The following is a 70290-nucleotide window of genomic DNA, read 5'->3' on the forward strand; positions in this document are numbered from 1 at the left end:
GATGTACGTTGCTTCAGATACTAGCAGCGTTTGGAATGGCCAAGAGCGGACTTTTTGGGAGCGACGACCCCAACAGTTTGGAAGATATATTGAGAAAAGTTTTTACCACCGGTGTATCCATGCAAGAACTGCTTCTTTCTAGAGTCTTGAAGGAAAAATGCGGAGTTTTCATTGTTCTTGATGATGTTGAAAAATTATCACAAATTGAGGCCTTACTTGGAAAGCAGCATTCATTTGGTGGTGGAAATCAGGTCATTGTTGTTGAATATTGGGCCTTTGCGTTTGATAAGCCCAGTAGCCCAAAATTAGTTGCGTGTTTAATGACCCATGTGAAAGCCCACAATTGGGGCATGTGATTAGCTTTGTGCTTTGTATAAAGAGGAAATTAATCACTGTATTTCCTTATCTATTTGTTTCTTTGGTGTGAGTGTTATTGGGTGTAGGGTTTTGGATTGTGAGATTGCCAAACACTTTGTAAACGCTCCCCATTTCCATTTGGTTGATAGTGGATTATTGGTGAGCTGCTACAGTACTGAAGACATACTTCAGTTACACTGACTGTTGAGGAACCTTGTTAAATCTTGATGTCTTTTCAATTTTATTCTTGCATTTTATTTGGTGTATTTCCTACGAGTTAGCTTGAGTTGGTTTCCAATTGGTTTGGTCTATTCTTGCACAACATTTATAATAACTAGAGATATGCAATTACTAAGTGGAGTTGATGTTGTAATCTATATATAAAGCCAATGGAAAAGGTGAATAGTGTTTCTGGTGTCACCAAGCTTCAACAAAAATATTTAGACAAAAATGCCCCCAAGCCAAAAAAACTTCAAAGGCATCTCAAAATAATCCATCAAATAAGGTAGGGGTATTTTCGTCATTTTAACAGTGTTTTTTTAATAATTAATTTTTTGGTACATTTTTTTTTAATTAGTGCCTCACAATAGGATAGCAACAATGTGATTCAATTTCTTTATTTTTAAACACGTTCAAAACATCTTAAGAGGAGTGTAATGCCAGTTATAAAAAAAAGGTCTTTCACACGCGGATAATAATGTGATTAATTAAGTTGTCAAATGATTGTTTTTTTTTTTTAACAAACGATATTGTCTATACTGAGAGGGAAAAGGTAAGCGTAGCCTCATAATGGGCAAGCAATATTTCACTTTGATTTGTAGTTTGCAATTGATGGCGGTTTTCATCCTATATTGGCGAGACATTAACTCAATGCCGATTTATACTTTGTGCGGGTTGCTTGATAAAAGGCAAAATAGTTGTAGACTCACATGCTTTGTTGGAGTTGGAAACATCTTCCTATAGAAACGTTTTTTATTCCAACTCCAACAAAGCATAAGAGTCTTCGATTTATACTTTGTGCGGGTTGCTTAATCGTTTAATGCTTTTGCCTGATTAGAGGAATGTAGGAAGGGTTTTGATTCCGAGATTAAAAGGTACCTACTTTTGTTCAAACGGGACTAATGGTATTGCCCATTTCACATTTCACATGATTTTCATCCCTCCCGTACTCCAACCACTTCACATTACTCACCCTCCATCATCCTCTTCCTCTCCATGTCCTCTCCCTCAACCTCACCGCCGTTCCCTGCCACGACTCAAGCTTCCTGGTAGTTGCTGATTTGGCAGCTGCATTTTCGCTTCATTCATGAATTGAGTGGTAGACATGGTCAACTGAGCAAGAGCGTCTTCCAAATTCACTTTCTTCTCTTGAGCCATAAAACCTAGGGGAGACTTTTCCACATTCTGAATATTGTTTCATGACAAATTGAGGTGCCTCCTCCTCCCTGATTATAAGTGTTAGAGTATGGATCATTAACGGAACGTGTTACATATATAAGCATTCACCATGTTTGCTTGTTCTTGCACCAACTCTGGAAAATGGAGTCCTCAAGGATAAGAGATGGTGGGCTGACCGGGGAACTGCACATATGGAGCATATCTCTTGTGTTGCCACTGTTAGAATCTAGAGAGAGAAAAGATTGTAGAGAGAGTAAAATATAATTGTGATTTCATTTCTTGCTGAATAAGATTACATTGTTGGTATATATACAAACCATATAAAGCCTTGTACATAACACCTCATCTATCTAATAGAAAGGACAGTTCTCCTAAATATCCAAAACAGATAAAACAAATATAACATCTCTAAGTTTTATCAGTTACAATATTATCTCTAATATGCCCCCTCAAACTGAACTGAGGTAGATGAAGTGATAGTTCATCTCGGAGAAATAGAAATCTGGCCTTAGGCAAGGATTTGGTGCAGATATCAGCAAGTTGGTCATGTGAACAAACAAATTGAACTGATATAGCATTAGACATCACTTTTTCCCTAATATAGTGATAATCGATTTCCACATGTTTAGTCCTTGCATGAAAGATGGGATTTTTGGCTAAAGAGATAGCAAAAATATTGTCACATTATAGTGTAGGAGGACAGGGAAGAACCAAGCCAACATCAACCAATAATTTGCATATCCATGTGATTTCTGCAGTTGTATTTGCAAGGGATCTGTACTCAGCCTCAGTGGAAGAGCGTGCCACTATAGGTTGTTTCTTGGCGCTCCAACTGATAAGGGAATCTCCCAGAAAAACACAAAACCCACCAGTGGATCGTCTATCCAAATGGCAACCTGCCCAATCAGCATCTGAAAAAACATTGAGGCTAAGGGGCTTGGAACACTTGGGAAACCAGAGACCAAGATCAATGGTGCCTTTGAGATACCTAAGTATTCGCTTGACTGCTTGGAGATGTGATTCTCTAGGTTGCTGCATGAATTGACATACCAAATTGACTGCAAAAGATAAGTCAGGTCTGGACCAGGTTAAATATTGCAGTCCACCCACCAAGGATCTATACTCTGCAGGATTAGACAACAGTGGAGAAGTATGATCCAGGGAGGAAGTACTTAGAGGAGTAACACATGGTTTAGCACCATCCATATGTGCTCTCTTAAGTAAATCCAATATATACTTGGGCTGAGAGATAAAGATGTCAGATGAGGACCTTTTTACTTCAATGCCAAGGAAAAAATGTAGTGGACCCAAGTCTTTAATGGGAAAGAGAGCACTGAGCTGAGAGATTGTATCCTGGCAAGCTTGGGTATCCTGGCAAGCTTGGGAATTGGGACCAGTGACAAGGATGTCATCCACATAGACCAAGATGAATACAAGATCAGGAGTCTGTTTAACAAACAGAGAATGATCATTTTGAGATCCCAAAAAACCAAGAGAGGATAAAGCTGTGTGCAATTTTTCATACCAGGCGCGAGGAGCCTGTTTGAGACCATACAGAGATTTGTGCAATTTTCACACATGATTAGCTTGTAAAGAATCATCAAATCCTGGAGGTTGAATCATAAACACTAACTCAGAAAGATTGCCATGGAGAAAAGCATTACTCACATCAAGTTGATTGAGAAACCAGTTAAACTTGGATGCTAAGGTAAGAAGCAATCGAATTGTAACCGGTTTGGCTACAGGACTGAATGTTTCTGTATAGTTGAGGCCTTGTTGCTGATGGAATCCCTTTGCAACTAAACGAGCTTTGAACCGGTCTATAGATACATCAGGTTTCCTTTTGATTCTGAAAACCCATTTGCAGCCTACCAAGTTCTGAGAAGGGTGAGAATGAACTAGAGACCAAGTGCCAGTATTAAGAAGGGCATTAAATTCCTCCTGCATGGCTTGTCTCCATTGTGGGCATTTGAAGGCTTGAAGATAGGTAGAAGGGATAAAGTCTTGAGTGAGATGAGGAGGGATTGAATGTTTAGTGGTTGTATAAGCTTTAGGCTTGGAAATGCCAGATTTGGATCTGGTTTGCATAGGGTGTGCATTAGTTGCAGAAAGAGGTTGAGGAAGTGGGGGTGGGAGTAGTGGATTTGGTGGTAAAGTGGGGGATGAGGAAATAAATGTGGAAGCAAGAATAGGGTGGGATATAGATGGAGATGGGGCGGATGAATTTGGTGAAGAACTTCGAGAGGTAAAGGTGAGGGTTGATGGGATTGAGGTACTGAATAAAGGTGAGGGTACTGTGGCAGTAGGACTTGGAGATGTGGATATGTGGTGAAATGGAAAGACATGTTCATGGAAAATAACATGGCGAGAAATATACATCTTCTTAGTAGCAATATCCAAACACTTGTAGCCTTTATGGTGGAGGCTATAACCCAGAAAGACACAGGATTGACTCTTTGGAGCAAGCTTAGAATTATTGTATAGCTTTAACCAAGGAAAACATTGACAGCCAAAAATCCGAATAGTAGAGTAATCTGGACATCGATGAAAAAGAGATTCCCAAGGTGAGCATTTGAGTGCAGTAGGCATTATGTTGATCAAGTAGATGGCAGTAGAGAAAGCTTCAACCCAGTAGATATGTGGAACTTTAGAAGCGGTAAGAAAAGTTCTTGCAGTTTCTACAAGATGTCTGTGCTTCCTCTCAGCACAGCCATTTTGTTCTGGAGTGTGAAGGCAACTGAGTTGATGAGATATGCCATGGTCTCTTAGAAAAGTAGAGAACTGAGTATTGATAATTCGCCACCAGAGTCGGACCTTAAAGTAACAATCTTGGTAGACAAAAGATTTTCAATCATAGACTTGAACTGAGTAAAGATGGCAAATGCTTCAGATTTGTATTTAAGAGGAAATAACCAAGAGTACTTGGTAAAGTCATCAACAAAGATGATGTAATATCGAAAACCATGTACAGAGAGAGTTGGTGAGGGCCCTCATACATCAGTATGTACTATTTCCAGAGGTTTTCGTGTATTACAAGAAATAGTATGAAAAGAAAGTTTGGAACACTTTCCCAAGGCACAACTTGAACACAGTGACTTGCTTATTCTATCAGAAATGGAAATACAAGACTTGGAAACAATTTGATTCATTATTTTGAAAGTAGGATGTCCTAGACGCTGATGCCATACATCTTGAGAAGCTTAGATGTCGTTGCAAAAGCATGAGGATGACCAGCAAATGGAGAAGAAGCATGAAAGGGATAAAATCCATCTTTCACAGGGCCTTTAAAAAACGTCTTCTCCGTAGAAATATCCTTCACAGTAAAGTGAAAATGATATAGATGAATAGAACACGAATTATCAAGAATGAATTTATTTGCAGAAAGCAAATCTTGTTTGAGTGCAGGCACATGTAAAACATTATAGGGATCAAAATTATGTGAAGAAGTAGATATAGTTGAAGAGCTAGAGTGGATAATAGGTAAACCTTTTCCATCACCGATGTATACTTGTTCAGGACCATTGTAGGACTCAGGATTCTGCAGATTAGCATATGAGTTGGTCATGTGCGAGCTCGCACCAGAATCAAGAAGCCAAGTGGGAGCAGTGGAGGATGTACTTGCACATAATGCCATCTGAGATTTTGTGCCATAGTTGGTATTCATTCGATGAGGACAGTCTACAGCTTCATGATCAAACTGCTTGCAAATTTGACAAGAGATTCTTTTGCCATAATTGGTGAAATGAGATCTTGAACCACGATTATACCGTTGATTATTCTGACGAGTGAAGTTATTCCTCGGATTGTTATTCCGGTAGGTGGAAAAGTTCATATCCATACCCCGAGTTTGGGAATTTCTAGAGTGAGAGAAATTTCGATCCATGCCACGGCCTTGATGAAAATTGGTGAAATGTTGAGCAACATACGCTTGAGAAAATGGCGGATCATGTGGTGTAGGAAGAAGGCCAGGGGATGCATTGAAAGCTTGGATAGAAGCTGACGAGATTTTCTTGCGGCTGTTGAGTTGAAGTTCCTTACTAAGAAGAAGTCCATGTAATTCATCAATCGTGGTGGATCCAAGACGAAATTGGATAGCATCAATGAATGAATCGTAGTCAGGAGGTATTCCATGAAGCGTTACAGATATCAATTCAGAATCCTCAACTGGAGCATCGGCGCTGGCAAGAGCATCAGCGATTTCTTCAATTTGCTGAAGATAAACAGCAGCTGTAGAATCCCCTTTTGTGATAGTACGAAGACGAGATCGAAGTTCATGGATGTGAGATTGCGAAGCCGACGCAAGCCGTGATTCAAGTTTAGACCACAATTCCCGAGAAGATGAAACACAAACTGTGTAAGGAATCAGAGAATCAGAGAGAGTAGAGTTGATCCAGATCAAGATATTCTGATCATTTTCGTACCAGGTTACGAACTTAGGATTCACCGTAGATGTGCGATTTCCAGTCGAATCGCCAAGAAATTTGGGCGGAGCAACCATCGAGCCACCAACAATGCCAGTGAGATTGTACCGGCGAAAAATTGGAGCGAAGAGAGCACTCCAGGTAAGATAATTCGTGGTGGTGAGCTTGATGGGAACCAAAGATCCAATATTTTGAATCGTGATTGAAGAAATCAGTGATTGAGAAGGGTTAGGGAACTGATTTGTGACCGGAGAGGGATGAATTTCAGAGTCAGAGGCAGAGGAATTAGTTGCCATGGGTGAAATCTAGGGTTTGAGAGAGGAAAAAGACGAAGAACTGTTCGTCGGTGCAGAAGCGGTGAAGAGCAAAGAGGATCGGAGAGGAGAAAGTCTTTAGACAAATGTGAGTGATACCATGTTAGAATCTAGAGAGAGAAAAGATTGTAGAGAGAGAGTAAAATATAATTGTGATTTCATTTCTTGCTGAATAAGATTACATTGTTGGTATATATACAAACCATATAAAGCCTTATACATGACACCTCATCTATCTAACAGAAAGGACAGTTCTCCTAAATATCCAAAACAGATAAAACAAATATAACATCTCTAAGTTTTATCAGTTACAATATTATCTCTAATAGCCATTCTCCCATTCAAGACTAACAATGCATCCAACTTGCTTGTAATAGCGCCAATCTGCGCCTTTGAAGCAAAAGCATTGGAATTACCAAGTTTAAATAATCCGCCATTAATCTTCAAGAAATAGTGGGAAAAAAAAGAGTGAACCCACCAAACTCTTTTTTATTTTTATTTTTATTTTTTGTCAAAAAATGGATTTTAAGGGCCTAACTTAAAAAAAACCATTAACCTTTGGCTAATACGAATCTTCTTAAGGGCCTAACTTTCTGACCCACTAATTATATTTACCTCCATACTATTATTAAGAGAACCCTCTTTGTCAACTTCTTGCCCTATTTTTTCTTATTTTACCCTCACTTTTGATACACAATACTTACATAATGAGGGCAAAATAGTAATTTTGTATCTTTTGAGAAAATGACAATCATATCCCTATTTTTCCTATTTTACACTCATTTTTTATACACAATATTTATATAAGGCGGACAAAACAGTGATTATGTAATATTAAGATAAAATATGCACTTATTAAGAGAAATTGTCCCACCATTATATTTTCATACTCTTTTTAAAATTTTAAAAACTAATCACACTCCTTAATAAATAAAACTATAAATAAAATGAAATTGTTCACACACACAGTGTGTATGCTCATCGGCTAGTATTTACCAAAGGAGAATGCAGCCAAAGCCCATCATCCAACAATACGAATTTCCTTTTCCTTTTCTTTTTCTTTTTTACCAATTTATCCTCCTATGAAATTATAAACAAAATAAAACCAGCAGGCAATAAAATTCCCTTGTACTGCCGAATTTAGAAAAAAAAAATTCGACCCCGATATGCTTCCTTGAAATTCCTAAGAATTGTATTAGAACACCACTTAATAGTTAGTACAATGATATAATAGATCGTGGTCTCAAGTTCGAAACTTGCAAATGGCTTAATGATTTATTGAAGATCTTGAATAACTGTTTCTCAAATCACTTTTATTTATTGTGTGGTTGTTGCCATGCTACCACTCATATGCTTCCACATTTCAACTTAAAATAATGCATTATTGATAGTTAAATAGTAATTGTTGTAATCTATTGGATAATATTTGTCCTTTCGTGTTCGTTTCTTTCCCCTTTTCCTCTCCCTCTTTCACTGCACCTTTCCGGCCGGTGGTATGTCATTTTCAAGTTCATATTATAAATTTTTGTATTTGTGGACTGAAGGAGCTTCATTGACTTGGGTTTTCAACATCATCCCTTCACTACCACTGCCATTTTTCTATACATATATCTTTATATATAAAGCCAGGATGCCTTTTTGGGTCACCGGCTTCATAAAAAAGTTTAGGACAAAAATGGCCCACAAAAAAAAAGTTCAAAAACAATTCAAAATAATGGACCAAATATTGCAGGGGTAGTTTCATCATATATACAGTGTGTTTTAGTAATTAATTCTTTTTGTATGGTGTTTTTTTAAATTTTTATTTTTAAATTAGTATTTCACAATAGGCTAACAATAATGTGATTCAATCAGTTGTTTATTAAATATTATTTTCTCTATTTTTAAACACGTTCAAAATATCTTAAGAGGCATGTAGTGCCGATTATAAAAAAAGGTCTTTCGTATAAGCATAATAATACATTTAAAACGTGTAAGTCACACGTAGTACGTCGTGATTCAAAAAATGCCTTCTGCACATGCTCACCGGTTATAAAAAAAAAAAGATCTTTCGCATGCACATAATAATACATTTAAAACGTGTAAGTTGCGTGTAGCATGCCGTAATTCAAAAAATGCCTTCTGCACTCGCGTGAGTGCATGCATGAAGGCTATTCTTCTCTAAACACAACCACCGCCATTATTTTATTTTTGGTGCGTGTTTATATCGAATCTGAATCCTCTTTGTGAGGATCCCAGGGATTCGTGAATTGTGTTCGTTCATTGTACATCGTGCAGTCAGAAATCATTTTAAAATTTTTATTTAAAATTAAATACAAACAGTACCTGACGAAAATTGATCACACAATATACGATGAACGGACACGATTCATGGATCTCTGGGATCCTCACACAGAGGATCCGGATGTTGTTGGGTTTATATCATATTGTATCATAAACAAATGTTTTGATGCACGCTAACACATGACTTCAGTACATGGACCCAAATTTTATTTATTTATTATTTTTTATCCTTCCATCTAATTGATATTTGACGGAAAATTTAATTTTTGGATTAAATTTGCTAATAGTCTTCATCACAAGAGATAATTTGAATTCTATTTCTTTTACTATGAGAGCTATTTTCGAATACCATATTACCAGGAAATCATTAATCCGATTTGATCTTTATAAAATACAACTCATTAGCCTCCCCTGCTTCTTGCTGCGATGTTCTAGTTTAGTTCCAACCTTAGAACACTAGCGAACAAATACATGTAGTGGAAACGTAGATTATGCAAGTTCAAATCTAGTCAATATTTTTTTATTTCACAAGCTATTTGTGAAGTTATAGTAGTTTTGTAGCTAAAATCATATACATCAAAGATTTCATAGTAGTACCGTTACTACCGCACATCAAATTAGAAGCCAAACAAATATTAATCTCGTGTTTTCCACCGACGATGCTATTGGATATGGTACATACGTGAGATACACTTAACCGGAAATATTTATGTTCATCCTAACTCACTCTTCATGTAAATAGGGAGATCGGGATATATTTGCAGTTTACAAAGAAGTTGTTGGGTAGGCAAGTGTAGATTCAACATAGTACTTTGACCCATTCTTCGCATTTTCATAGGTCAAAACCAAAGTACGCAAATTTCTTTTACATTGAAATTTCTTGAAAGAAGATGTGAAAATACATAAATAAAATTTTGTTTTTGGCGTGAATTGATTCAATATGTGTTTTATTATTGCTTTTGAATAAACAAATTTTCAATTTAAAGCAATGCACTTGATATTCCAGAGGCTTAGATGATATTATATAGTTATTTGGATTTACTATGATAGGATATGATAATATTAAAAATTAGGCATAAGAAATGTATTTGAAAAAGGCATCGAAATTATCAAGCGAAACAGAGAGAATTATGGTCGAATAGTGAATGCTCGTGGGCTTTCCAAATAATGGAGCCTAAAAATGGTCAATAAAATTCTCTTGTACCATCGAATTAAAAAAAAATATCCATCTCCATATGCCTTTTTGAAATTTATAAGACTTATGTTAGAGCACCGCTTAATAGTTAATACAAGATCTAATAGATCGTGGTCTTAAGTTTGGATTTTGTAAATGACTAAATCATTTACCACTGATCTTGAATAATTGTTTTTAATTATCCTTTCACATTTGGATTTTTTTCTCTAACCACTTTTGTTTTTTTGTTTTTTTTTCCAAAAGTAGGGTAGTTGGAGGTGAACCATGGTTATCTAGCCATTCTGAGCCTAGATGAGACTAGTTGAGAATTGCATCCTACCCGTGACTACGATCAAGCAAATTCACAACTTACAAAGTATTGTCATGCTACTTCTCAAATGCTTCCACATTTCAACCTAAAATAATGCATTATTGATAGTTGAATAGTTGTAATCACTTCCAAAAAGTCATTGTTATAATCTATTGCATAGTCTTTATCCTTTCATGTTTGTTGCCATGCTACTTCTCATATGCTTCCACATTTCAACCTAAAATAATGCATTATTGATAGTTGAACAGTCATTGTTATAATCTATTGGATAATCTTTGTCATTTGTGTTCGTTTCTTTCCTCTTTTCCTCTCTTTCACTGCACCTTCTTGGCCAGTGGTATGTCGTTTCTCAAGTCCATATCCAATATTATTATATTATCAACTTTTGTTTTTGTGAACTGAAGGAGCTTGACTTGAGATTAGGTATTTTAGTATCATCCGTTCGGCAACACAACCACTGCCATTTTTTAATACATATACCATCTCTATACACACTTTTTTTTTATAATAAGTGTATCTTGTATTGAAGTCACCATTTACAGTGGGGATAACGATGTCATAGACAAGAATCACTAGGGCTTGAGTTGACTAAAACAGTGCCAAAGTTAGGAATTGTCTGGGAAATGGCGAAATTTAAAAGGGTAAAAAGTTTCAAGAAAATGTAGACAACAAAATCCTTTAGATAGTAGAGAATATTAATGTCATTCATAATTTATAAATACAAACAAGTTACAATTGTTGCCGGCGAGATTTTATGCCATGAAAACGTTGTATAATAAGTTCATTAACAATAAAAGCAAAAACATCACTCTCAATGTAACCTAGCCATGACTTGATCATTGAGCTCCCATTTTGTTATGCAATGATTTTTTGACAATATTCATATCAGAAAATGTTTTTTAACCGAAACGGTTGCAACTGATAACCCAAAAGTCAATGTTAAGATGTACAGGGTGAGAAGCCCTATTGTTGTGTGTGGCTACCACCACTGTAAATCCTTCACTGTATTTATTTATTTATTTATTTTTGGCGTGAAGTAATTTCTATGTTTGTTTTTATTAATGCTTTGGAATAAACACATTTTCTGTAATAGTTAGCCTCCTCTGCTTGTTGGTGCGATGTTCAAATCCAGTTTCAACCTTAGAAGACGAGCGAAACAATGATAAGTAGTGGAAACGTAGATTATACAAGTTCAAAACTAGTCAATATTAACCACGAGCTGGTGATTCAGTGGTAAATGACGGATTACGAGGCTTCCTTAAAATTAAAAACTGGAGGTTTTAGGTTCGAAATCCACTGCTGGTGTGGAAGCTAGACTTGTGATTAGGGGATGCTGAAATGTCTTTGTGAGTCTTCCACAGTATTATGTGAATCAATCAAGCCGTCCTATACCAAATTTTCTTTCGTGTAAAAATTATAATGCAAAATTTGGAATTATGTTTGTTAGAACAAATTAGTTGTTTTATTAGGACGACAACAACAACATCCCAAGCCTTATCTCACTTAGTTGTCTGATCCTATTAAGGGCTGGTTTGGTATTGCTGTGCTTTGAAAAAAAACTGCTGTGAGAATAAGCGGCTGTGAAATAAAGCCAGTAGAGTGTTTGGTAAACTTTTTTGTGAAAGTGTTTTTGGAAAAAAAAGCAGGATGATAGTGTGTCTTTTCATTAAAGGAGCACTATAGCTCCGTGTGCTTTGAAAAAACTGGTTTTTTTCAAAGCAGCAAATAGCAGCTTCAGCTTTTCCTTTGATTTTCAGCTTATTCTCACAGCAGCTTCCAAAATAAGCCATTTTTTTTCAGTTTACCAAACACAAAAATGACCCTCAACTTTTTTTCACAGTGGCTTTTTTTAAAATCACCTCAATCCCAAACGGGGCCTAAAACATTTAAGCTTGTGGAATCTCTTTGAAATGTTTTAAGAGCCTTGGGAAATATTTAAGAGTTTATCTTTAATATGAAAAAGCTTCCATGATGTTCCCCCCAATCAAGGAAGAAAATATCGGTAATATCGGAAATATCGGTAGTCCGAAAACACGGAAATATCGATGGAAATATCGGTAAAATATCGATATCGATAAAAATTACATGGAAACCACGGAAATTGTAAGAAAAACTTGGAAATTTTTAATGAAACTTTGTAGGATGTTTATTTAGTCAATTATCTATTAGTTTATCATAAAAAATTGGAAGGAAATGCATTGCATGATGGATTTAACTTATTTAAGTTGATTATATAGCGAGCTGGCAAACATTGTGAGTGTAGAAAATATGTAGTAATTAATGAAAGAAGTTTAAACACACCATAATCATTTATATATAATTAATTAGTACAATATTTGGAGGTTTTATTTAGGATATTAAAAAAAAAAAGGGAAGTGAATAAAATGATGAAGAATAATGTGCCGAATTTGACACTTTAAATTTCTTACACATAAGAATAAGACTAAACTTTAATTTGGATGCCGATTATGTTTTTTCAAGTTTATATAAAGTAAAAGAATTGAATTTTGGAAACCAGGAGTGTGTCAATTGAATTTTGGCCGGCGTGCAAGGTATCAATCTCTTCGTCTCGTCGAGTAGTACAACTTTCCTTTTTGTTTCACTCAATTTCGTTGAGTATTGAAAAAGTTATACTCATTTGAATCTTACCCAGTTTCCGGCGACCTCAGTGGCTTTCGAGGCAATTTCCGGCCAAACGACAATGATTCAGACGTCGTGTAAGGTACCATTCTCTTCGTCTCTTCGAGGGCTACAAATTTCCTTTTCGTTTCACTCAATTTCGTTGCGTATTGAAAAAGTTATACTCATTTGAATCTTACCCAATTTCCGGCGACCTCAGTGGCTTTCGAGGTAATTTCCGGCCAAACCACGGCGAGTTGGCCGGCGTGCAAGGTATCAATCTCTTCGTCTCGTCGAGTAGTACAACTTTTCTTTTTGTTTCACTCAATTTCGTTGAGTATTAAAAAAGTTATACTCATTTGAATCTTACCCAGTTTCCGGCGATCTCAGTGACTTTCGAGGCATTTTCCGGCCAAACCACGACGATTCAGACGTCGTGTGAGGTACCATTCTCTTCGTCTCTTCGAGGACTGCAACTTTCGTTTTTGTCTTGCTTGATTTCGTTGAGTTTTGACAAAGTTATGGCCGTTTAAAGTGGGTGTAAATTTTCGGCCGAAATTCTGATTTTCTTCCTTGAGTGACTGAGTCCCACATCGCCCAGCGAGGGCAGTGAGCAAGCCAAAATTGCCTATAAAAGGAACATTCACCTCCTCAGAAAGCTTGACTTCATGTCTTGGTTGGCCCTTTGGGCTTTGATCAAATGTAGTATGTTGAGATTTCTCGACATATTAAGTATTTTTGAATATTTTATTACGATATTTTTGATAATTTTAAAAATATCGCGATATTATCGATAATATTGTGATATTTTGATGAAAATTATTTGGATACTTAAAAAAATATCGGATCTTAAAAAAAATGATAATATCGACGATAGATCTTAAAAAAAACGATAATATCGATGAAATATCGTCGATATTATCGATTTTTTATTCCTTGCCCCCAATTCATCGAAAAGATAAAAGCTTTTATGATTATAAAGTTCCCTGTTTAATTGTTCCAAACAATGGATTGATGATCATCTCGAAATTTTTCAATGTGAATGTTTACTATATAAATTTGTGACGACGGTTACTTGGTAAATACTTTGTTCTCTTGCTCAAGTGAACCATTCATTAACTCTTGGGTTCCAGAAAGGGAATTGTATTTATATAAAGACCCTTGGCAGTCCCTATCACAAAAAAAAATTAGTATTGTGGTGATCATATTTTAGAGGTTTTGTTCATGGACAAGGATTGTTTGCCGTTCCATTTATGATGCCCTCCCGTGTCATTCTGTTTGTGTGGTCACGGTTAAGCCTCGTCAACATTTTATATTACTATTTATTTTTGTCTTATTCTCATTATAAAAAAATAATATAAAATGTTGACGTAGCTTAACCGTGACCATACAAAACAGGAGGACAAACATTTGTTCATTGATGCTTCCTCGAAAAAGATGATAGTGACCTCCAATGTTATCTTACTGAAAGCTCCATTATATGATCTGTGATACCGTTGGATTTGTCTAGTTGATACTTACTGTTAGATTACTCGGTATGTCATTTGTAGTGATTCATCTTTGTTTTTCCACCCTTTCATGTTTCACCCGTAAAGTAGTAGTAGAAGTAGTCTTTGAGAATGTTGTAAAATAGTTGGATAGGTTGAGTGTTTCTGGACTAACAGAATAGTAATCAATTAGCTTTGGACTAATTCTTTGGATTAAAGCCTGGATGTGTAGTTTTGCTTTGCTTTTTATATTTTATTTTAATCGCCCTCTTGCCGCCCATGTTCCCATGCATTTTCTTGGGGCAAAACCAAAGTATACAGATTCCTTTCACACTGAAGTTTCCTATGTCCATTCCTGGAAGACGTGTAAACGAGTGATCTAATTTGTATTGATTCCGTGGAAATTTTCAGGTCGACGGGCCGAGACCCACTCTAACAACACTGATACTGTTCCCACTTAACCATCTGCACAATCCTCAGGTGTGGGGTTTTATCACAAAAAATAGTTAGAGAGGGATATTTCTATTTAAAGCATTCTATTCTTCTCCCTCTGTCCGATGTGGGACTGAGGGTTCCAACAGATTCATTGACTTGGTATCTATAAGACCATTTTCTGGTGATTCAATTTTGTAGATCAATTAAGTATTTCTGTTCTTACATTGCTCTTAGTCTTTAGCTGCTCAATCATCGCTGACCAGTTGCGATCGTTTAATGGCTGCTTCTTCTTATTCTGACATTCGTTGGAAATACGATGTGTTCATCAATTTCAGAGGGGAAGACACTTACGACAGCTTCATCAGCCATCTCTACGGAGCCCTGCTGCAGAAACAGATCAACACCTTCATTGATGCTGAAGAGCTCAGAAAAGGCGACCGCCTTCCCGAGCTCCTGACAGCGATTCAAGAGTCAAGGCTTTCGCTTGTAGTTTTCTCTCGAAACTATGCTCTTTCCACTTGCTGCTTGAAAGAACTCGTGGAAATCTTGGAATGCAGCTATACTAAGAACCAGATTGTGGTCCCCGTTTTCTACCAAGTTGATCCGGCTACCGTTCGTAAACTGAAGAACAGTTTCGCGGAAGCTTTTGCTCAGCACGATCTCGATTGTAACGTTGAAATGGAGAAGGTTCAGAGCTGGAGATCCGCTCTTACAACAGCCACCAATATTTCCGGCTGGGATGAGCGAAACTATAAGTAAATTCTAATTTGTTTAGTTTCCTATTAATTTTTGAGATTTTTGTAATGTTTAGGCATAAATTTTTTGTTTTAAATTTATGCAAAACGGTTGTAAAAATTCATTAGATCTCCATATGCAAGATCTATTGTTGCTTTTTGAGACTATTATATATCGTGAAAGAAAAAAATGGAAAACCTATGTAAAATCTACTTTCAATGAAACTAAAAATTAAAAACTAAAGGCCAAAATTTGAAAACTAAAAATTTAGATTAAAAACAAAATAGTTATCAAAACGACCCAATAATTATTATTTGGTGTTGTTATTATATTGTTTTTAATTTTGACAGGGATGATGCAGAGCTTATTGAGGAAATTGTGGAAGATGTTTTTACGAAATTGAAGCAATTCTCATCAACATCAAGCAAATACGACGTGTTCATCAGTTTCAGAGGGGAAGACACTCGCAGGGGCTTCGTCAGCCATCTTTACAAAGCTCTGTGTCAGAAATCAATCAACACCTACATTGATGCCAAAGAGCTTAGAAGAGGCGACCCCCTTACCAAGCTCCTGATAGCGGCTCGAGAGTCAAAGATTTCGCTTCTAATTTTATCTGAAAACTATGCTTCTTCCACTTGGAGCTTGAAAGAACTCGTGGAAATCTGGAAATCCAAGTATACCAAGAACCAGATTGTGCTCCCCATTTTCTACCAAGTTGAACCATCTGATGTTGGTGGACTCGAGACAAGTTTTGCGGAAGCTTTTGCTCAGCACGATCTCGATTCTAACGCCGAAGTGGAAGTGGTTCGGAGATGGAGACTGGCTCTTAGAACGACCCCCCATTTAGGCGGCTGGGTTTCGGGAGACTTTAGGTAAATTCTAAACTGTTTTAATTTCCTATTATTTTTTGAGATTTTTTTAAAGACCATTAGATTCCTATATTGCAAGATCTAATTGTTGATTTTTAGAACTGTATTATACCATGAAAGAAAAATTGAATAACTTGTTTGATAACTATTCTGAGTGAAACTAAAACTTGAAAACCCAAAATGTTTAAACTCAAAATCTAGATTTAAAAAAAAAAATATTAAAACGAGATAATTACCAAAACAACCCATTAATTATTATTCGATGTTGTTATTATATTGGTTTTTAAACTTGACAGGAATGATGCAAAGCTTATTGAGAAAATTGTGGAAGATGTTTCTGGGAAATTGATCCACATCTCACCAATGCGATCAATACATACAGGCTTGGTTGAAATGGATTCTCATGTGCATGAAATGCTATATTTATTAAATCCTGATGGAGTTAAAACGAATGATATTCGCGTTGTTGGAATATGGGGTATGGGTGGTATAGGCAAAACAGCCATTGCTAGAGCTGTTTATGATGAAATCGCTTGTCGATTTGACACTTGTTGCTTTCTTGGAAACGTCAAGGAGGGTTTCATGAAGCATGGCGAACTACATATGCAGAAAAAACTTCTATCAGGTATCTCAGGCAAGAAGGTGGGGACTTCCGACATATTGAATAAAGGTTTCCACGAGATGTTAAAAAGGCTTTGTCAGATGAAAAAAGTTCTTGTTGTTGTTGATGATGTGGACCAATTAGCTCAAATTGAAGCCTTACTCGAAAAGCAACGTTTTTTGGGTGGTGGAAGTAGAATCATTATAACAACTAGAAATGTGCAATTACTACGTGTAGCTGATGTGGTGTATAGGCCCAAGGTTTTAAGTGATTATGAAGCTCTGGAACTCTTTGGGGTGTACGCCTTCGGAACAAACCAACCCAATATAGAATATGATCATCTTTCGAGGTGTTTCATACAATATGCTCACGGTTTGCCATTAGCACTCAAAGTCTTGGGAGCTTATCTTCGTCAGAGAACTATAGACGAGTGGAAAAGTGTGTTACACAAATTAACAGTAATCCCGCTAAGGGAAATTCATGATGTGCTTAAAACAAGCTTCGATGAACTAGATTACATAGAGAAGGAGATCTTTCTAGATATTGCATGTTTCTTCAAAGGGATGGATAAAGACTATGCTACCGCAATTTTGGACGGTTGTGGTTTCTATCCTCATATGGGAATAAGAGTTCTAATCGATCGAGCTCTCATAACTGTCTCACAGTTGGGGAACCTGGAGATGCCTGATTTACTAGTGGAAATGGGTCGAGAAATAGTCCGACAAGAATCTATCAGAGAACCTGGAAGACGAAGTAGGTTGTGGAATTATAAAGATGTTCATCATGTGCTAACTCAAAATACGGTAAGAAATCTTTTTCTTATGCAATGTTTAGTAGAAAGCTTCAACTTTTGACCAAAATGTATTTCTTAGGCCGGTTTGATAACCATTTTTGTTTCCACTTCTTTATTTTTAGTTATACTTTTTTTTAATAATTGAAAATTGAAAAATTACCGAACAAGTTATGTGTTTTCAGTTTTTAGGTTTCTAAAAAAAAAAAATCAAAACAAAAAGTTGAAAAATGAAACAAAATAATTATCAAAAGACTCCTTAAGAACACATGCATTAACTTCATAATCTAAACTATGATTCTCTGTTTTTTCTTCACTTTGATTTGCACAGGCTACAGAAGCAGTTGAAAGCATAATCCTGGATTTGTCGAACTCAGATAATGTATGCTTAAATGCTGAAGCTTTTGCTAATATGACTCGACTAAGACTTCTCAAGATCGGTCATAATCATTTCGGCGAACAACACCTGATTGGGCACTTAAAGTTTCTTTTTCGTGAGTTAAGGTGTCTCTCCTGGCATGGATTTCCTCTTGAGTCTTTGCCATCCAACTGTCAATTCAAAAATCTTGTTGACATTGACATGCGATATAGTCTCATTGAACGACTTTGGGAAGGAATCAAGGTATGTACAATCATCATTTACATGTATATGTTTCTTTTAAATTTTTGGGTTTTGAGATGTCTTATTAAGTAATGCATGTTTTCTTGAATGTTTTAACAGAAGCTGGAAAAGTTGAAGTTCATCGATTTAAGTTATTGTCTATACCTTAAGGAAACCCCTGATTTCACAGAGATGCCCAATCTTGAGAAGCTAATTCTTCTAGGTTGTAGAAGTTTAGTTGAGGTTCACTCATCTTTTTCGACTCTTACAAACCTTGTGTTATTGAATCTGAGCGGGTGCGAAAAAATTAAGATTCTAGCTGGCAGCATATGTATGCCATCTCTCAAAACCCTTGATCTTTCTGGCTGCTCGAGTCTTGAGATGTTTCCAGATACTCTAGAAGTTATGGAGGAACTATCGGAGCTTAATTTATCGGGGTCAAAAATTAAAAACCTACCCTTGCCAATTAAAAATCTACATGGGCTTCGTATTTTGGGCCTAGATGATTAAGGAGTCTTCCAAACAGCATTTGTCAACTTAAATCCCCGATTTATCTTTCTCTTTCTGGTTGTACAAACTTTGAGGTGATTCTAAGCATTGTAGAATTCAGAAGGTGTGTAGAGCTCCGGCTTGGGAGTTTACACCACCTCCTTACCTGTTGCTCGTGGGTTTTTTCCCACTGGTTTCTTTCGTTGGCTGTGTGCAATTTGTAATTGGGTTTCTTTTCTTATAATTATGTTGTGTTGGTATGAACTTACCTTTTTCTCAAAAAAAAAAAAGCATTGTAGAAAATATGGAAGGATTAAGAGAGCTTTACTTGGATTGAAAATCTATCAAAGAGCTTTCCCTCTCGATTTAACGGCTTCAAGGGCTTGTTATTAAGAGGTGTTGTCAAGTGAGGATTTGAGAGGATTTTAATAGACTTATCTAAGATTTCATAAGATTATGTAGAATTCTTTAAAATCCATATAGATTTTAGAATATTTGGGAAGATTCAGGGTAAGGCTAGCCGACATTCACCTCTCTCAGAGCCTGCGTAAAGCGGGAGCCTTATGCACTGGGTACGACCTTTTTTTGGGAAGATTCATATACTATTGATTTTGATAGATTTTGCAGCGCTGAATCTTGACCATCAAATAAATCAAATTGTGATAAATGTACATTGATCATAAACTGATCAAATGAAACTGCATTTGGTTCATCCTTTGGAGCTTCATCCCTTGGAGCCGAAAAAAAAATCAACATTATCACATAAACCCAACTCCTTAATGATCCTCAGCTGCATGCCTTTCCAGTTTCCAGTCCTGCTTCCTCCCCACTTTAATCTTATCCCTTTCCAATCCCTGCTAATCTCTCTCTTCTGACTCTCTCTTTCACTCCTCTTCCTTCACAACCCAATTCCCAATTCTCCACACATGAACCCATGTCGTAGAAGGGTGATTAGAAAATACTTCGAAAAAGCTCAAAAGGGTAAGTGGAAAAAGGGAGAAAGAACAAGAATTGATCGGTGCGTGAAAAAAAAAAAAAAAACTAAATATGTGACTAATTGGGACCCAACGACTCTACTACATATGAGAAATGATGCAACCCAACATCATTTTTATCCATAAATGATGCGACCCTGCAATGAAAATTGAAGAAAAAAAAGAGGTCTTGGATTTTGATCAAAGTTGGACCTTTCTACTAGTGACTAGTGAGTACTACAAAAGAAAGGAGAGGTCTCACTGTATTATGAGTTAACACATGACATGACGAACATTTTCATTGTTTCACAACCTACTGCGCCTCCCCGATTCTTTGGTAGATTCTTGGCGGACGATTTCACAACCCATTTCCTCTAGTAAATCTTGCATCTCCAGTATACCGTCAGATGAGATAGCTACAAGAGCTCTACCAACTAGAACGTCTAATCCAGTATGGGGATGGAAGCCACAACCCTCCATAATCCTTGTTGCGTAGTCTTTTTTCATTTGTTTAAAGAAACAAGCGATATCTAGAAATATTTCCTTCTGCAAACCATCTAGTCCATCAAAGCTTGTTCTAAGAACTTTCTGAATTCCCTTATGCGGGTTTCTCTTGATTTTCTTTAACTCATCTTTCCACACAAGTACACTTTTGTTATCGAGAAAAGCTCCCAAGACTTTTAGTGCTAAAGGCAGACCTTGAGCATACTTTATGAAATGGCTTGACAGATCATTGTATTCTCCCATGGGTTGTTTTGTACTGAAAGCATACTGCTTAAAAAGTTCAAGAGCCTGATCATCTTTTAACAACTCGGGCTCATATATCTCATCAACTCTACTTGGTGATTGTTTATCTCTGGTTGTAATAATGATTCGACTTCTGCCACCAAATGACAGTTTCTTTCCAATTAAGGCTTCAATTTGGGCTGAATTGTCGACATTATCAAGAACAAGTAAAAGTTTTTTCTTACCTAACCTTTCCGACATCACCTGGAAACCATAACTCAAAATGTCCGAACTCCCAACCTTCTTGTTTGTGATACTAGATAGAAGTTCTGCCTGCATATTTACTGGTGCTTCACTTGCATCAACCGCTGGGAAACGTCCCTTGACATTTTCAAGAAAGCAACTACCATCAAATTGATGTTTGATTTTGTCATAAACAGCTCTAGCAATGGTGGTTTTGCCTATACCACCCATACCCCATATTCCGACAAGGCGAACACCATCCACCTGAGGACATAACAGCAAATCCATTTTCTGTAAGTGGGGATCCATTCCAACCAAGCCATTCTTTTCACTTGATGATCTGTTGATCAATTTCTTGAATATACCTTGTACAATGTCCTCAATAAGCTTGGCATCATCCCTATGAAATTTTAAAAGGAGTATAAAAAAGGAGTTAGAGTAAGCCATAATTTCGTACTATTGCTAGTAAGATATGTATTGACAGTTTGACATACTGAACTAAAACTTAATTTAGTTCTTTAAGTCCAGCTAGAATTTACTTTAACCTGCATATAAAGTCTCCATTTTCTGCATATTTGTCAATTTTTATGTTTGTGACTATCTTGTTAATCAGTTTGCTCTTAACTTTTCATAGATGACAAAGATCTAGGCGGGTTACATGTTGTACTAGCATCATAGATATGTATCAACAATAATTTTTCGCTAAACTAAAAGCCTAAAACTAATTAATTAGATTATAAAGAAGTGAGAGTACTAAAACTAGTTACTTGTAATCTCGTGAGTCCCAGCCAGATAAATTGGCTGCTCTAGTTAGAGCGGATTTCCAGCTCCGCAGCTCTTCCATGCCGGTGTTAGAATCCTGTTCCTGTTTAGAAAAACTTTCTGCAAAACTTTCCTGGAGTTTACGAACATGAGTTGGACTAACTTGGTAAAAAAATGGGCACCACAATCTGCTCCTGTGTATCCATGCATTCCAGGATTTGGACAAGTTCTTTCATGCACCATGTGGAAGAAGCGTAGTTTTGAATAAAAACCACAATCGAAAGCCTTGAGCCATTAATAGCTGACAGTAGCTGTGAAAGGTCGTTGCCTTTTCTAAGCTTTTTGGCGTCAATGAAGGTTTTGATTGAGTTCTGAACCAGAGCTTTGTATAGATGGCTGACAAATATCTTGCGAGTGTCCTCGCCTCTAAAATTAAGGAAGACATCATATATCCAATGGCGGGCGGGGCCAGATGAAGAAGAAGAAGGATAAGCCATTAGCAAGCTCAAGATTGATTGCAGCTGGTGAAAGATGATCGGCTAGCCTACTAGTTGCAAAGCAAAGCACAAGTTTGATTCATGTTTCATGTTTCATCCTTGGAAACATCGTGAGCATCTGTCTGTTTTTGGCTCTTTCTCTGTTTTTTCCCCTTTGCTTTGGGGTTTATGAACTACAATAAACGCACACGCACACGCGCACGCACATATATAAAGTATAGAATCTAAGATGAAATGCCTACAATATCCAAATACTAAGAAAACTTCAAAAGTTGGAGACATTTTTTGGGACAAATTACTTACATGTTTTGTTGTGATTTTTGCTCTTTGCATGTTTCCTCTTTGTACACCGTTGATACTGATGCTAATAGGTTAGCCCCGGAACTCAGCCATATCGCCCAAATTTCTGCAACATCGCTGTTTTGGGCAGGTACCGTTGGTCCTTGATTGTTGTCTTGATGTATACCAGTTCTGTCTACGTCAAGGTATCTCAAATACAGCAAGTCCTTGGCAACGTAGGAAGTTTTGAGCACCCGCAGAGAGTGTGCCACTGAAGGGTTGCCAAATTGCAGGTAGTGTCTGGAAGATTGACAAGTCTTTTGTAGTTGTTGAAATCTAAACCGAGCCGTTCGGTTGAAACCGGAAGCTCTCCAGTAGATGTTCTACCCAAATAAACCCCTATTCCATATTTTCCACAATGTTTGGAAACACCTTTACCTTTTTACTACCAGAAAGTGTAATAACTCTAAGGGACTTGAGTTGACAAATGCTGCTAGTAAGGCTTTCAACTGCGTGCAAAACTATATTGTCAAAGTAACATGCCCCGTAAGATTATAAACAGACGAGGGCAATAGGGGCGCCCAAAGGAACTTAAAATTCAAGATGGCGGCTTAAACAAATTGGGTTTCTAAAGATCCTTTTTGGGTGTCAATAAAACACTCATAAGAGTGAAATAAGTTGATAGTTTGTAATGGGGACTCAGCCAAAGCGTGTCAATTCACTTGTTTGGATATATACATGTCTCTGTGATAATGAGTCCGAGTCTAGTCCAAGAAGAACCCATGAGCATTAGGCAGTCCGCGCCGTTCATCGGCATTTGAGGAAAACAATTGCACAAGAGAAACTAGCATAGCCGAAGGTTCCCAAACTTGTAACCCTAAATTTAAATGGATTTCTAATTTTCTGAATAACCTAATAAACCTTGCAACGCACGTCAGAATTATGTAAGAGTCCTTTGAGAAACGATTATTACTGTAAATGAATGGGGTGGACCGTGGAGTGGTTGGAAACTTGGAGGACCTTTCCTTTGTATAAAACTTGTTTACTTTTGGGGTGGGGTGAGACTTTGGGCAATATATATTAATGCAATTGTAATCTGCTCAACGTACGTAAGTCAATTATACAAGCAAAGCTGATGTGACATTAATAAACTTAAAACGAGCCGCGCCAGTGTATTAATTCGTCACAAGGATTATCGTAAGATTGATTTTTCTAGTGTAAATTGAAGTATGGTATATATCGAGATTTTTAGCTGTTAGATAAGTATATATTAAATTAAATTTTTTATGGCAGATGAGAAGATCAAATTTAGGCTAGCAATGAAGGAATTATTTAGTATAGTCGAAAATATTCTATACTTCAAAATTAACAATCATTAGATTTTTTTGTCAAAATTATAAAAACAAAAAGTTAACGATTGAAAACATACTCAAAAGTATCATAAAATTTTCGAGCAAAAACTCTTAACATGATATTGATTCTTTTCACGTGAGATTATCTCATAAATAGTTAACGTTGTACGATAGATGGTTTGAAGGGAGTAATTTTCTAGTGTACTCAAATACAAGTTGTACATTACGTATTATTATATGAATAGTGAAATGTTTTATTTATGTGAGTTACTAATTAACAAGCAAGTGATCCTTTACCGTAGTGATAAAAAAGTATTGAGTTATTACATGTCGGCGTGGGTTCTAACTTTTTCAATAACTAATCTAACATCTAATTTACCAAAATTTACTGTTTGACAAAAAAAGAAGTTATTAATTAACACAAGTGTTTCATTTTTTATACAACATGTTTCAGCTGTACAGAGAAATCTTTCATGCGAGAGGAGAATATGCCCAGCTAGGTTGCCACGTGGAAAGTGATGGTACATGATTTTCTTGGAATTGGATTATCTCGTGAGCAAATGGTTGGGTCCTCATGATTTACTAATATGGACAGTTGGATTTTAATCTAACGGCTACAAATAGGAGATTTTTCTAAAAATTATAATAATTGTAGCCGTTGACTTAAAATTCAACGGCCCTTGTTAGTGGGTCACTTTTTGTACAATAATATGTGATATATCACTCCATGTTTAGAAATCTTTCATGGGAAAGGCAAATATGCCCAGCTAGGTTGCCACGTGGAAAGTGATGGTACATAGTTTTCTTGGATTGGATTCTCTCGTTAGCAAATGGTGGGATCCTCATGATTTACTAACATGATTAGTTGGATTTTTATCCAATGACTACAAACAAGAGATCTTTTTAAAAATTATAATAATTGTAGCAGTTGACTTAAAATTCAACGGCCCTTGTTAGTGGGTCACTTTTTGTACAATAATATGTGATGTATCACTCCATGTTTAGAAATCATTCATGGGAAAGGGGAATATGCCCAGCTAGGTTGCCACGTGGAAAGTTGACGGTACATGGTTTTCTTGGGTTTCATGTAAACTTTTTGTTTTCTGCAGGCAAGCGACAGATCAGTTGTTGTCGATCACCACGTTGTATTTATTTATATTATAATTCGTTTTATTTGGATTTATGCTTACCGGCTTTGTTTGTATTTTCTATATTTGACCAAATAATAGAAAGTGGAAACTCTGTCCAGCCACACGTGGAATCTTATAAATACGTCAATAACGTTTAGGCCTCGTTTGGCATGCCGTATAAGACCACCGGATAGTATTAATAGTACGAAACAGATGTTTGGTGAACTTCGTATTAAATAAGCACCGGATTATTTAATCCGGGCCCACTCATTTTATACTCCTCCCACCCGCTTATTTATCCCAACCAAAACCTCCGTATAATTTAGTCGGGTCATCTCTCTCGCTCACTTCGTCCCCCTCTCTCTCGCAGCACTCTCCTGGCTCACTTCGTCCCCCTCCTTTGTCCCCCCATTGCTCCGCCACTCCTTCCTTCCCCAATAACACCGACCCCCGAACCTCCACATCTCCTCCGCCGCTCCCAGCAACCCAACTCTTTCTTTCTGCAGAATTCTCAGAACTCGAGCTACAAAACGCTAACTTTTCGAATTGGGTTTCTCTAGGAATTGTAGAGAATTATAGGACTGGAGATGTTTTATGAGTTTTTAGCTTAATTGTTCCCTGATTTTGTTGATGGATTTGGGCGATTTGGGGGTGGGACGGAGAGATTTGGGACAACTTTGTGGCTGCTGGGTTCTTCCTGCATTTGACAACTTTGTTTTTTTCTATTCTTTTTCTTTTCCAGTAATCATCAAACTGGGTTTTCGGGGGGGGGGGGGGGGGGTGCAGAGAGATCTGCGACTGAGAGAGAGGGAGGGAGTTTGGGGGGTGCAGAGAGATTTGCGGAAAAAAAAAAGATGACTTCAATTTTTTTTAATTTTATTTTAAATTTGATTTCTCTTATCCGGTATAATACCAAACACAGTATAAATAATACGATCATTAATCCAATACTGCACCAAACGCCCGATTAATTTAGTCAGTACTATCCGATGACTATTTATCTTATCCGACAGAAATAATCAGTACAGTCCGAGCTGCCAAACGAGACCTTAACGTGTTGCGGCTTTTATTTAATTAGAAACATAATTGTGTAAAAACGTAACAAAGTACGAGAAATATTAACATAAAATTCTTAAAACTCCTCTCTCTTTTTCTTTGTAGGTCTCCCTCTCTCTCCATCCTCTAAATTTATACTGCAACATAACTTTTTTATTTTTTTGTTGGATCAACACATAAAGTTTGACACTTGGAAGATGGAAGGAGGAAATTTTTAAGTTAGAATCTTCATTAAAGAAAAATTAAAGTTGGGTTTAAAGATATAACAACTGAGTTTAAATAAAATATTTCAAATAAGAATTGTCAAACCTAGCCAAAGGAATCAAGGACTTGGAAGATGGAATGAGTCCATTGTTTGGTAGTCTCCCACATTGTGTGGGTGTGGATTTTTGACAAAATGGTAGGTTTCGCGTCAATTAGGATAATTTTGACGACTATTCACTATTAATTAAAACTTAAAAGACGGTTCGCAACCAGATTTAGATGTGGCTAATTAGTTAGGTCTTCTACTGTAATTTGAGTAAATGTGATACATATATATATATATATATATATATATAAAAGAAGGATTTTTATCACAAATATTCTCTGAAATTGACTCATCCAATCAAGATGATCTCTGAAATTGAAAATCGATCAATGTAGTCCCTGAAATTGGGTGTGACAACTCATTAAAAATATTTAAATAATAATTAAAAAAAAACTATTAATTATAATTAAAAACAAAAAAAAAAGTGAAAAAGAAGATGAAGATGACTGTTCATCATCTTCTTCCCCTTCTACCCAACGACCCACCATTCTCCTCCCCTTGAAAGGGCATAGTCGCACCCCTTCCCTCAATCCTCATGTTGGCCGGTGATGGTAATTTGAAATGAAACTTTCCCGATATTGCTGGACCCGGAGGTGCAGGCCGATGTTGTTCGCCAGTGGCACCTGCTTTGCTCCCAAGCTAAGCACCAATAAGTCACGTACTAATTATAACTGCTTTTATCATTTTGCATATATACCAAAACAACCCAAATCAAATATTATATTGTATCTATGGCCATCATCTTTTCACGAATTCTCAACCCCCACCCCCTATGCCCTGCACCTCCGGGTCGAGCAACATCGGGGAGGTTTTATTTCGAATTACTGTCACCGGCGAACACGAACGGGGTGTTACGGTGTCGTTTCAAGGGGAGGAGAATGGTGGATCGTTGGGTAGGAGGGGAAGAAGATGATGAACAATCATCTTCTTCTTTTTCTCTTTTTTTTTGTTTTTAATTATATAAAATAGTTTTTTAATTATTATTTAAATACTTTTAATCCACATGACAATATTTTATTATATTGTGGAACCTAATTATATGTCACATCAGCACATAACATAATTTTTAACAGAGTTGTGACGGAATGACTACATTAATTTGCAACACCCAATTTCAGGGATTACATTAATCGATTTTCAATTTTAGGGACCATTTGTGATAAAAACCCATATAAGATTTCGGTAATTTAAATTTGATATTTATAACATACTACTACATTGGTGTGAATTGAATAACTGTGAGAGTCATAGTTTAGAACCTACTAGTTTATTAATATTACACTCGTAAGTTTCAATATATTAGTTTAACACTCAAAATTTTCAGCTCATTGTAGGAAGAAATTATGGTATTTGACTCCTCACCATGTGTCTGTGCAGACCCTAGACACACAACCTTCAAATGGCCCATCACTACCTCATGTAAAGACCTCACCCCCTCACACCACCCTATGGTCCACCACCTACGAGTGCTGCACTCAAGACCTTATTGCTATATGAATTCAATATATTGGTATCACACTAATTTTTTCCTGATAAACAATATGCACTCTTTTTGTTTTTATCACTATGTATTTTGAACTAATAAAGGAACTGTAAATTCTTCCTTAATCTTGTTGATTGGAAATCTTTGAACCTTTTTTCTTTTCCCATGCAGTAGCAGTCGATACGCCCTTATTCTGCGTTATCGTTTGCTTACCAAAGATTCATGATGTATCTGGTAAAATTGCTTTACAAATTTCGATATAGCTGATTTAGTTTACAAATAGCCCCTAATACATGGACTAATATATGATAATTTGGGTCTCCAGCTTAATTAAATATCATATTTTTTCAGTCAACTTCACAATAATATTCAAATTCATAACATATCTGTTTAAATATAAAATATCTGTTAATAAGAAACAAAGAAAACACAAACCCACCCATGGCAAAATATATAAATATATATATATATATATATATATATATATTTCTTTGTCAAATCAATTACATCAACTAATTTAGGTCTGAATTTTTTAAGTATGAAATTATGCATTTTCTTGTAACATTGATGTAACTTTTAATATTTTTCATTATTTTCATAAGAAATTTACTATAATGTTTTTTCCTATATTGAAAAAAAGTTTAAAACCGGTACAAAATGGAAGGTCATATAACTCTAGAAATATATTAAATTACAGGAAGAAGGAAAAGTCAATTAGAAAAAAAAATATTAAATCCTTTTCATAAAAATAATAAATAAATAAATTACATCATCCCGAACCATAAAGGAATACAGAAACGAACAGCTCGACAACTCGAAACACTTTTTTCTTCTTCTTCTCTTTCCTCCTTCAATTCCTCTGACTGTCTCAGTTCGCAGAGATTCACTCTTAAACGAACTCCAAAATCTCAATCTTTATGTCGTTTTAGTCCCCACGATGCGCCAATTCCTTCACTCCCCATCGCCATCGCCCGCAGCTAGTCCTCAGCCTCAACCCCACGTCAGCAGCCGCTTCCCCCACCCTCTCGCCGCCGCCTCCGCCACCACCGCCTTCTCTCTCCTCCTCTTCCTCCTAGTCTGCTTCCGAAAAATCACCCGGAAGCGGACTGCCCCGGAATCCGACTCCAAGCCCCCCCACCGGTACTCCTACTCCGTCCTCCGCCGAGCGACCGACTCGTTCTCTTCGACGCGCCGACTCGGCCAAGGCGGCTCCGGGTCCGTGTTCTTCGGCACAATCCCACACACCCACCAAGACGTTGCCGTCAAGCTCATGGACTCCGGGTCGCTCCAGAGCGAGCGCGAGTTCCAGAACGAGCTCCTTTTAGCTTCCAAGCTCGATTCACCGCTCGTTGTCTCGGTGCTCGGATTCTCCTCCGACCCCAAACGGCGGCGTATGGTGCTGGTTTACGAGTTTATGAGGAACGGGAATTTGCAGGACGCGCTGCTGAAGAGGAAGTGCCCCGAATTGATGGAGTGGAGGAAAAGATTCTCAATTGCCGTTGACGTAGCGAAAGGGCTGAGATATCTTCATGGGTTGGACCCGCCGTTAATCCACGGTGATGTGAAGCCGAGTAATGTGCTGCTGGACGGCGGCTTCGCTGCCAAGGTCGCCGATTTCGGGCTGGCGAGGCTGAAATCGGAGAATCAGGTAGTGATTGAGATTGATGACGCGCCGAAGAAGGAGGAGCTGGAGAGCAATGGCGGGTGCGACTATGGGTCCGTGGTGGAGGAAACTGAGAGTGTGATGACATCTGGGTTTGATGATTTGAACGTGGGTGTTGATCAGTCACCGGAGGATTTAGCGAAGGGTCCTGTTTCGGTTTCACCGGAGACTTCGGTGACACCGCCGTCCCCGGTGTCTCCAGAGGGGAATTTGGAGGAGGGTGGGAAGCAGAGGGTGAATAGGGATTGGTGGTGGAGGCAGGACAGTGGGGTGAAGGACTATGTGATGGAGTGGATTGGGAATGAGATTGGGGCTGATAGGCCGGTTGGAACTACTGCTTCCGGTTCAAGTAGCGAAATGGTTGGGAAATTTGAGAAGAAGAAGAAGAAGAAGAATACGAAGAAGAGGTTGGAATGGTGGGTGTCAATGGACGAGGAAAAGAAGGCGAAGAATTCTAACAAGGAGAGGAAAAGGCCTGCCAGGGAATGGTGGAAGGAAGAGTACTGCGATGAGCTTGCCAAGAAGAAGAAAAAGAAGGATAAGAAGCAATCAAAAGGAATGAGCTTTGATGAGAATGATGACAATCGGTGGGCACACGACGAGGAATTGTATGCGGAGAGTAAGAAGAAGATCAAGAAGAGGAGTAGGAGCAAGAGTTGGGGGAGTGTGAGTAGTATTGATTGGTGGTTGGACGGAATGCGGCATAATGCTAGCCATGATTCCGGGGAAATTCCAATGAGTGGCGCCATGAGTAGTACTCCGAGCATGAGAGGCACAGTTTGTTATGTTGCCCCTGAATATGGCGACGGTGGTGATCCGTCTGAGACGTGGGATGTTTATAGTTTTGGAATTTTTTTATTGGTTCTTATCGCCGGAAGGCGCCCACTTGAGGTCACAAATTCGCCTCTGTCCGAGTTCCAAAGGGCAAATCTGTTATCGTGGGCGCGCCATCTTGCCCGTGCGGGGAAGCTTGTTGATCTTGTTGATAAGTCCATTCAGTTCTTGGATCAAGAACAAGCGATCCTTTGCATTACCGTGGCATTGGTTTGCTTGCAGAAAGTGCCTTCTCGCCGCCCTTCAATGAAGGAGGTTGTGGGGATGCTGACTGGTGAGTTGGAACCACCCAAATTACCGCGTGAATTATCCATTTCGGCTAAGTCACGCTTCCCATTTAAGTCTCATACAAATGTTCGGTGAGTTTCTAATGTATGATTTTGTGTTTCTATCATTAACATTAGCTGGTATACTGCCATAGATCATTGCTTCATCATTTTTTGTGGATGATTTATGTACTGCAAGAAAGGAAAAGGAACAGTTTTTACTTGTATTAACTTATGATTTTATCAATGAATTTGAATTATTGGAATTTCTTTCATTTGCTCATCATTTACTGCTATGGCCTACAAATCAAAATGTTTTTTATTTCATATGTAATCATAATTTGGTGTAAAGATAGAAACATCGTCATTTTGTCACATTCCTCTTGCACTGACTTAGGAATTCTGAGTTTACTTTTTCCGGCCCGTGCTTTTAGCAATGAGGCCAGCCCTACTCATTTGAATCAGTTTCCTCGAAATTGAACTACTAGGAGTTTACTTTTTTGGAGGATGGAAACACTGTCACTTTGTCACATTCCTCTTGCACTGACTTAGGAATCCGAGCTTACTTTTTCGGAGGCGCACCGTGCTCTTAGCAATGAGGCCAGCCCTACTCATTTGAATCAGTTTCTTAGAAAACTGTTGCTTGATGAAATTTCTTTAGTTGACCCCTCCCCCATTAAAAAAAAGGAAAGTAAAAAAAAAGAAAGCAACTTACTTTTTATCATCATTTGAAATTTTGGCAAGGGTACTTGTGATTCCTGTCTCCAGCTTTCTGTAGGTTGACCATGCCTTTTACGAACATTCCATTTTTCACCTTGGTACTTGGCAATGATAGGGAGGGAAAATTTTTGGATAAACCAGGGTATTGGAAAAAGGGCGACACAAATTTTATGATGCCATAATGTAGTTTTGCTCTGTTCCTAAGATGATTGCGATAGGTATTTTTGCGCGCAGCTCCATCAGTTGTGCAGATAAAGATTTCTAACTTAAACCATAAATCTGAAGTTTGCTGTCTCTGTGTTTCGAGACCATGTTCTTTTCATTTAATTACCAATGTGTTCTTGTCGATGATATTCCTTTAGCTCGACTGTCTGGGTTAAAACCTTGAATGTGATATTTTAACGTGTAAAGACTTTTCGGTGAAATTCCTTCGTCTACAACCAATTTATTCCAGGTTGAGTTTTGTTACAAGCAGAAGAGATTATTATAGCTTGTGACTCGCTTGTGCCATGCTGGTATATTTTTATGTTCTCTTGTACATGTTACCGGCTTTGTCGCACATGATACTTGCAGTTGTAGACAACTCCTTGCAGAAACAGTTCAGTAATCTTCCCATGGCCCTTGTACAGATCCTTGATAAGGCCATGGCCATCTCTTTGGAGAGGGTTAAAGGTTCAAAAGTCAAAAAATGACCTGATTTGTCTAAAAACTTATCTTCCAACTGATGGATGGGCTATAATTATGTGGAGTCCACCAGATTATTATTTGGTCAAAGGGCATCAGGCTGGCTAAATGTAGCCCTCCTCTTAGCCCTTTTTAGGTGCTTAACTCATCAGTTACAATAATTTATTCAATTTAACAATTATATTTGAAAACATCTAAATGTAGTTTAATTAAATTAACCAATAAATAAGTATAAACTTAAAACTAATAAGTTATTGAGTGAGATATGTTTAGCCCCCTTCGGTTGAAAATAGTATATGAGTATGGTCTGACATTGTTTATTTAAAAATAATTTTTTACAAGGTTATAATTCTGGACGGGGTTATATCTAGCCCTTTCAGTTGGAGATGGCCTAATATTTCACATGCTACAGCCTTGGAAGAAACATTGATGCTAACAGTTTTAGGAGACCGTTAATTAACTTAATTTTGTGCTGCTCGATAAGGAATTGTTCTCGCGTTTCATCTCTATTTTATATGCAGATTAGTTTCTGTCACTACGGAACAGACTGGTGTTCTAATGCTCCGTTTTGTAATTTTTTTTTTTTTCCGAGTGATCCCGATTTTTTGGTGACTTCTGATGTGTGGTGAAATATGTGGGAAGGGGTTCTGAGTCGAGCAGATTTGGAGAGTTCTCGTTGTCTTTCAACCATGACGAGATTTCGGAGTAGGCTTTCTCGAATGTATCATATATCGACTGATCTGAGGTGCTTTGAGAAGCTAAAATAACAGTGGAGCTGCGCGGTGGCATTCAATGTTAGCCAAGGAAGCTCTCTGAGAGGCTTTGGGGAGGACTTGCTGATGATTCGCCTCGAACGACCGATGTGTATGCTGGAAGCAATGAACTTTTCTAGCATTGCAACTCTTTCGGCTGATGACTGAATGGAAGCCCATTGAATGGATTGGGCCCGAAGTTGGCAATTCAAATAGGGGCTAATGGGCCCATTGCATGTTTGATTTTGTAGATGGTGATGATGGGTCCTTCATACTTGTAAACAGCATGTCCCTTAACATACCTTAACTTATAGAGACTGAGTTAGGGATTTTTTTTTTTTTTTGTTTGGTTGAACAAACGATATTATCTACACTAAATGGGAAGGAGGTGGGTTTAGCCTTACATTGAGCTAACAATAATGTGATTCAAATTCGCCTTTAGAGAGAATCGAGCCTAAAACTTCTCACTTACGAGTGAAGAGGAATACCACTAGACCATAATATTCGACTCGAACCTAAGACCTATCACTTACAATTCATTACTTAGTCGACTCGATAATTCTTTGATTTGTTTAATCAAAATATTATTAAAAATTTAGACAATCAAGTGGCGTTCTAGGATTCATACAACCAAGCGCAGTGGCGTTCTAAGTTTCATACTGTGCACAATGGTATTCTAGCATTCATACCTAATGGAAGACTTGACGTAAAATTGAGTGCAGTGACGTTTTAGGTTTTATACAGTTGATCCCACATGGTGGATAAGGATTGGTGGTTGTTGTATTATTAAAAATTCATGAATAATGCTAGGTAAACCAAATTTTTAAACCAAATTTTCAAACCACATGATGTGTCACCAATAGAAAATAAGTACATTAATCAATACTTAAGTAATAATTCAATCATCAGCAAACGCATCGTGTAGGTTACAAAATTTGGTCTCCCTAACATTACCCAAAATTTATACAATCAAGTGTACTGGAGGAGAAAATTTGTGTGCACAAATTACTTTCAACATGTAAATATTACATAAAAATAGCTCTGTGATATATTATGAATTGAAAGTTAAGATCAGCATGTTTGGAATTTATATTCGGTTGAAACAAAAATGGCATACAATGATCATTACTTTGAGATAATCTTAGAGACATGTCCAGCATCCATATGCAAAACTGGCTACGACCTTGCATATATACATACAGATGAGACTGTGCGAAAGACGTGCGATAATCTTAGATATGTCAAATGGAGAATATTTGAGCACGCAAAACATAGTTAAACTCAAAATTACATATACATACATATACACGCTCAAAGTGAAGTTCTTCTACAATGACCTTTGCATCCCCTCCATACCTTTATCTTGTAAAAAAAAGTTCAAAAAGCTTCATCAATCACATAGGTTTTGTTTGCCTTCCATATTCTTGTAGAGATAATTGAAACAATATCGGTAAGTACTTAAACCAAATAACACAAGGTTACCTGTAAGAATTTACGTTTGCATCATCACCGAATCTCAAAAGAGAAAATTAGAGCATTTTCCCTAAGCTTTGACCCAATTGAAATTTTGAGCTAAAACACCGTAAATTTTAGTCCCTAAATTTTGTCTCAATGTGGAGCAATGGTCATTTTTTGTAACACCAGTATAACTTATGTTCAAAATAAAAGGGTTTTAGAGGGGGTGAGGGGTAAATATAAGGAATGGAAGTTCTAATAATGGTCCAAAATGATCATTGCTCCGCATTGTGACAAGTTTAAAGAACCAATGCTTACGGAATTTTAGTTTGAGAACCGAATCTCCAATTGGGTCAAGTCTAGGGACTAATGCTCCAATTTTCATCTTTCTCGGGAACAAAAATAAGATTGGAGCACCATACTGAGGAGTCCAAGGCCAAAATGAAGGAACACAAGTTTTAAGTTACCTGGATATTCATCTAGATGGTGGAAGCACTTCGGCTAGTTTCTGTTCCAGCGCAGAAAGATCGATACTCTCCAGATCATTCACCTAAGATGTATACAGTAAGAAGGATTGTAGTAATTTTAACGAACACGGCAATTTCAAACATTCTTATACACAAAACCCCAAACAATATATTGACCAATAAATTAGGAGAACTTGATAAAGTACCTCGGACTGGATCGTATGAAGGAGTCTGTCATCTACTTTGGAGGAAACACAGCTCACAACACAAAGCCCTTGTTCAAGAAGCACTTCCAAAACCCTAGAAATAGAGAAGGGTAACCCTTCCTCTCCAGATCTGAAGCCGATGGTAGTACCGATCACGATTTGCACCCCACCGGAACATGGGTCGACTTTGAAACAGCTCAGCAATCCCCTATAGGAACTTTCACCACCATGGTCATCAGAACTAGTACTAGAGCTACTTAGATTGGAAACCTTCTTCAGTTCAGCTCTCTTGGAGTCTAACCTCCTGATTCTGTTCTGGATGTGCTTTATATAATTCACAGCCTCGTTCGTGTGGTCAGATATCGAACGCTTTCCCTGCTTTCGAAAAGAATATATGTAAGTAACCCTAGTCATCGTTCTTGCAGCTAGCCACATGTTTTTTGTGTCTCTGTGTGCGTGTGTGTGTGTGTGTGTGAGAGTGAGAGAGAGAGAGAGAGAGAGAGAGAGAGTACACCTTGATAAATTCAGGAGGAAGTAGGGATCTAAGTGAAGCATGTAGGGTACCCATTTCTTTCCGTCTTTGCCTTTCATTTTCCCTATGCATCAACGTTTTGTTCTTCTTGTTATGATCATTAGAATTGTGATCATCATCCATCATATAGTCCAAAGTAACCCCTAATTTCTCAAGCCGGCCTTTTCCCCTGTCGCCATACCCACGAACTCTATGATCTTCTGAAATTGTGTGATCTTGGTGATGATGAGGATTAGATGAAATCTGGAAGACCAGCTTCTTGCTTTGGTGTAAAGGAAACATCACCAAAAATTCAGATACATTGAACAGTCTTTTTTCTATGAATTTTGCAATGGAGGATTAAAGAACTAGATATGATCAATCTTTGATGGGCCTAACTAAGATGCCAAAGATTCCTTTCTTTCTAGTTTGACACTCACTCTTCAGATACAAGATGACTGAGTACAGGTGAGAAAGAAGAAGTGACCTCACCGGCCCCTTTAAAAATTTTAAATTATGCTCGTTGGCACTGTTCTTATGCACAAAAGTAAATTGCATTCACATTTGGTGGATGTCATACCAAAATCACACATAAAATTTTAAATTATGCTCGTTGGCACTGTTCTTATGCACAAAAGTAAATTGCATTCACATTTGGTGGATGTCATACCAAAATCACACATATTATAAAGGGATACTTTGGATGCGGTCCTTAACTATCAATGTTTTTTTACTGAAACTTTGATGGTTTTTAACTTTTGATCGAAGTCCTTGACATTAATGTAATAATGTATTTTTATGTAGGTTATTATATTTTTAAATTAAAAATAAAATTTGTAGTTATTTATACTAATAAGATTTTAAATGAAACCCATATTTTATGGGATTAAAAATATTAAACATGAATTATACTTTCCAATATATTGTTTGTGTGTGTGTGTGTGTACATATATACATGGGTACGTTCATCAAAACTAACTAAAAAATTATTGTACCAAAGCATGGGTACATTTTTCAAAAGCACATAAAAAAAAAGGCCTTAATAATATTATTAAATTTCTTCTATTAAACTTGACATGGATACATTCTCAAATCAACGAAATAGAATGTATCTATATAAGGTTTAAAAATGGATTAGAGAAAAGATTGAATGAAATTTATATAAAAAAATGAGTACATTTTAAATTAAAAAAGGGTACATTTTTAACAAAATGGTATATTTAAGAATGGATACATATAAGATTAAAAAATTGAATTTTTTTATAAAAAATTAATGGGTACAATCTTATTCTAATTTATTTATTTTATTTGGGAAATGTTTGAATTGAAAATTAATTAGGAGTTTAATAAGGGTGTGAATATTAAAACTCTAAATCATTTTCTTTTTTTATAAAAATTATGTAACTTACTTGTAATTCATTAATATATTAATCCTAGGAACTTTGATCAAAATCTAAAAACTAATAAGGTCTTAATCAATGAACATTAGAAACTAGGGATCGGAAACTAATTTTTCCTATTATAAAAATGTGTTACTTGATGAGTGATCATTATATCTTAGTTATTAATATTATTATTTTTAATTAGAAGAATTTTAATTGATCCATTCTTTTTGGAAGATAAGTAATTAAGTATGTAATACAATGTATACTTTATTAATTAAGTAATTAAGTACGTAATTTAATTATTAAATGAGGATAATATTGTACATGCATGCACTTGAACAGTACTTGGGGAAAGGTAGCAAATAATACAGCATAACGTCCAACAGTATCAAGAAGAAGATCTCCTTGGGCTCTACTTTATGAGTTGGCCGAAGGAGTTGTTGATACCGTGCATTTTGAAACAAAATTATTTTTATTGATGGTCCAAGAAACAGCTAAGCCGCTTCCCTAATTCTTTTTCCTGACAAAATCAAGCATCAAATCTACTATAATATGTATTTTTAGTGGTTATAATTGCGAGCTATAGATACTTATGTTATGTGAGGGAATAATCGTTATGAACCACTTAGGTTGCGATTACTGCTAATCAATTATTATTAATTTGTCCTTAGCAAGTACATTGTACAAGAAATTGTACACGAAAATCTTTACTAACCTTATCAGGAGGCAGACAGGCAAAGGTTTAAATAATTTTGCTTCGAGCTCACTAGGACTAAATACTTTTTAGGTTTGAAAGCTGCGTATACAAGGATAGTTCATAGAGAGAACTAATTAAAAGAACAAAACTTCGGAAGTTCATTGTCATTAATTTATTGGTTTCTAAACAATGACTACTATTTGGTTATGGGCAACACATACATAATTGGGTCAGCTAAGTGCCTAATAGGCTACAAATGATTACAGCTTAGTCATAGGCAACATGCCATGATTAATGGTCAATTAAGCAGGCTGGGTTTTCTCCATGTCTCCACCATGGGTAATCAAATGATCAAAATTTTAGAAAAAAATTTGCATAGTTCTCACTACGTCATATGATATTGTCTATTCACTTAATTAAAACAAGTGAACTTGTTTATTAATTTACTATATGGAATATCAATAATCCCTATATATTATAATACCTGAGTTACTAATACTTAGTAATGGTGTGATTTTCGCTCTCAAACGTTTCTATAAAAGGGAGAAATTTTTCATTGTGCTTGAGTATAGGTGGTACACCACGTGTCATTATACAAGTAAAAAAAAATTCATTTTTTAAGTTATTAATTTTTTCCGACAAGTTGATGGGATGAGAATGAGGATCATCTTCGGATTCTCTTTGGGATGGGAATAAGACGGTACTGTTTGCTTTAAGTTTATCATCAAATCATAGTTACCTTACCAAACTATGGATTATCCAATAAATAAAGAGTAGTGTTATCACACACTAATTTTTAATTTTCATATTTCTCTTCATTTTTAGTTGTTGTATCGACTAAATTGAAAATAATCAATAATAAAAAATTAATAAGTCGATGTAAAAGATACAAAGAATTGTGTGAATAACACTATACTAAACAAAACATGTCTTTTTTTTTATATACATCATGCGTTACCATCTAGGGCCAAGGTAATGCTTGGACATATCACATCTGCATTGCTTTTTGTAGAAAATAAAAATATAAACAGAGAGAGAGAGAGAGAGAGAGAGAGAGAGAGAGAGAGAGTGATAGACTTTATGAACTTACAAATATTGAGATGGAAAATGCTTAGTCACGTGACCTAGTACGTACTATATATCCCTACCAAAGTAAGCTTTAGTGTCCCGTATTGCAAGACCTAATCCCTCAACTTGAAATGGGTCTAGATCATGATGTCCTCAATATAAATTCAATCCGATGTCCCACGTTCATATGGTTTCGATTACTTGGAAAATTCCCCGGTATGGTCACAATTGGGCACCATGTTGTGAGCAAATTAAAAGCAAATCGTTAGCTACTATCAAGCAAATATTGTCATTTAAAATGTCCGTGAAATACTCAGTATTACGGTGTAGTATTATTCATCTTCACTTGTAAATGAGAGATCTTAAATTCGAATATCATAGATGGCGAATTCGATACCAAATTAGATTGTCCATAGTGTGGCTTAGCCGAACTTCTCCTCCCCTTAGTGTAAAGTATATTGTTGTACTAAAAAAAAATGTCCATGAAATGCTGTATATTATTTAATATGTATTATTTATTGTGGATATGAACAAATGTAGATATTAGAGCATTCCAAATGGTAGATGCAAAATGTCTTGAAAGTAACATTATATATATTTTTTTGTTGCCGGAAAACTCTCTAATGAAGGAGATGTAAATTATTCATCTTTATCGGCAGATGTAAATAAAAATTATATTTACACTTTTTTCCACCATTAGGAGGTGGATTCGCTAATCAAAGAGAAAAATAAATGAGATTAAATATACATTTTTCTCATTGGAGTTGAACTTATATATTAAGCATCTCCAAAGTGAGATATAAATGTGATTATTTTTCATCTCAAATTTGTAAATCTTCATTGAAGACAATGTTACATATAAAAAAACAGTTGAGATTTCCGTTACAAATACATATCAATCATCATAATTGAGGCGCTACCCTTCTTACACTATTTTTAAGAAGGAAAAATTAGGTTCCAATCGTTGGTTACCAATGCTGGATGAATTAATCTTATTGATTTTTAGTTTTTGATCAAAATCTCTAGACTTTGTTCACATCATTTTTTTTTACTACTAATGTATTTCCATGTCTGGTATTTTGTTTTTTAACTTCAAAATTTTAATTTCATGTTCAAATAAAAAACTAATTTATTTTCAAATTTATTCGTTGAAAAAGAATTGGTATTCAAAGCTAGGTAGTAGGTATTCATGTCTCTCTCTCTCCCTCCCTCTCTCTCTTGTTTCTCTCCCTACACAAACAACATACATTCATGGTATTGTGTAATGCGTATAATAGTTTTTCGCTTGTAGCTTATGTACCCATAAGCCTTTTCAGAATCTGCCCATATTAAATTGTGGAATTAATTTTAAATTTCATAAATTGTTAGATTTAATTGTTTTAAATGATATAAAAAAAAGTTTGAAATGTATGGTGTATTAAGAGTTGGGGACTTAAGTAAAAGAAATTAGAACATGGAAGATTTTAGTCTAAAGTTTGAATTGATTAGGAACCGCTTTCAAAGTGTCCATTTTAAGAATCAGATAATCACTTCTAATTAATCTTTAACCTTAATCTATCTGCACTTTCTTTCACTGATCGGCAACTGCCTAGCTACTTAGCAGTTGTTGGTTAGGATAATAGTCTTGATTTATTTATACTCTCACATTTGTATGTGTTGCAGCTGCAATATATACTAGTATATTATGACTGATGATCATCAACGCTTGCTCTCTTCTCTGTGTTTGCACTTGTTAGCTAGGCTGACTATAATAAACATTTTTTTTAGTACATCAATATTTTTACATTAAGAGGAAGGGATGTTCAGCTAAGCCACACAATAGGCAGCCTAATTTGGTATCGAATTCGCCATCTACGAGATTTGAACTTAAGACCTCTCACTTCCAAGTGAAGAGGAATACCACCATACCGTATTACTGAGTGACAATTATAATAAGCATATTATTATTATTAAACTTAAACAGATTTTTATTGCAGACTTGTACCTTATTAGGTCAAATCGGGTAGAAAAGGCAAAAAAGAAAATGAAGGAAAACTATCAAAAGTCTAGTTGGTAGAAATATAAATATAATATGTAAAACCCACGAGTCCCATGATCCAAATATTATAATTGATTTCGTGTAACTTGTAACCCTTACCAACTATCAACCAAATAATTAACAGTCAAGGTCAACTTGGGCATGTATAATACCTAACTAACAAAATAAAACTACTTCAATCCTGCCGTTTAATTAGACGTTTTCATACTAGCGAATCATCGTACGTAGCTTGAGCCTTGAGGCAATGACAATATCATCATGCAAGTGATCCATTACATGGGCCTTATAAATTGGTTTTCAAGTTTCAATGCCTTAACAATGTAGATTTTAGGTCATGTGCTCTCACGCTTTGGAAACATCTATAAGGAAACAACTTTTTTTTTTCTACTTAAACAACAAATTCAACAGCATTGTCATCATAAGAAGGACAATTGAAGTGAATCTAAGGTAAGTTTAATCATCTTCGGTTGGGTATTAACTTTCGCTCATTTTGTCCGAATTTTCTATGATGCTCTAAAAGCATCTTATATTCCAAAAATTTTACTACTAAACTATAAAATACTAAGATCTAATTGCCAAAAATCCTAAACTATAAAATACTTTTGTGCACAGTAGAATTTTCGCATTTTGTAAAGCAAAGAAGAATTTTGATTAGGTTAAATAAATAAATAAAGTAAAAGAAACAAACTGGAGGGGGCATAGTGGAGAAAAGTTGTGGGTGGCTGGGTTGCAACTTGCAATGTTAATTTCAACACAATTACAGTGCCCAACAAGCGACTTTTTAAAATAGAGAGGCCATTAGCGAGGGCTGGGAAGAGAATTTTTGGGTGAATTTTTTATTCGAAGATCTAAAACCCTAAGTAACAGATAAACTACTTTGCCTTCTTTACCACTCTCAGAAAAGAAAAAAAAAAGGAAAAAAAAAAAAAAAACTTGAAGAGCGTTTTGAGTATTCTAATATACAATGTTTTCTTCACAGCAAAGAAATATGAGAGTTGGTCTTCCGTGTTTCATCTATTTATTCCTTCGACCAAAATAGAATCTCAGAAGATCTGATCTTGTCACATGTACGCTGCTTCAATGGATGTCGGTATGTTCAATAACCTTAATACAGGAGGCCAGCGGAGAAAATCATCATTAGCGCCGACTTCGGATGGTGCGAAAAATCAAGATAAGCCAAATGATGATGATGAGAAAAAGAAGATGATGCATAGAGAAATTGAAAAGAAAAGAAGGCAAGAAATGGCCAACCTTTATGGATCACTTAGATCCGTACTTCCTCTTGAATTTATCAAGGTAAAGATCGAACCTTAAACGTTTCTTTTACTTGATTTCTCCCTACTTAGCATATTTTCCTTGTGATTAAACTACCCTAGGCACCAAAAATTATTTCTTGCTTATTATACGGCCGGTTTTTAGGGAAAAAGATCGGTAATTGTGCATTGCTTTGTAAATTTGTTTCTTGGGTTTTCATCAATTTTGTCAAAGTTTAGGGCTTTATCCTCGACCATAATCGTGTTGTTGGAATATGTTAGGGAAAGCGTTCGTTAGCGGATCATATGAACGAGGCAGTGAATTATATAAAACACCTGCAAAAGAGGATCAAAATATTTGGTGCCAAGAGAGATGAGCTAAAGATGGGGTCCTCGTCCAATTTGAGTGCTAGGAATCTTGACCATGGGAGCATTGGTAGCTTATCAACTTCAACAAGTACCCTAGTTGCAGTCCACCCTTGCTTGGCCGGCGTTGAGATTGTAGTCAGTACCGACGGATCTGCAAAGCAGTTTTTTCTCCTATCAAGAATGCTGAAAATACTGCTTGGACAAGGACTCAGTGTAATCAGCTGTGCTACTGCCCAAGTTAACAAAAGGCTTGTCTACACCATCCAATCTGAGGTAGTACATCAGCTTAACTAGTTATCTGATCAATTCAAGATTACTTCATTCTTCTTTATGTGTAATTTCACAGGTTAGCGATCCAACATGCATAGACTTTTCTGGGTTGCAGCAGATTCTGACTGAAGCCTGTTATCATTAACTACATTTTTCAAGTAACAACAAATATGTGTAGTTAATTAGCTGCGTTTTCTACCTGGACATTTCCATATGGTTCGAAGAGTGTCTATTAGTTTGTAGGTTTCTTCATGGGAGAGACTCGTAATGAAACTGATTAACTGAATTTTGCTTTGTTTAATTTATGTCTCATACTTCACCTTACGTACTGTAATTATGGGTCATAAAATCTGTGAGCTTTTGGAAGTTAGGATCATGTGTTATATTGAAAGCCATATTTTGGATTAAAAATTTATATCAATTGGGTGCTGTTGATGCTGAATCTGTTTCAAGGATAGTTTCTTCTACGCAAATTGTTTTCTCAAGTTGTACTAACGATGTTGAAGGTAGCATTTGTAATAGTTGTATACAACCATGTGCATATCTCTCCTCGCATCACGTAAGGGGCAAAAAAATTGCTCATGAGTGTTAATTATAGTACTCATGGTTTAGTCAGAGATTAATGTATAATTCCTTACAAATAAAATGTTGCTTTGGAAAGTTACATTCAGACCAATTGAAGAGACTTCTGAAGTGATATGAAGTTGTGAATCTTACAAATTGATTATGCATGGAGTATTACTATTTTTCGAGTGGGAAATAGTTATTTGGGTATATTGAATAGATCATTTTGCTAATAAGTGTGTGATGTTTTTACCATAGGTTTTTATATAGTTGTGGAATGATTAAAAGTCTCAGATGTTATTAGTATTAAAAAAAAAAAGTCTCAAATGTTTTTCTAACAAATTGACACAATTAAACACTTAAAATTGATCGGTGGGATTAAATCATCAATTTATACACGTGTTTCAGTTTAACAGTATAACTTCATGATATAGACACATGGGCTACTTAGATTTAAAATTATTAATAATTTTTGGTTCAATGGGATAACAACAAAAGATATTAGACAATCTATAATCTGCATGTCTCATAGTACTGTTTTGCCTTTAATTTGTCCTCACTAATAGAAGAAGGATAATTGAAGCATCAAATGAAGAGCTAAGCCAAGAACAATTCATATACACCACTAATCCTGATTTCCAGATGGAATGGATTTATTTTTGTCTTATGTTTTACTAGCAGACAGGACCCAAAATCTTTGAGTTCTCAACATGTCACAAAGCTGAAAAATGGCTACTTAAACAACAAGTCAACAGACCAATCCCAGTAACAAATTATAAAGATCCACCCTAACTTCACTATTAATCTCAACATTAATTTGCTAACTTGATCAAATGAATCTCCCGAACAAACAAGAAAGCAATTTAATTTTGACAAAAGAATATTTTTAGCTTATTCACTAGAAGGAATAAGCTCTTTATCGCAAACTAGCTACAATTATCTGTTTTGATTCGATATCTTGTATGCCTGGTGTAATAGCAGGCAATAAAAAATAAGCTTATTTGTAGCTACGCCTACTTTGCTCCTTGTAATCCAAAAGTCATCACTTTACTCATTGAAACCCAAAATTTGCTTCATTTTGCCCCCTTGGAACTCTATTTTGATTCTTGTTTGCCCCCTAAAACTTGAAAGTCGTCTCTATAAAACTCAAAATGCGCTCCATATTGCCATAGTTCTGTTAGCTAGTGTTTTGTATGGTTTGATTTGGGTGAGCCAAGCTAATCAATTTCTTTTTTATTTTTGTCATCTCTTTAATTTCTTTTAAACTTAATATTCTTTTATTGTTGAATGTTGACACATACTGGAGATTTATACTCAAATTTATTGCACATGTGGCATAATCTTATTGGGTGTTGGGTCTCATATATGTTTTAAGAGACGACTTATAAGTTTTAGAGAGAAGAGAGAGTCCACAAGTCAAAGTTGAACGAATTTTGAGTTTCAAGGAGTAAAATGATGACTTTTAAGTTACAAAAGGCAAAGTGAGATTAAAATGGAGTTCTAATAGGTGTAACTAGAAATAAATGTCATATTAGAATTTCATATAATCCATTTTTACGCAAGTTTTTTCTTTTCAAAATGTTGCATGACATTTTATGAAATAAAAATGTATTAGATATGCATGACAACCGACTGTGACATTCGTCATGTAGATACAATTATAAATGTATAGCAACGTTGTAAATTTTGTTAACATAAGAGATAGAAGTAAATTAGACTATTCCTGGGCGTCGAGCTCCACCGCTGCCCATAAATAATCTTTTTCAGAGAGGAAAGCTACAAACCATACAGCGAAGCTAATCTTGGGTCTTATCCACATTGCTTTCATTTAGGATTTGGCTAACAACTTTATGCATATATATTGCTTTAGAAGTAATTTTAAAGCAAAGTTTAGTTCAACTTATAAGGACTGGCCAAAAATAAAAGAGGAATATAGTATTTATCATATCTTTGCCTTGATACTGTAGCCATTGCGGCTCTACATATCCTCGATTTAATATTGCCTAATAATATCCGTATCTTGGTTATAATATGACAACCATCCTTATAGGAACACGTGCTAAAATTTTCAACAACAATTAATTAACAAATTAACGGTGGCTCAACAAGTTTAAATTAATGCAATTTTATAGTAATTTACTAGTGAGTACGTAGTGTGCACCTTCATGTATGTATTGTGCATTGTTGCCAACTCTTGGACAGAGTGATAATTCAATTCAAAATGTACTCCTAGTATGATTCAGGAAATAGAGGATTAAGATATGTATATTATGTGTACACACACACACTAGGGCCCTGGCCCTTGAACGCATCTTTATTGTTTAGTTAACCCTAGCTTGATGACCTGATGAATAATTGCAGACTTAGTCGCCGGTGTGCTCGGCATGCATTAGGGGCTGTCGTAGGTCATGTTGCAGAGTTGTGCTGCCCTGGTAGATCAACCTTTGTTGCTTAGTAAAAGGTTACTGATCAGAAATACATCAACACAAGCCCTAATGGAACTAAACATGGCGACAGCAAATAAGAATTGACGAAGACTTTAGGCTTTATCTTATTGTTGCCAATTGCCATCGGTAAAAACTGAAGAGGACTTGACCTTTCTTTTTGGCTTTTTGCGTGCAAACAAATAACAGTTTTTTTGTTTGGAGTTGTTTTCGATAGGGTACTTCTCAATATACTTGGGTACTTTAAAGTCGCACAAAATCTCAACGTGAAATTTCTAAGCAAAAGGGTTTTTTTGAGTGGAATTTCATCTTACAGAAACATTTTCAGACGGTCCTTAAGATCCTTGGGTTAGTTTTTATTTCTTATGAGACCTTAAATTTCGGTTTAATAGGCTTTTGTTATAACTACTATTTGGTAATATTAAAAATTGATGTTATACGTTATTGAGGTTTTTTAAAGAGAAAGATTAATTTGAACTCAAGACGCTTTGAAACCACAAGTAATCCACCACTTAATTACAATGTAATTTTTGTCTTTAAACACTTTAGAGTTTTTTCAAAATAAATTGACACTTAAAGCGCGTTTGGTATGTTGAAAGGAATTGATGAGAAATCATTTCCTATGTCTTTCCCTGAGGGAAGGGAAACGCAAAGTTTCTTTCCTATGTTTGGTAAAGATGGGAAACTAAGTAGGAAATACCAAATTTTTATATATGATAGTCATTTTCGAATTGGATCATCTTCGGATCCTCTTCCTAGGGATCATAGGAATCAACGCACACAAACCATTGATCAAAAATCGTGCGGCCACAATTTTTTTATACAAAACGAGACTGCTTTATTTTTTAAAATATAAAAAGCATTTAATTGGGACTGCACGATTTTTTATCAACGGTCTGTGTGCGTTGATCTTTAGGATCCCCAAGGAAGGGATCCGGTGAGGATCCAAATCCGTCATTTTCATAATCTATGAGGACATATTTGTCATAAAATTTATTCATATTTTAATGGAAAGCACATGACAGGAACGAAACAACGTATATGATACCTTTGAAGACTAAAAGGCAAGGCTCTTGTGTCTTTACAGTATTTAGAGCATCTTCAAGAGTCTTTAAAACAATATTACCTTAACTATTTTAGTAAACAAAAAAAAAAAAAAAAACTAACGAAACCTTGCTCCAAAGAGACTCTTTAAGAGTATTTCCAGCACTTTAGTTATTTTTTGCCACACTATAGCGAGTGAACAATATCGAAAAATTCCTTTAGCTTGTCTTTTACTTTTCATCTCCAACACACTATTTAACGAACTTATGATATTTTATTACCAATCATTTCAAAAAGAAAATATCCAACCTACTCATTTTCTGGAACCATCATCTCCCTTTTCCTTTCTCTTTGCTCACGGATCCATCCTTGAATTTTAATAATTTTTTAATGAGATACTAAGTTCATCTCAGTATCTTATCTCCCCACCCACTTAAAAATAATAATTTTATTAACAAATTTATCCTTGTATAAAATGACTTTCAAAGATCTAAAGACCAACCAATTATATATTGACACCTAATAATAGTTATATTGACAAATCATAAATGAAAAAAGGAAAAAAAGAAAAATGTTTGAGGCAATGAACAAGGCAGCTTTGGTAGATACATCTGCTTCGATCGAGTCATTGACGGAGAAGACGAGACCGAAAATTTAGCAGAGGAGATGAGCATGTCGAAGAACAAGATCGTGGGAAACGACGGCTCTAACATTGTCCAGAATCGATTGGAATTGTCGAACAAGAAGCTTACAAATCTTTTGTCGGGAGAAGTACATTGTTGTTACAGTTCATAAACAGATTCAACATTTCAGTTAGAGTTCTACCCAGTTGTTATAATTCCTAGTGAGATAAAAATGTTGAGAATTGCAACCAGGATAGTTTTGGAACATCTATAAATTAATATAGCTATGTTCTGAACCTTATGGGATTTAATATAAAATAATAATAATATCATAAACCTTTCATCCTCCACACTTTGAACTTCGATCGTATTTGTTTTGGAACAATTTGGAAACGATAGAGATGGGTACCCGAGCGGTCTTCGAAACATGGTAGTGCTGCGAAGGTTGGCAACCGAGGAGAGGCGTTGGGTGTTGGGGGCGGTGATATTTGGAGTTGTTGGGTAATTTTGTTAGGATAATTATTTTTTACAGCAAGGGTTATTTTGGAAATAACGGTGGGTGGGTAAAGATTTGTTTTGTTTTTTCATTTTTTATAGTGAGTGTAAATATAAGGTGGGTGAGAAGATAAGATATTGAGGTGGGCATAGCACCACTCTTTTTTAATAATTGACTTATGAACTATTGCTCTATAAATTTAAAGAGTATATTCATTTTAATAGAAACTCTTTTATAGAGTGTGTTGGAGATGGATTTTTTACATTTGACTATTTAAAATAGAGTTTTATTGATTTTATAACTACTCTTCGAGATGCTCTGAAGAGCGCTTTAAACTAACATGATGAATAATCACTCCATAAACTTGTAAAGGAGGAGGGAGAATTTTATATTAAACACTCCAATTATTCAGCTCTTTCTCTCTCCTTTAAAGACATCTCTCGTGAAAAACAACTAAAATATTAAAGATTTGTAAAAATTAAGGTCCTGAATGGGGCCTATGTGCTAGTCGGTCGGCAAATAGGGCCTTGTGCTTAGGAGACTAAGCGAAGTCTAGGCAGAGACTTAGACATTTGTAATTATATTTATTATATAATATATAAAAAAGTATCACTTAATACTACAGTCTAGTGATATTCTTCTTCACTTGTAAGTGAGATGTTTTACAATGTATTAAAAGCAAATAATGCATTTCTTCAAAAATAAAAATAAAAATAAATAAATAAAACAAACAAACAAACAAAATGAAAGTTATCTATTTTTATGTCTAAGTGAAAATGGTTACCCTAAGCCATTTTCTTAAATAAAAGAAATAAGCAAGCAAATGTCACAAAACTACCCAGCGCACTTAGACCCACCTAAGCATGCCTAGTCTAGCCGGGTAGGCGGTTGCCTAGACGAGTTTAGGCATCTTTTTTTTTTTTTTTTTAACATTTTTTAAACGTAAAGAGATTAATCGTGGTGATGGTCAATCGACTAGCGCCTAAATAGAGCATTTAGATCATTGCACAATGTCGTTGGAGTTAAGTTAAATTGACTAGTTAAGATAAACCTTTTTTATTTTTTTGGGTAAAAACTAGTTAAGATAATTTTGTGACACTTTTTACCAGCTAATTTAACAAAAGTTAGGTTCTTTTGTCTTAACTCATACATGTTATTTCTTAAGAAAATCGTAAACCTGAAATATTACATGTTATGTTTTAACTCATTATTTTTATATTTTGTGATGGAACAAGAAAATTCCTATTTAAGTTTTCTCCTTATGTTTTGCCCATAAAAGGAAGTTCTTTTCCCTAAATAAAACACGTTTTCTCCCAATATTTGGAGGTTTGGTAGCCCGTGGTCTGAACTCATCCGATGTTCGGTGCACCGCCTACCGACTTTCGACACGGTGGCCCACCAAATGTGAAAATGAATGGGCCATAATTGGCTCAAAACTAAAGTGAAAACAGTGTACTCCACACAAAAAATATAATATGCAAGCTCTATTATGCGGTTCCGAACCTTGAATGCCACGTTTGCCCCTCCTCACTAGATTAAGGAATGATATATCGAATAAGCCCCTCCAGTCCAAGCGAAATCACTCTTTGCCCTACCAATCGTATCCCTAGCTAGTCACATAAACAACCTTAAAACTTTGGAGCTCTCAGGCGAATCATTCAGTCTTGGTTCAATGTTTCCTAATTCATATCATCATGATCAAAGCAAAGATTTGGTATTCCAGAATTCCTTTATTGATGATTCCCACCATAATGATATGATGCAAGTACAAGATCTAATGCGGGGTCATGAGGTTTTTCCAGAGGAGAAGAATCCATCCCGTAATAAGATAATGCGAAAAGGCAAGCAGCAGCAGCAACAACAACATATGATATTATCACCTAATTCCAGTAATACTGGAGAAAATAATAGTGATGGTAAGACTGAAAGGAAGATCGTGCGTAGGGACAACGAACGCCAAAGAAGACAGCTTATGGCAGTTCTTAATTCATCACTTCGATCCCTCCTCCCCTGTGAATTGATCAAGGTTAAGAATCGAGATCAACCTCTGTATATTTACTCATATTCTTTTTCTGTAATTTTCTTTTGTGGGCTGAGTTTTAATTTCTTGATTTAGATGATTAATGATTTTTTTAAGGTTTTGTCCTGGGGTTAAAAGGATATATTGCATTTTGTTTTAATTTCTTGATATAGATGATTAGTAATGTTTCTAGGGTTTTTGCGTTGGGGTTACAGGGAAAACGTTCAATCACCGAGCACATGAATGAGGCCGTCAATTATATAAATCACACGAAGGCGAAGATTGAAGAACTGAATGCCAAGAAGGAAAAGATTAAAAAGTTGTATGAATGTGATTCTAAAGATTTTGGTCTCGAAAATGAAAGTTCGGGTCACGATTTTCTTAAGTACTCTATCATGGTTCGCCCAACCTGTTTGGGGGCAGTGGAGGTTGTGATAAGTAGCAGCTGCGGCGAGGAGGAAGGGTTGCCTCTTTCGGGAGTGCTCAAAGTATTGCTTGCTGAAGGCCTTAGTGTTGTTGGGTGTGCTTCCACCAGAGTAAATGAAAGTTCGTTTCACAACATTCAGTGTGAGGTGTTTTCTCGTTCCTTTTGATTACAATTAGATTAGGACTTATCTTCAAAGATATGTCTGGTACATATTTAGACATAGATTTAATCTTAATTACCATCTGATTAATCATGATATGAGAACAGATGAAAGAAATTTCACAGTGCGTTTTCTTCAATCCACAGGTTGGCAACGATTTGGCATGTCTGGATTTGTCTGAGTTGCAACTGAAATTAAATAACTATTGCAATTCTGGGTGACCAAAGATCTTCAATTACCAGGGAAGTATATATATAATTTTTCCTTCGCAATGTTGATTCCCCTTGATTACAGTAAAACCCTGGATGATTTGGTTGTATTTGTGATTTGTGTAACCTGTTGCTGAAATTTCTGATGTTTCACTCTTAATATGTATGCAATTCTTAATTTCTTTTAAGACAAACGATTTCAAGGTCTATTTAGAAAACGCAAAACTTTCTGGAACGTGATTTCCATGAAATTAGTTAAGCTTTTATCTAGAACCTTGCAAGTACATTTATATACTGTGAGCTCATTAGTTCATGCAATAACAGAAAGTAGTACTCATAGCAATTAATAGTCTTCCTTTTGATTCTTGTTGATATACAAAATCTTGTTGACTTTGAAACAACGTAAAATGAGGTGTGACCTTCACAAGGTTGCTTTGGTCCTCAAGTGATGATAATATGTAAGGAGATAGAGATAGGGTAGCAAATACAAGATGTATGTAGTTCACCCTAAGTTTGGTTATGTCCATGAAGGTAGATGAGTTCTCATTAATAAGGTAGAGTTTACATGTTTCGAAGGTTTAAGCAAATTATCACTAGTAAATTATAATAATAGATTAAGTAGAATAATGTCATTGGATTACTTGTGGGACAATGATCTCCTTTTATAGTTGAAGAGTCTCATGTTGTCATCTGTGGTTGATGTGGGACTCTAGGAGTTTTATTCTGGCGTTGACATGTGTCGTGTTGTGATTGGTTTCTTGATTGGAAAGTAACTCACGGGCTTCGGCAGGGGTCCCTCAACATGAATCCTTAAATAAGTCTTCAGAAGTACAAAGTTGACAAATTCTCAATAATTTTGAAGTTTATGAAGTATGATACAAACAATTCTCATATTTGTCAGCCTCATTATTTATTTTATCACCTCACTGTCGAAATCTTTACTAAGTTATAGCCGAATTGATACACTATAAAGATTATGGACAGATGGTATTAAGTTAATTGCTGCTGCACAAAGTTATATAATTCATGCACAATTTCATTGCTTGTATATAAAATTTTAGACCATTGATCTTAAGCTAACATAACAAAATAAATTTCGTGACTTATTTTAGTAGGTATTGTTTAATTAAATTGCTCGATCCATCCCATACGTTAGAATCCATCATATAAAGTTGGATAGGGTTGTGATTTATTTGATGATTTTTCTTTTTCCTTGTGATTATATCTATTGTAAGCAAATCATAGTTGGATAAAGTTGTTGGCAAGACTGCTGCATAAATTCTAGAATTCATGCAAAAATTTCGTTACTTGTATATAAAATTTTAGACCATTCATGATCTTAAGCTAACACATGACAAACCAAACTATCGCGACTGGCCAGTAGATGTTCTCTAAGATCTTGTGCATGGATTATTGTTTAATTAAATTGCTGGATCCATCTCATACGTTAGAATCCATCATATAAAGTTGTATACGGGTTGTGATTTATTTGATGATTTTCTTTTTCCTTGTGAATCACAATGAAATTTCATTGTTTCTTATAGAACAAAATGTTCGTTTATTTCTTTGAACTCAATTAGATGTCTCAAATATTTAGATTTGGCTAATATTTTGCAAGGATGATTCAAAAGGTGTAACTTGAAAATAGACCGTTCGGATTGTTAAAGGATGACGCGGTGTGAATATATATATATATGGTTTTATTTGTATTGACATGGACAAATATTCTAGGACATGACCTATGCACAATACAGTCTCAACTTCCAACATATGATCGTAACATATCCAAACTACCATGCATGTGTATTTGTTTTCACATTAAGATGGGATAGTTTCAGCTAGATTGCATACGTTCAAAATGAAAATTACTTTCGTTAACCACATCTTCTCAACTATTTTGTTCAAATTGGACCGCATGGCTCATTTCATGATTTTCCAGCAGCTGGTGAGTTTACTGCCGTATTTCTATATACTTTCTTCTATTACGACCAAGATGTTAGAAATACCCTTGCAAAGGTCATGATTTACGATTATAATGCTGATCTTGTAAGCTGAAAATTATTTATTTCGCAAGACTGCTAATTCTTCACAATTGAGAAAAAAAAATTAATTTATTATTTGAATGATGAACGTAGTTGAAGTTGATTTTGAAGTTCCAATAAATCTCGATTAAAAAAATTTGAGAATAAAATTGAGTAAAACGAAGTAGTTTTTTTTTTTTTTTTTTTTTTAAGCTACAATGATTTGAATATGTTTGAAATACAGCATATCAAACAATTAAACAACTCAATTTTTACTTCACTCAAGCGATCATCTAATTTGTAAGCCTCCCACCAATGACATAAACAAAGAGCTCCACATGATGATGATGGTGGATACTTCAGTATATATGATGTTTGACACAAAAGTAAAATACTTGATCAACCAGAAGATCAAACTCATTATTTCTCATGTGATGCAGTTTTGGTTACATGCTTGAACTAATGTCATTGCGTTCACAATCTTTTAATCTTTCTTTTACAATACTTGTGACTAATTAATTGTGACCTAATTGTGACCCACAATAAAGATATCATAAACATAGGTGAAATATAAATTCAAAATATTATATTTCTTCTAACTTATTTGCTTCACTCAAACGATCACGGTCATTGTAGTATTCGTTATGATCGTCATAATGTATAGTTACATAATAGCCCCCCGAAAAACACTAACTAGTCAAGATTGGAAAGTAAACAATTGAATGATCATTTTTTGAAACAAATAACTATATTCAATGATTGAGAGTGGAATAAGTACAACCTTGAAGATATGGTGCTTATATGAGTCTCAATAAGAACTTTGCCGAAAATTTCAACTCGATTGAAGAGAAAAAGAACGTCCACACATTAACTTGAAAGCTATCCTTAGTTATAGAGAGAAAGCAATACAAATCACTATAAGTTATCTTCAGTGAAAATGTCGGTGATTAAGTTTTGGTGGTTCCTCGAACCACGCCTCCTGTTGACGGCCGATTACTGCTCTTGCTAGCCTATGTGCCCATTGACCAAACTATATCCAGAAAGCTAACAATTCTTTTTCCTCTATTTATGATGTCTCTGTACAATTTTTGAATTCGTTATTTCTTTAGATCTTTGCCTTTGAACAATCCCATAAACTCGTGCTGTATTGTACCAATGACCTTAGAGCCTGCGTAAACCCAATAAGTTTTCAGATTAAAGGCCCAATTCTAGACTAAAGGTCCAATATACCTAATTATGAATAAACTATATCCTTTCACAGCTGCTAGTTTTATGCATGTAACTTGTAACTTGGTCGAAAACCCAGGTGGCGTGACAGTTACCATATTTAATAAGAAATGTTGAGGACTTAAGAGCTCACATTTAGTTATTAAATTGGGCTTGGGACGGCTGATAGCCTGATGTACACGACAAATTGATAGTTGGTGAGATCTCATTCCTCTATTTAAAGTTAACACTAAGATGAAATTTCTCAATTTAACCCTCATTAGAACGTCATTGATAATATGTACCATTAATTAAGCAACGAAATTCCCATTCTCTGCGAGAGAAGGTGAAACAGGATAGTCTCATAAATATTTTATCCCAACCATGGGTCAAACAATTAAAAGACAAATAATATGAGACCATGGACTGAATTCCTTCCCTAATATCACATTTATATAGTATCTAGTTTACTAATCAGTAAACAAAATAAGATAAATGAATTGAAAAGGAATTAATTTGAGAAGGAGTTGGAATTGGATGGAATCAAAATCAAAATCCTTTGGAAACGGTTTACTAAATTTTTTAAGAAATGGAATAGGAATAATATTGAACCATATAAGTTGTTTACTAATTCATATGAATCAAAATAGAAATCAATGTGACTACTAAAATACCCCTAGTTAATAGTCTATTTTATATGCTAATTTTTTTACTTATTTATATTTTTGGTAAAACTTTATTTTATTTTATTTTAACTTTGTGAGAATTTTTTTAATTATTTTATTTTATTTTTGCCAAGAGAACAAAATTGGGTGTTGGGGTAATATGAAGAGCAATCTTGAAATTTTAGAAATAAATGAGGGTATAACGGGGAGAAAAAATTCCTTCTGATTCCCCAATAACACAGAATTCAACCCTCACCAAATTGTAGGGAATCAGTTGGATTCCAAAATATGCATGATTCCTCAAATTTTGATTCCTAAATATTTGGTAAACACCAGAGTTTTCTGTAATCGAAATTCAATTCTATTTTTTTGTTTCGATGACCCTTACATAAACGCACTGTAAATGTATTTGTGATCATTTAGTTTGAAGAACCCCAACTGCTATTGCAAAATGTGCGACTAATGTCTTTCTTAATTATTGTTTGCTCTTTTTTCTTTTCTTTTTTTATGTGAGGCATTTTTTTCTTAAACTTGAGTTGAAAAATCCAACAAGATTTTTATCTTTTTTGTTTTTTTGTTTTTTGTTTAATAAAATTGTCAGGCAACATAAGACACATCAATTGAGCAAGGGTAAAGCTAGGAATACATTAGTTTCTAAAATTTTATCTACAAATTTAACCTCTCTATTGTTATCCTTTTAAAAAAAATTAAATCATGACCTTCATCTCATGCTCTTGGATCTAAAAGAAAAGAAAGAGGTGCCATCAGGTTTAAGGTCATTGGCATTAGCTTAATCAAGTATAATCTAGAGTGTTGATGTGTTCACTATTCAATTAAATATGTTAATTACAGCCATCACACACAGGGCTGAGGTGACCCGTTCTTAGCTGGTTTAATTAGCCCGAATATTTTTTTTATTACAAAAAACAACCCTAATTCATTTGTGCTGCGTCATAACTTTGAAAGGTTAGGATTGATGGTTACAGAGCCTACTTCACCGCCGGTGATGGAGCTGCTTTCAACTGTACAAAAAAAAGGTACAAATCACCAAAAAATAGTATACTGGTGTTTAATTAAATTTTATACCACCACCTCCTTCAAAATATAAATATTTATATCACATACTAAAACTGTACGAAATAACTTTTTTATAAGAAAGTCTATTAATCAGAAGATTAAAAATGTGACATATGTCCAACAAAAAACTACAGGTTGGGCAAAAGCTAACAATACTAGAGTACATGAGCACGGAGACTGCTGGTGAACAGCCAAAGATTTGTTCTCGCCATTGAACACCAAAGTTCCTTGACTTCCAAGGCTGCTATCTTTTGTCTTCACCATATAAGACTCCTTCCTTTTGCTTCAAAGTTTCCGAAATATTTTGCCTTCTTCTTGCTTGGACCATCAAGCTTTTGTTTTCTTCTCCATCCCTCAGTCACAGTCCATAATTATTAATCAACTACCCTCCATATATACCAGTTATTAAGACTTGTTTTTTCTTTCCAAGAACCAAAATGCCCTTGAACTGCTTTTGTTGTGCCACCGAAGAAGATCGAGAACCAGCTGAGACCAGGTAAACTTGATGTAATCTAATTATAGCCTGATCTATGTTTATTGGTGATTAATTATATATCTTTACTCGCTACTACTTTTCATGTATTTATTAGTTCTGGGGTTTGCTTGTTCAATTAATTAGTAGGGTTCACAAGAACAGGGATTACCCGTGGGAAGTATATTCTCTCAAGGAGCTTCTTCATGCAACGAACAGCTTCCACCATGATAACAAAATTGGAGAAGGAGGGTTTGGAAGTGTTTATTGGGGTCGAACAAGTAAAGGCGTCGAGGCAAGGCAATCATGTCCATCTTTTTCCCTTGATTTTTCGATTCTTCCGATCATCACCAGCTAGCAAGCTGCATGATCAATTAATTTATAATTTTTACAACAAAGTATTTTCTTCTTCTTTTTTCAATTGGTTGGTTTTAGTAGTCACACTTAATTTTGTCACATATATTTATGGTTCAGATTGCTGTGAAACGATTAAAGACAATGAGTCCAAAGGCAGAGATGGAGTTTGCAGTGGAAGTTGAAATACTTGGAAGGGTGAGACACAGAAATCTGTTAGGCCTGCGGGGATTTTATGCCGGAGGTGATGAAAGGCTCATAGTGTACGATTTTATGCCTAATCATAGCTTGATCACCCATTTACATGGCCAACTTGCAGCAGATTGTCTTCTTGATTGGTCAACAAGACTGAGCATCGCCATTGGATCAGCTGAAGGTTTATCGTAAGTTATATAAAAGCTAATTAATAGTTAATTTGCTCCACAAAATCCGTTATTAAATATAAAAGTAAACCCTTGATTGTGTCACCTTATTCTGGGTGTTCCTTAAGTAAACCCTCGATTGTGTCACCTTATTATGTATGTTCCTATCTTTGCTAAATGAATCATTCAGATAAGTACTCCTCCAAAATTCAAAAGTGGGGAAATGAGCTCATCCCCAAGGGGGGTAATCAAGTATTATATATCCTTCTTAATTAATATACAAATATAGGTGTGAAAGATGCTTTTGCCTACCTAAGCTTTAATTCATTGATAATAAGATATAGCTAGATAACATTTCTATGAGCTTCAAATTGTTTTGAATTATGATTAGATTCATTGGAAGTCTGTTAACATCCTTAAAAAAGGACGTCAAGATCTAATTGTCATCAATTAAACTTGATGGTTGGATTCTAATTTTGGTCCATCCACTTTAGTAGGTACGGGATCATTGAGTTATGAACACATAGATTGCTATTGTAGGGATACTAACGTATTCATGTGTATGTTCATAACTTAGGAATACAAATTAAGTTTAATAATAATTAAATCTTATACATCGATGATAATCTAATTATTTCGTAATTCATATGAAATACTTTTCTGTATGATTTAGCATTGTTCAATTTTCTTCGTCGTTTGCATTGTTAAGGTACCTGCACCATGAGGCCAATCCTCATATAATTCACAGGGACATAAAGGCCAGTAATGTGCTTCTAGATTCTGAATTCGAAGCAAAAGTTGCTGATTTCGGATTTGCAAAGCTGATTCCGGACGGTGTAACTCATCTGACCACTAGGGTAAAGGGAACTCTTGGATATCTAGCTCCTGAATATGCCATGTGGGGGAAGGTTTCTGAGAGTTGTGATGTTTATAGCTTTGGGATTTTGCTCCTAGAAATAATTAGTGGAAAAAAGCCGATAGAAAAGCTACCAGGAGGAGTGAAACGTGATATTGTTCAATGGGTCACCCCTTATGTCCAAAAGGGTGCATTTAATCAAATTGCTGATCCAAGGTTGAAGGGCAAGTTTGATAAAGTACAAGTGAAATCGACGGTCCTGATTGCTATGAAATGCACCGATAATAGCCCCGACAATCGTCCCCCCATGATAGAGGTGGTGGATTGGCTTAAGGGAGGTATAGGAAGAAGGAAAAAGGAGATCACAAAAGTGGAGGACACTGAGGATGATGAAGGCAGCGAAGGTTACGATGAGAGCCAACCCTGAGGGTGTGCAACATGTGCCACCGCATAGGGCTCCTGATTCGTAAGGACCCCTAAATTTTCATTATATGTATACAGATGCATATAAAACAATTAGATGCAAAAGACTATCTTATCTATGGTACTAGTGCAAGCGGTTTAGCTCTTCTTTCTTATAGCCTATGTGCTGGGTTCAAATCCCAGTGACATTGTTTTGTTATATTTTAAGCTTTTGCAAATTTGTAAACAGGAGATAACAAAAAGGCATCCAACGTGTATCGAACTCAGGACCTTTGAAGGTAAGAAAAAACACATGGCTTATCAAACAACTTATTTTTGTTGCAGTAACTTGTAATATTTTAGTTTTATAGATGAAAAAATTTTAAAAAAATAATAATAAAGAAATATAACATTAAAAAAAATGAAAGGTCTTCATCTAAGTTTTGCACAGGACCCCTCAATACTCAGGGCCGGCCGATAACATTGATGCTCAGCATGAAGTTTATGGTGTGGAGCTATCCGATGCAAGAGAGAATATTACAAGGGCAAGACCACAAAGAAGATAACTTCAAAAATCTTCATCTTTTTATTTTGTGAGGTTGGAATGTATATTTTTGGCCTTTGCTTTTTGTTTGCATGCGAAATCGAAATATTGTATTTTTCATAACCTTAATTAATTAGTTTACTGTTGTCAGGCATCAGTCTTGTATCAGAAAAATGAACCAGAAGTCTATAATTTATAGGGAGCTTTAATGAAAAGGGCTTGAGCTAACTTTTATTTAATGAAAAACCACCCTAAACTATTATTTAATAAAAATGGTTTAAATTTTAATCATAAGGACACAAAACTTTTATCTCAGACCCTATAAAAACTAAAACACACGGGCTCACCAAAAAACCCAAACGGTATAACAATTAATATTCCAAAATTGCCCCTAACGGAGCCTAACCCAGGCCTGTTAGCCAAAAGGAGATCCGAAGGAAGACCATTGGAACCGGAAGGCTGAGGTATCAGCGCAGTGTGCCTCAAAGATTCAAGAGCTGTTTCAGAGAAGGTAATAATCAAATAATTTTTTGGGAGATTTTTATGGTCTTGCTCTGTTTGTTTGTTCTTCATTTGTTTTCTTCGGTTTGAGTTTTGTGCTTGAATTCGTTTTCATATTGGGAATTTTGTTTTGAATAGGTACCGAAGCTGCACCAAGGAATAAGGAAGCAGCCGCAAATGCTTAAGTCTTCTCAGCAGTCATTTTGATTGCAATTTGGGTACTCAACTACAGCTTTAGAAAGCGATTATGATTCTGCACAAGTTCTGTATGAAGCTGTTTTTTTTTTTTTTTTTTTAACCTTAAATATTAATTGCTTTTTTGTGTTGGTGAGACTAATGTCAGTTGCCTTTCATAATTCGTAATGCTTTGGTGATGTGCAATGTCTTTGAATTTATAATGAGTCAGCTAATATTTATTATTCCAATTTTTCTCTCTATTGTAAATTTTAATGCCTATTGTGCCCTTCAAATCTCCACACGGTTGTAATTCAATATTTTTTTTGTATGGAAGGCTGCTCATTGAACTTATATATGCATATTTACATTATATCATGTTTTTCTCCTCGATGTCTACCAAATTAATGGCTTAAGTGGACTTCTTCAATGAAGGCAGCAATAGCCTCTTCATTCTTTTCCTCCATGTCTGCCAAATCAATCCTATAGGTTCCCAACATCCAGCAACATTCATTAGGCTCCATGTCTTTGTTCTTCGTCCAATTATATACCCCTTGAAGGCTACATTATAAAATTAGATATCCAATTATTTTACGGGATATTGATAGAATTGAACACTGATTATTTCTTGAACTGAATATAGGTATTATCACTATTTCGTAAACTTAACACGGGCACTATCGCTTTTTTTTTAAACTGAACATGGTTACTAACACTATTTCTTAAACTTAACACTAGTAATATCATTATTTCTTAAATTTAAGACTAACTATTTCTTAAACTGACACATATACTAACACTATTTCTTAACTTAACACGAGTATTATTACTATTTCTTAAACTAAACACTAACTATTTCTTAAATTGAACACATGTATTATTACTATTTCTTAAATACTTCTTACCTTTTTTTTGTTTTTGCTAAAAAAATTATAATGAGAATGTCAACAACAATTTAATTGAAGTTAAATCACATCGTTGAATATGATAAATGTAAACTTTCTCACATTATAGAAAATGACAATTATAAATGACACTAATACTATCATTACTTCTTGAACTGAACACTGACTATTTCGTAAACTGAACATTGACTATTTCTTAAACTGAACGCTAGTACTATTACTATTTCGTAAACTAAACACTAACTATTTCTTAAACCGAACACCTTGTAAACTAAACACTTATTATTTCTTAAACCTTACACTAATACTATCACTATTTCGTAAACTAAATAGACTATTTATTAAACCAAGTAATTATACTATCACTATTTCGTAAACTAAGCACTGACTATTTTTCAAACCAAACACTAGTATTATCACTGTTTCGTAAACTAGTACTGTCACTATTTCGTAAACTAAGCACTGACTATTTTTCAAACCAAACACTAGTATTATCACTGTTTCGTAAACTAGTACTGTCACTATTTCGTAAATTAAGCACTGACTATTTCTTAAACCAAAAACTAACTATTTCGTAAACTAAACACTGACTATTTCTTAAAATCGAATACTAGCACTATCGCTATTTTGTAAACTAAACGCTAACTAGTGCGTTGTTTTTGTTCTGTTTCAGAAAAGTGAGTTATTTTGATATAGTTTCAGAAATAGTGTTTATTTTGTTCCCTTTCAGAAATAGTGTGCGTTGTTTTTGTTCAGTTTCAGATAAAACGTGGGTAATTTTGTTATAGTTTCAGGAATTGTATGGGTTATTTTGGTTCAGTTTCAGAAATAATGTTCGTTATTTTGTTATAGTTTCATAAACAATGTTTATTTTGTTCCATTTCAGAAATATTGTGAGTTATTTTGCTATAGTTCCAAAAATAGTGTAGGTTATTATGATTCTATTTCAGAAATAGTATGAGTTATTTTGTTCCCTTCAAGAAATAGTATTTATTTTGGTTCTATATAAACGAGCAACATGCGGCAGGATTGCGAGAATTATTTGTTTGATCTCTATCCTTTTACAAGCAACTTAATCTGGTGAACGTCTAATCACCCCTTAGTGAAGTATACAAATCATTGCCCTTAGTGTTGTTATTTTGGTTCTGTTTCAGAAATAGTGAGTTATTTTGGATCTGTTTTAGAAATAGTGTGTGTTATTTTGCTGTAGTTCTAGAAATAATGTGGGTTATTTTGGTTCAGTTTTTAGAAATAATATGGGTAATTTTGCTATAATTCCAAAAATAGTATGAGTTTTTTAGCTTAGTTTCAGAAATAGTGTTTGTATTGAAGCTGAAACGTATTTGCCCTTTAATCATAGATAGGAGCTGGAAGAAGGCATCCCTGAAACCTCAGGAAAAACCATCACTTACATGTCAAGCAATTGCATTTGTGATGTATAGTATACGATAATGGTTATAAAGAAAGACCTGACACTTCACGGCAACTAGCAGCGGCCAACAAAGGAGATGGGGTGGTCAAATATGCGCTCAGATACAACCTTTCTTAAGCAAAATTCAAAGTTCTTAGTAGTACTTTTCATATATTAGATCCCTCATAAGATTTTCTTATCCCCTTCTGGTTTCTTACTGATTAAATTAATAAAATCCTCCATGTCGTAATTTGATTAGTTAACCAGAAATGCAATTCTCTTCAAATTAGATGTAAATAAGAAAGACAGCAACTAATTCCTAAACTAACCCACCCAAAAGGAAAAAGCCATTCATAAATCTCAAAAAAATGGCACTCCTCCATCAAACCTCTTTGTTGTACTTTCAACAATCAGGGGAGCATCAAACCTGCACTCAGTAACTTTAAATGAAAAAAGAAAAATATTTCCTCACTCAAGAATTTCAATGCCGAAAATTCAGTAACAAAAACAAACACAGCAGCTCCAGCTTCCCGGTCGCCGTCGTCTTCACCTTCATCATTATTCGATTGCAGAAATTCAATAACAAAAACAGAACTGTAAATTGAAATCAGAAATGAAATTGCAACAAACAAATCTTTTAAACAAGAAACCGATCGAACGAGAAAGATAGCGTGTTATATTGATCACAAGAGAAACTGAGCTCCAGAGGCTCGATGCTGAGACGCTCACCCGTGCTATCGGATTCGATCGATTCAGTTGATTCGAAAAATGGAATTCGAATTGAAAATGAAAAGCAGGTTGGGTGGAGAGATCGAAAGAGGGAGAGAGAGAGAGAGAGATTCAATCAATCCAATTGCAACAATGGAGGAAGTGGAATTGAATTGGAAGTAAAAATAATAGCAGAGAATAGATGGAGAGATCAAGAAATGGAAAGAGTTAATGAACGGGCAGAGCTTAGCATCAGGGGTAAAATAGGGAACTCAATGTTTGGGCCATTTTGATTAGACTAGTTTAGTGTTGGGCTTTGTCCTAACCATTAAATAAAGTTTTTACATGGCTTTTGATTAACTTTTAAAGTTTTCAAGCCATTTTCATTAGTTTTCCTTAATTTATAAGTACTATTCCTTTTTGGTTCATCTGTTTGTCTTGCTAGTTTGTAACATTTTAATATAAGTTTGCTTTAATTTTTTTTTAAGAAAACTTTGACTGTTTGAGAAATTCCTTGAATTAGGTGTATGTTCTCCATGTGGATTTATGTTTTTTTGTTAGAAAATATTAGGTAGATTAAAAATAAACCAATCTTTAAATATTAAAAATTCAAAAATACAAATAAAATGATGCATGAAATTAAAAGATTTTAATTATCACTAATATTTATAGAAAAAAAAATGTAAAATGAGTATAAAAAAATAAAAGGGAAAGAAAAGGTAATACTGAACTTAACTTGATAGCATGTTGATTTTTTGGACTGATTTTTTAAATCTAAATGTCTCTTTTATTTATTTAGGTTTGGAAGTTTGCTATACTTCCGATCGACGAATGTTTACCTGCCCTAATTTCAAATTTTTCTTGGTTGGAATATTAGGTGTGTTATTTTTTCAAATTGGAAAATTGAAAAATGAAAGCAACGTCATCTTATTATTAATCATGATGACCTTAATTAATAACATAAAATATGTCATTGCATGTTGAAAGAAGCATGTAATTGATTATATTTGTTACTCCACCGGACGCGTTGGTGTTTTATATGAAACAACAAATGAGTCGCACCATTTGAATAAATCTTAAAATCGTTCCAAAATTGATGAAGACAAAAAGCTACTTCATTTTAATATATTTTAAATATTTTATTATAACAATTCAAAACCAACCTTATTTTTATTAAGGAAAACTAATGAAAATGGCTTAAAAACTTTGAGTTTTAACGATAAAGACAAAATAAATGGTAAAATGAATAGTACCAAGATTGACTTTTTAGTATAAAAATTTGATTTTTCGTTAAAAAGTACCTGAAGTTTTTCGTTTAAATTCCTTATTTTTTAAGACAACCTTCTTTCTCTTCATGTCCTTGCTTAAAGTTCACTCTTGAGTTTTATTATTTTTAATATTTAACTGGTCAAAAGTTAATTTGTAAATTTAAAGATTTACTGTTCCTTTTTCCTGTAAATTTAAAGATTTACCATTCATTTTGTATAATAAAGATTCTTTTATAAAATCGGTTGGAGATATTTTCTTAAATTTAACTTTTTAAAATAGAATTTTAATTATTTTACAACATCTTTTAGAGATGCTCAGAGGATGATGACATGTGGCATTTCTCAAGATTACATAAGGCTGACACTTGTTAGGTATTACGATAGGACCTGGATTGTCTGCTCTTCCCCATCCCCTTCTATTTATATGGTCACGTTTAAGCCACGTCAACACTTTATATAGATTTTTTTTATAGAAATAATAAGACAAAAAGCAATAGGAATATAAAATATTGACGTGGCTGAACCGTGACCACAGAAATAGGAGGTGATGGGAAGGGTTTGGCATAGGGAGGGCAGACAATCCGGGTCCATTACGATACACTTAGACAGGAAAAGTAACCAAAAAGACAAATATTAGAGATGCATATTAGACACTCTTTTTCTGTGTGGATACCCCTGATTATATTTTTTACTTAATTCCGTTCTTGATTTATTCAAAGGTTGGAAACAAACATATTTATGCAGAAATATAAAAAAAAAAGTGCAAATAACACTTCTCTTAGACCAAACCCAATTATGGGCTAAAGGCCAAATTACCCCTTTATTTACCTCCAACCCAAGCCAAATCTTTGGGCTAAAAGCTAAACCCAAGCCAAATTCCCCCCAAGATTTAGCTCACATGCGCATGGACTAGCCCAAGCCTAGCCCAATCTCGGTTTAATCACGCGCCTAACTCACCCCATGCGGGCTGACGCCTTCAGCGCCTGACTGGGTGGGACCCACTGTCAGGGTCGTTGTCTGCCACCATCATGAGCCCAACGACTCTTTTGTTCATCCGAAGATTGACATTTTTGGACCGTTGGTTGATCCAACGGTCCATATTCAAATTTTGTTTAAAAAAAAATGTTATTTTAAAATACATTGAATCTAATGGTTGAGATCGAATATAATCAAATGTAACGGTAAAAAAAACGATCTAACGGCCCAAATTTAAATACAACGGCTAAAATAATTAAAATAAAATATTTAACTCAAAATAATTAAAAAAAATGTTTCATGCGTTTCATGTGTTTTGTTTGTATTTCGTGTGTGTCATGTGTTTCACATGTGTTATGTGTGTGCTTCTTCTCTATCATGTGTTTTGTATGTGCTTCACATGTGTTATGTGTGTCTTGTGTGTGTTTTTATGTATTTTGTGTTTATACATCTTTATCATGATTTTCATATTCTTCCGTAGTGTTTGAGTTTCATGTATCGATTTAGTGATTTTTCAGTATTTATTGGAATTTAAATATTTTTAGATTAAAATGTTCATAAAATTAATTTACAATAGTCTACATAATTTTTTTTAAAGTTAATTTAAGAAAAAAAATTAGCCTAAGTTCATTCTTTAATAATCTGAGATTAAAATTTTAGATCATAAGGGTTGGAGCAGAAAAACTATTTCTGGGCTAAAAACTAAATTTTCCAGGCTAAAAATTTTGTATTTTAACCCAAATATTGGAGATGATCTTCACATAGACTTTGTCTATTCGTAAAAAACAAAAAAAATAAAAAATAAAAAATACAGAGACTCTCCGCAAAGATAATAAGCGTTGTGTAGTTGCTCAACTCTGGGCATCGTATATGTGGGCTTAATTGCAACATGACCGATAAGGCTCCACAATCTACTGTTGTAATTTCTAATTTGAGCATTTTATTCTCTTAAAGCTCGTTTGACAATATTTTTGAAATGATTGAAAATATTTTGACAAAAAACGTTTTCAGTTTTTTTAAAGCATTTTTTCAAACGAGTTTTTAAGTTTTCTTTTCTAATCATCTACTGCAAGAGATATAAAAAAAAAGAAATTAACCATTGATCACATTTAAGAATGTGTATATATAATAAGCATGGTAAAGCTCGACATGATCTCAATACTTTCAAACTTGAAAAGGTATCCTCTATTTGAAATTTTAAATTACTGTTTAATCTTGACTTTTGTTTTAGTTAGTAAATCAAACAATCAGTTTCAAGAGGAGACCATATAATTTCTATGTCGATCTTCATCACAACAATGAATAGTCAATACAAAAAACGCGTGTCGATAAGAATCAATATGTTTAATCATGTGATTAAGAAAAAGGGGAATAATAATATAAATATAAATGTTGGATCTATATGCTAACTTAACGACAAAAAGAGAGTGGACTTTCACGTTAAAATCGGCCTTGTCTCAACTCTATGTTTTATATGCACAGTCAATTGACAATAGAGAGATCATTTAGGAAGAAGCCAGTAAAAATGGAAGTGATAACAGCTTTTTTACCGTCCCAAATCCCAAAGAAAACATGTTTTGTAGTTAAAAGAGTTGAAACCTAGTAAACCTACAGGCCAAGTAGGATAGATGGGACCCTCTAAGAATTTGGTGAAGGAAGGAACGGGTTGAGATCCTTGTCAACGAATTCAAAAATTGAGAATGTTCAAGAAAAAGAGAAAGATTCTGGAGAGAAAGAGAGATTCAGATTGTTTAAGAGCTTGATTTTCTGTGAAGTAGACCAACAAGATGAGTCAATGAAAGTTGCAAAATTTAATATGATTGATCTAAATTTTTGAATCCATCGGCTCCAGACACAGAGATTTTAAGACGATCTCAATTCGGAAGGAAGCTTTGCTTGTTGGACTGATATTATCGATCATACGACACATGAAATGTAGCTATTTATTTATATAGCTATAGCTATATAGGAATAGCTAGGGCAGTGAATTTGATCAGGACTGATCCAAGTACATATTCACACAGAAAAGCACTGCTTCTGTTAAAACCAAGAACACACAATATAATGCTTGTGAAGGCATTTGCTTCGTGTACCCTTGGAAAGGAACATTTAAATGAGCTGGAGACTGATAAGCCTGGATGAAAAGGAAGTACATAGCCGGCCTAGCTATGGGTTAGGGTGCTTGAAGTAGGGGGCCTCGGAAGGTTTCTCCAATGCCAGTTACGTACTGGTCATTTGTGGTTTCTAGGGTTAACGGCTTGAGAAATTTAAAAGATACCAGCAAGGTAAAATAGTGATGATGTCTGCAGTGATTTATATGAAACTTTCATTATTATTTTTTGTTTGTTTAGAATTAGGTTTATATAGAAAATTTTCTTGTATCTTATTTTAGTCAATAGAATAAGATTAAAGTTTGTAGTCAGTTTAATTCGTCTTCTTTTCTTGTCTTTTAAATTGTTAACAACCACAAAGTAATTAATCATGTAAGGATATAGAAGGGATCAAGAGCTCGTTTGGAAGTGCTTTTAAAATAACTAGAAGCGTTTTTGGTAAAACTAATTTTGGGTTCCAAAAGCACTTTAAGTGCTCTTTATAAGAAGTACCAGATATGTGATTCTTCCAGGAAGTACTTAAAGTGCTTTATAAAATTCACTTGGATTTTTACTAAAAATTAGTTTAAAAAACATTTTCATCAAAAGCGTATTCAATCGTTTTAAAAACGTATTCAAACGAGCCCCAACTTATTAGTTATGGTGATCCATGGCTTCACTATGGTTGCCGGGTTGCAGCCTTATTGTGCACGAGACACAGATCGAAGAGCAATGATCACGAGAGGCAAGAGGGTCAAAACCCCACGGTTCATGTTAATTCGGTGACTATCATATTCATGCGTGCATGTAATTTCACTGTGCTCCACGCTGCAGAAATTGATGTAATACTACTCTGATGATATATGGTACGTAACTCGAAGGCAGAAGTTTTTAGCAATGTATGGGCAGCTGAATTTGAGGAAGTTTTAGCATGGTGAAGTAGTCCTACATTTTCAAACTTGAAAATTGTTCCTCCGTCGGTTCTTTTTCAGTATATTGGTTGTTGCAACGGCAATTTCAAGATCCTCTTATGTATGAGCTAATTGTGTGAATATAATTTATTAAAACGACAATCATGCAGCAGAATCACATGCCTTGTGGTGCGTGGTGTGTGCTCAGCTAGCTAGCTGTGCAGCTATTGACATTGTTATCATTTGTCCGGTTTCAGTGATAACTAGGGGCAGAGGTTTAAATTTTAAACTAAATATTGTAAATGAAATGATGAGGTTTTTGATTATTAGATTATTAATTAAGTATTAATAAATATGCTTATTTTTTTAATGATATATTATTTAGTTAAGAATTTTGGTCATCCTTGCATTATCCAACTATAACTACATATGAGTTAGGATTGGTAACACTCTTTTTTAAACCCATAATTTGATACCCATTTTCTAGACCTACTTAGTAATGTATTAATGACCCTGATCACTTGTATTTTAATTCATCATTCATAAATTATCTTCGCAAAAAACCAAAAAATTCAAGACCAATAAAACATTCATTTGTAGTGAAGGAAATAAACGAATACAGTTCAACAAAGAAACACTAAAATGACCATCATTTTTTAATCCAACAGTCATATGGTTTCTGATTTGGGTGATTTTTTATAAACATGATTTTCTAGAGAATACCTAAAAGACATACAATTTAGACCGTTGAATACATTACAAAGTGAGTTAGGAGTCCTACAAAATGTGGATAAAAAATGTGTGTCCCCAATCCGGTAAATACAAATCAAATGACAGGGAAATAATATTAGTGTATTGCTTTTCTCCTTCTTCATACCAATATATACATATATATATATATATATATGTGTGTTTATTTATGAATAGTGATTTACTTTTAATTTATTTAATTTAAAAGGGGTGTGCAATGAGAGAAAAATGTGTCATTTCTCTTGCTAAAACGATGAGTTTTGAGATTTCGTCAATATGTCACTCATCAATTCTAAATCGATAGTATCGTTAATATTCTGTCCATGTCTAATCATTCTTTAATTTTAGGGAACTTTAATGAAAAGCTCCCAGTAATGTTCATTTTAACGAAAAATCATATTTTTACATTAAAAAGTCAATCATGGTACTATTCACTTTACATTTTATTTTGTCCTTATTGTTAAAATCAAAGTTTTTAAACCATTTTTATTAGTTTTCCTATTAATTTTAAGCATTTCATCCATTGAAATTGTAAAATCCTGTTTTCTAACTGATTTCTCAAAAATAAAAGGGAATTTTTTCATTTCCTTTCTTTGCTGAGGGATCTATATATCTTTGGTGAGGGATCTCACTGGCGGAGCCAGGTTTAGGGCTGCCTTGAGCTGTAGCCAAGGTAACTTTCGGTGAAAAATAAAATTTTACATGTAATTTTGATTGATTTTCGGATGTAGCCCACCAAATATTTAGTCACTAATCTGAATTCTCTAAGTTTAACTATATAAAATTATACAATACAGTTTTCAAACCATCTCTTTTTCTTACATCATTTTTCTCATCGCTTCTTGTACATGTACAAGTTTGGATTTGTTTAATTTTAACACGGATTTGTTTAATTACAAAAAAATTTTGGCTCACCTTGTGAATTTTTTAAAGCTAGCTGATATTATGAAAAATACGGCATCAAGTTTTTTTATTTATAAAGATTAAAATTTTTAAGCTAGCCCACCCGATAAAAAATTCCTAACTCCGCCATTGAGGGATATATACATAATAATTCACAATCAACAACAACAGCAACAATAAAGCATTTTTCCCACTAAGTGGGGGTAAACTATATGAATTTTAGAACGTCATTGCGCTCAATTATGCGGCATGTCTTCCATTAGATCAAAGTACTCTAAGTCTTTTTTTTAGAGTCTCTTCCAAAATCTTCCTCTACCCCTTCAACCATGAACCTTTGTCTCGTAATCGCATCTTCTAACCGGAGCATTAGTAGACCTTCGTTTCACATGTCCAAACCACTGTAATCAATTTTCTCTCATATTTCCTTCAATTTCGGATACTCCTTCTTTACCTCGGATATCCTCATTCTGATCTTATCATTTCTCATATGCCCACACATCCAACGAAGCATTCTCATATCCGCTACACCCATTTTATGTATATATTGATATTTCACAGCCTAACATTTCGTGTCATAAAACATTACCGACCTGTCCTATAAAATTATTTAGCCAGGGCATTTCCACAAAAGCCCAAGCATAGAGGAGAGAAAAATTGAGAGCATGCCCCTCCCCATTTGCAACAAATAAATGAATAAATTATGATTTCTCTCTTTCTTGTGGGCTATAGTAATGTCCTGTATATTCAGTTGGATAATTGTACACAGGCTGTACTGTTTGTTTAATTAACTCATGGTTGCATTTATTAGAAACTGATCAAAAGCATTCTCTTTAAATACAAAACGCTTAATAACTGATATAATAGAAATATAGTTAAAGAGACAGTATTGTAATTGGGTTATATGGTTATCTAAGAGATTGTATAGCTATCATTTCCTTAAGTTCAATTGTATACATTTTCTCTAATCAATCAATACAATTTCTCTTGTTTTCTCTCTACCAATTATTTCTCTTCCTCTGTACCAATTTCATCTTTTGCAATGTAGTTAACAACGCTAAGGTTGGTGATGGGACTTGGATCCGGTGATTATTTCTCAATTTGTTGTTTTTAGTGACGAAATCTAGTTGTGGTGCTCTTCTAGTTGCGAGTTTGTAACTTTCGTGTTACGATGTCTTGGTTGAATTGGTCATTCGGTCATTTTCTCTAGCATTGCTACCTTGGTGGTTGCTGGCAAGACGTTCGTGGCAACAGCAGGGGCAAGAGCTACTCTCTGCGTTTGGAGAATAGGGGTTAGGGTTTTAATTTTAGGAAAACTAATGAAAAGGGTTTGAAAACTTTGAGTTTTAATGATAAGGACAAAATAAAGGGTAAAGTGAATAGTACCAGGATTGACT

The 70290-nt window shown here is 35.1% G+C and overlaps 8 protein-coding genes across 12 annotated transcripts; 5 read left to right on the forward strand and 3 right to left on the reverse strand.

Moving 5' to 3' along the window:
* Positions 1-2439: 2439 nt before the first annotated feature.
* On the reverse strand, positions 2440-3702 carry LOC108173710 (uncharacterized mitochondrial protein AtMg00810-like). The gene is made up of 2 exons (XM_017333275.1): positions 3424-3702; positions 2440-3294 (listed from the first exon to the last, which is right to left on the reverse strand). Exons 1-2 carry the CDS (start codon positions 3700-3702, stop codon positions 2440-2442), a joined length of 1134 nt encoding a protein of 377 aa, XP_017188764.1.
* A 9873-nt stretch (positions 3703-13575) lies between these two features.
* Positions 13576-19168, forward strand: LOC139197477 (disease resistance protein RPV1-like). 2 transcript variants are annotated; one of them, XM_070824969.1, is made up of 7 exons: positions 13576-13975; positions 14796-14864; positions 15155-15574; positions 15905-16426; positions 16720-17827; positions 18146-18436; positions 18536-19168. In XM_070824969.1, the coding sequence occupies exons 3-7, from the start codon at positions 15498-15500 to the stop codon at positions 18923-18925; spliced, it is 2388 nt and encodes a 795-aa protein (XP_070681070.1). In that variant the 5' UTR covers positions 13576-13975; positions 14796-14864; positions 15155-15497; the 3' UTR covers positions 18926-19168. The 2 variants fall into 2 exon arrangements, with proteins under 2 accessions (XP_070681070.1, XP_070681069.1); XM_070824968.1 differs by lacking the exons at positions 13576-13975; positions 14796-14864 and having other exon boundaries at positions 14927-15574.
* A 1016-nt stretch (positions 19169-20184) lies between these two features.
* LOC139197835 (TMV resistance protein N-like) lies at positions 20185-22106 on the reverse strand. The gene is made up of 3 exons (XM_070825822.1): positions 21795-22106; positions 21615-21712; positions 20185-21247 (listed from the first exon to the last, which is right to left on the reverse strand). Exons 1-3 carry the CDS (start codon positions 22104-22106, stop codon positions 20185-20187), a joined length of 1473 nt encoding a protein of 490 aa, XP_070681923.1.
* Positions 22107-28490: 6384 nt separating this feature from the next.
* On the forward strand, positions 28491-30745 carry LOC139197473 (receptor-like serine/threonine-protein kinase At4g25390). Its single transcript, XM_070824950.1, has one exon. It carries the CDS (start codon positions 28654-28656, stop codon positions 30574-30576), a length of 1923 nt encoding a protein of 640 aa, XP_070681051.1. The 5' UTR covers positions 28491-28653; the 3' UTR covers positions 30577-30745.
* A 2948-nt stretch (positions 30746-33693) lies between these two features.
* LOC139197889 (transcription factor bHLH36-like) lies at positions 33694-35727 on the reverse strand. 2 transcript variants are annotated; one of them, XM_070825862.1, is made up of 4 exons: positions 35278-35727; positions 34764-35138; positions 34558-34640; positions 33694-33991 (listed from the first exon to the last, which is right to left on the reverse strand). In XM_070825862.1, exons 1-3 carry the CDS (start codon positions 35575-35577, stop codon positions 34566-34568), a joined length of 750 nt encoding a protein of 249 aa, XP_070681963.1. In that variant the 5' UTR covers positions 35578-35727; the 3' UTR covers positions 33694-33991; positions 34558-34565. The 2 variants fall into 2 exon arrangements, with proteins under 2 accessions (XP_070681963.1, XP_070681962.1); XM_070825861.1 differs by having other exon boundaries at positions 33694-33997.
* A 5678-nt stretch (positions 35728-41405) lies between these two features.
* Positions 41406-42796, forward strand: LOC139197890 (transcription factor bHLH118-like). The gene is made up of 3 exons (XM_070825863.1): positions 41406-41758; positions 41998-42357; positions 42431-42796. The coding sequence occupies exons 1-3, from the start codon at positions 41528-41530 to the stop codon at positions 42497-42499; spliced, it is 660 nt and encodes a 219-aa protein (XP_070681964.1). The 5' UTR covers positions 41406-41527; the 3' UTR covers positions 42500-42796.
* Positions 42797-49025: 6229 nt separating this feature from the next.
* On the forward strand, positions 49026-50614 carry LOC103439687 (transcription factor bHLH118-like). The gene is made up of 3 exons (XM_008378275.4): positions 49026-49551; positions 49761-50117; positions 50279-50614. The coding sequence occupies exons 1-3, from the start codon at positions 49198-49200 to the stop codon at positions 50351-50353; spliced, it is 786 nt and encodes a 261-aa protein (XP_008376497.2). The 5' UTR covers positions 49026-49197; the 3' UTR covers positions 50354-50614.
* A 4824-nt stretch (positions 50615-55438) lies between these two features.
* Positions 55439-58477, forward strand: LOC103439686 (PTI1-like tyrosine-protein kinase At3g15890). 3 transcript variants are annotated; one of them, XM_070825864.1, is made up of 5 exons: positions 55439-55806; positions 55930-56077; positions 56257-56519; positions 57208-57820; positions 58007-58477. In XM_070825864.1, the coding sequence occupies exons 1-4, from the start codon at positions 55748-55750 to the stop codon at positions 57779-57781; spliced, it is 1044 nt and encodes a 347-aa protein (XP_070681965.1). In that variant the 5' UTR covers positions 55439-55747; the 3' UTR covers positions 57782-57820; positions 58007-58477. The 3 variants fall into 3 exon arrangements, with proteins under 3 accessions (XP_070681965.1, XP_028954154.2, XP_070681966.1); XM_029098321.2 differs by lacking the exon at positions 58007-58477 and having other exon boundaries at positions 57208-57934; XM_070825865.1 differs by lacking the exon at positions 58007-58477 and having other exon boundaries at positions 55933-56077; positions 57208-57934.
* Positions 58478-70290: the final 11813 nt, after the last annotated feature.

The sequence above is a fragment of the Malus domestica genome, chromosome 07, assembly GCF_042453785.1.
Source record: "Malus domestica chromosome 07, GDT2T_hap1".
NCBI classification, from domain to species: Eukaryota; Viridiplantae; Streptophyta; class Magnoliopsida; order Rosales; family Rosaceae; genus Malus; species Malus domestica.

Excerpts from the sequence above, each read along its gene's own strand:
- LOC139197477 (XM_070824968.1), top strand. The coding sequence starts at position 15,096 with ATGGCTGCTTCTTCTTATTCTGACATTCGTTGGAAATACGATGTGTTC. Across the intron at positions 16,427-16,719 it reads TGGGTTTCGGGAGACTTTAG|GAATGATGCAAAGCTTATTG; the intron begins GTAAATTCTAAA and ends TAAACTTGACAG. Across the intron at positions 18,437-18,535 it reads GACTTTGGGAAGGAATCAAG|AAGCTGGAAAAGTTGAAGTT; the intron begins GTATGTACAATC and ends ATGTTTTAACAG.
- LOC139197473 (XM_070824950.1), top strand. The coding sequence starts at position 28,654 with ATGCGCCAATTCCTTCACTCCCCATCGCCATCGCCCGCAGCTAGTCCT.
- LOC139197890 (XM_070825863.1), top strand. The coding sequence starts at position 41,528 with ATGTACGCTGCTTCAATGGATGTCGGTATGTTCAATAACCTTAATACA. Across the intron at positions 41,759-41,997 it reads TTCCTCTTGAATTTATCAAG|GGAAAGCGTTCGTTAGCGGA; the intron begins GTAAAGATCGAA and ends GGAATATGTTAG. Across the intron at positions 42,358-42,430 it reads TCTACACCATCCAATCTGAG|GTTAGCGATCCAACATGCAT; the intron begins GTAGTACATCAG and ends GTAATTTCACAG.
- LOC139197835 (XM_070825822.1), bottom strand. The coding sequence starts at position 22,106 with ATGGCTTATCCTTCTTCTTCTTCATCTGGCCCCGCCCGCCATTGGATA. Across the intron at positions 21,713-21,794 it reads TGGATACACAGGAGCAGATT|GAACAGGATTCTAACACCGG; the intron begins GTGGTGCCCATT and ends TTTTCTAAACAG. Across the intron at positions 21,248-21,614 it reads TGGGACTCACGAGATTACAA|GGATGATGCCAAGCTTATTG; the intron begins GTAACTAGTTTT and ends AAAATTTCATAG.
- LOC108173710 (XM_017333275.1), bottom strand. The coding sequence starts at position 3,702 with ATGCAGGAGGAATTTAATGCCCTTCTTAATACTGGCACTTGGTCTCTA. Across the intron at positions 3,295-3,423 it reads GGTTTCTCAATCAACTTGAT|GCTCCTCGCGCCTGGTATGA; the intron begins GTGAGTAATGCT and ends GGTCTCAAACAG.
- LOC103439687 (XM_008378275.4), top strand. The coding sequence starts at position 49,198 with ATGTTTCCTAATTCATATCATCATGATCAAAGCAAAGATTTGGTATTC. Across the intron at positions 49,552-49,760 it reads TCCCCTGTGAATTGATCAAG|GGAAAACGTTCAATCACCGA; the intron begins GTTAAGAATCGA and ends TTGGGGTTACAG. Across the intron at positions 50,118-50,278 it reads TTCACAACATTCAGTGTGAG|GTTGGCAACGATTTGGCATG; the intron begins GTGTTTTCTCGT and ends TTCAATCCACAG.
- LOC103439686 (XM_070825864.1), top strand. The coding sequence starts at position 55,748 with ATGCCCTTGAACTGCTTTTGTTGTGCCACCGAAGAAGATCGAGAACCA. Across the intron at positions 56,078-56,256 it reads GAACAAGTAAAGGCGTCGAG|ATTGCTGTGAAACGATTAAA; the intron begins GCAAGGCAATCA and ends TTTATGGTTCAG. Across the intron at positions 56,520-57,207 it reads GGATCAGCTGAAGGTTTATC|GTACCTGCACCATGAGGCCA; the intron begins GTAAGTTATATA and ends TGCATTGTTAAG.
- LOC139197889 (XM_070825862.1), bottom strand. The coding sequence starts at position 35,577 with ATGTTTCCTTTACACCAAAGCAAGAAGCTGGTCTTCCAGATTTCATCT. Across the intron at positions 35,139-35,277 it reads TTCCTCCTGAATTTATCAAG|GGAAAGCGTTCGATATCTGA; the intron begins GTGTACTCTCTC and ends TTTCGAAAGCAG. Across the intron at positions 34,641-34,763 it reads TTCATACGATCCAGTCCGAG|GTGAATGATCTGGAGAGTAT; the intron begins GTACTTTATCAA and ends TATACATCTTAG.